The sequence below is a fragment of the Physeter macrocephalus genome, chromosome 8, assembly GCF_002837175.3.
Source record: "Physeter macrocephalus isolate SW-GA chromosome 8, ASM283717v5, whole genome shotgun sequence".
In the NCBI taxonomy this organism is placed as follows: domain Eukaryota; kingdom Metazoa; phylum Chordata; class Mammalia; order Artiodactyla; family Physeteridae; genus Physeter; species Physeter macrocephalus.
This window is the reverse complement of record NC_041221.1, coordinates 83,283,154-83,355,242: the sequence shown is the minus strand read 5'-3', so window position 1 is coordinate 83,355,242 and position 72,089 is coordinate 83,283,154. Positions and strand designations below refer to the sequence as shown.

At 38.9% G+C, this 72,089-nt stretch overlaps 1 non-coding gene across 1 annotated transcript; it reads right to left on the bottom strand.

Moving 5' to 3' along the window:
- Positions 1–55,123: 55,123 nt before the first annotated feature.
- Positions 55,124–55,230, bottom strand: LOC112065540 (U6 spliceosomal RNA). The gene has a single exon (XR_002892088.1). It is a non-coding gene; the product is annotated as a U6 spliceosomal RNA (small nuclear RNA).
- Positions 55,231–72,089: the final 16,859 nt, after the last annotated feature.

The following is a 72,089-nucleotide window of genomic DNA, read 5'->3' as shown; positions in this document are numbered from 1 at the left end:
CTTGTACCTTTAATCCCAAGAGTCTATGAAAGTTTTTTCTGAAGAATTTCAATGTCTTCCCTGAAAAGAAATCTGGTCAACACAATTTTTTTTTTTCATTTTTTCTCTTACACTAAGGCAGACTAGAAATCAGGACTCAAATCACATTGGTGGAATTAACATACATTTATGTGATAACATGAAGACACAGTCATTTTTGTTTTTGGAGCTAGTGGCAGGAACAGATTGTGTCTATTGTGCATGATTGTGTGGTGCCTAATCCAGTACCATAAAGTGAAGGTTTGGTTTTCTTCTTTATAATTACAGTTTTAAAACTGAGGTATAGTTAATTTACAATGTTGTGTTAGTTTCAAGTGTACAGCAAAGTGATTCAGTTATACATATCTATCTATCTATTCTTTTTCAGATTCTTTTCCATTATAGGTTATTACAAGATACTGAGTAGAGTTCCCTGTGCTATATAGTAGGTCCTTGTTGTTTACCTCTCTTATATATAGTACTGTGTATATGTTAATCCCAAACCACTAATTTATCTCCCCCCCCCATCCCTTTTGGTAACCATGTTTGTTTTCTATGTCTGTGAGTCCATTTCTGTTTTGTAAATAAGTTCATTTGTATGCTACTGGTGGAGGTTACATATAACTTAGATATCAGACAATTATATCAGTTACTTCTGTGAATGTGGCCCACACTCTAGAGATTGTCCACTGCAATGACCAGGCAAGTCTGTTTCTTAGGATACATTTTAAAACATGAGGGCAATATATGTTTAACATTTTCAGAACAGTGAGCCAATAATTCAAGGTACTTAGATTACCTCCCTGGGTTGATATAAAAATATTATTTGTCACTAGTTGCTTAATAAAACTATAGTGAAACAGTTCTATGGGCAAGTTCTTCCCCTGAAAGGAAAGGCTAAAGGTGTTAGGTGTTTGATGTGCCAGAAAATTTCAAAGACTCCCACATATACTGCCAGCCCTTTGGGGGAAAATGGTTCTAAACTGATATCCAGTTACTGTTTAATACGTAAGGTTTTCTAATTAAATTTTGGAATTTGAAAATAAAATTTTTCTGAGTCTAAACTTTGTGTCATGGTTTTTAAAAAGCAAGAAAAAGGAGGAATTATAGAGAAAAGAACTGAAAAATGGTCCAAATTGATTTCAAGAAATTTAACATTTCTGTCTTTATTGAATTTTTATCTTCAAGAATTTGCCAAAAAAGAACATACCAAGTTTATTAGTGGTGCCATAGAAGGAGGACAATGTATTAATCATGAAGGCATGAAATAAATAAAATAATGGCAGTTTTCTACTTTGAACAAAAGACTTGCTATTTTAGTGGCAAGAATAAGTGAGCGAATACACAAATAAATCTAATGTAAACAATAAGAAGCCTTTGACTGCTTTTGCAGTGATTATTTTTGGAGTGATTATTGATCCAAATGCTATCTGCTGACTGAGGCTATCCTAGCTAATGTCTCCAAATACTCAACTCTTCCGCAGTAGTTTTGTAGCTGAGGCTTTCTGAGTGCCTGTGGGAATAGCTGGGTTGGTGGCATTTACCAAGACATTTTTCTTAGTTTACACATTTGTTTTGACTTGAAAAACTTAAAGCTTGGGATTTAGCCCTGAGCTCATGGGCTAACCACATTGGTTTACTTCTGTCTCATTCCTAGTATTTGCACCTAACTTCTGCTTTAAGAAGAAAGAAAAACTTTCACAGAGAATCACAGATTCAAAGAGCATGAAGATACATAATAAATTGCAATGCATCAAAAATCAGGAGATCAAGAAGATTGCTCTCCATGTTCTCCTAATTTCCTCATGGGCTGCCCTCATACTGTGTTTCCTTAGCTTTGTTTGTTGAAATCGCCATGGCATCTATCATTTTTATTCAACAAAGTGAAATGAACACATCATTGTGATTTCTGAGACCTCTTGTTCCTTCACTTAAGATGAGTTAGCTGACAAATCCACTCTGTACTTTTCGTAATATTTATATTACATGGATCCTTTGAGAAAAGCAAACTTTTATTTATACCTACTTAATTAGATAACCTAGAAGATGATCAATCATTGGGTTTTCCTTAGAGAGTCAAATTGTGAGTGAATTTTATTAATTAAAAAATTGTCGAATGAAAACAACCTAATATACCATATGTACACATTTATGGGCATATATATTTAAACAGATGCATTTGATTTTAGTAGTGCCCATGTCATTGTTTGTCTTTGCAGGAAATTCACCTGGAGCAACTGAGTGTTGGCGAGCTGTGCTCTGTTTGTAAGGCAATTATTAATCTGTGTGAGAATGTAACAGGATCTCACCCATCCCAAGGTTTGCCTTTATTGCTTAACAAAGAGGTCTGTTTAAACAGTAATTTTAACTTTCTGGTAAACAGTTCTTCACACCTATGCCCTTTCTTTAAAATTTCACCCATTAACTTCAAAATGGAAAATTTCCTTCCAGACTAAGGTGCAGGACACATCTGGGTATAAGTGGCTGTGCTTTATGGCACATTTCACATGATTCTGTAAAGGACTAGTCCAAAGATACTCTGAAAGAATGATTAAAGATCACATCAGTGATTTTGTCAGAAGGACAAGCACAGGTACCTGCTGGTCGATATCTGTCTTCTGTACGGTGCAGAGGGGAAGGGGAAAGGGATTGACGTCAAAAAACCAGCGTTGGGACCTGGCTTTACCACCATGGGCATGTTACTCTGCCCTGACATCTCCTTTTCCTTAAAGAATTGCTTCAAACATTAAAGGTAATATACATAAAGTGTCTAGCAAAAGGTACCTGGCATATAGTATATATGATTGTTTTATAGGTTCAAAGATCGCATATTTCAAGCCACTCAGGAGCCAACGATTAATACAGTGTTAGAGGAAAAAGACTGGAAGAACTCACTGTACAGAGTTGGGCTATAGTTCTCAACCTGCATTTATTTATGGTTATTTTGTAGCTAGTGATCCTGTGGATATTAGTATTCCTTTCTTAATAGGGTCCTTTATCAGGGAAAACAAATAGAACAGTCTTTACAACTAGCGTCCCTTTCCCCCTAGATACTAGAAAAGTTACAGCTCTCAACATTTTGAAAAGAAAGAAAGATGCTAAACATTAATTATGCATAGTTACAAAATAGACTTCTCCTTGATGGAAAAGTTTTAAAAAATGAATTAGAAGCGGGGGAGGAAATGAACAGCAGAAAGGAAACTATACTTTGGCAAGCTCTGAAACATGGAAACATTATTCTTTCCTGGTTTTCCATGAATTTGAATCTCTTGACAGTTTCTCAATTATAGCTTGTAACTGTGGGCTTCAAAGCAATTCTGCAGTTCAGTTCACCTCAGCTAGTCAGTCAATAATGTTTATTGAATTCCCATGGAGGGAAGAATACTGAGTAAAGGACCCATTTTCCTTTGCCTCAGCACGGATGCCTTGATCCAGAGAGTCTGTCATTCAGCCAGTCAGACCTGCTAATGTTCTCTTACTTTGAATCCTCCCTGACCGTGTTTTCCCAGAGACCCTCCGAGGCTGGAGCTGACCTCCTCCCATCTGCCACCCTACATCGTGTCTCTTCCTGCCTGTACCAGATGAAAACCCTTTAGGCCGGAAGCTTTCCCAGATTAATACCAGACCCTTAATCTCATACCACCCCTCCCCACTGCCGCCCAAATTTATTTTATAAATATGTGTATTGTTTGGGTTGAACTGAACCAAACTATAATCTCTACACGTTTAAAGCTTAGGCTCAATTATAGGATCATATGGTATCCATGTTCAAAGGGGTTTTTAAGTTTTAGTCCAATCATCTTATTTTTTCAGATTAAAATAAATCAAAACTAAAACCCAGCAAAGGAAAATTACTTGTCATGGTATAGTGAAGCGGCAGTAGGCTTTGCAGTCTGAAAAATCAAACCCAGGGCTAGCTCCTGGCTCTGCAAATTGCTAGCTAGCTATTAGTACTTGAGCAGGTCACTGAACCTCTCTGTGCCTTATTTCATTTTAGTCTATAAAGTGGGGGTTTAATCATTATTGTAGCATTACTGACATTTTAAAAATGGATGGAAAATACCTGGCAAATTTGAGCTGTTCAGTAAATGATGACTGTTCTTCTCCAAGGTCAGAACGGATATAAATGGCAGACCAGAACTGGAACCCAGAGCCTCCAAGGGCAGTGCTTACTCTTTCCTGACCTGCTGCTTATTTCCAGAGGAGTACCACCCCCTAAGGGCATTCAATAAACATCTCTTGGGGATGGCTGTTTCCCAGACAGAATATAATTCTTTTGAGACAGGAAGGTAGGAGGGATTTTGTTACTGTTTCTTGCCTTGGGGGAAAGATTCCATCAGTAAAGTAGCAATAAAAAAGTTCCCTCTATTAGTGGAAATGATTAACACTCCTTTAGTTAGGCAATATGTTTCCACCCATTTCTGAATTTGGCCTCACATGAACCAAGCCACACAGATGAGGGAATCAGAAACCTAAGAAAACAGCAACAAATTGGTTTGATGAGTGGATGTGGTTGAAATCTTTCATCTGGTTTGTCTCAATTGGTTGTGGAAGTTATATGGGTTTTGAATAAAGTCAAAAATCCAAGCAAAATGTTATGAATATTAAGCCACAGGTATCAAAGCTTGGAGAATCTGATGAAAAATGAACCAATGTAAACCAAAACATAAGGATATTACACACCTCCTTTCCTGACAGTCAATTTCTGGCAGGAAGAGACTCAACTTGCTGTAGGAGAAGAATATGCAGCCTTTCTAATTAATTATCACCTCAGTGTTTATTTTTCAATGAATCAGTGTGCTGGAATGATTAAAGTATACGTGGCTCAGAAACTCAGGCGGGAAGGAATGAGCCAGGACTAAAAGCCAATGCTAAATGTGCCCACATTGGCTGTCCCAGTGGAATCCAGCCTTGCCATGAATAAAAGGGTTTTCTGAGGCATAAGTACTTACACAGCCAGCCAATTTGGCCCTCCATATATTTGTGATGCTTGCTGGAAAATGGTGCTTCCAGATGGAAATCTGGGGAAGGGTGAGTAAACCAGTATAGAGGTGATATATATTGTCTACTTCCTTTGTAGAGAGTTCATGGTGCCTTATTTTAGCTTGTTTGAGAAGTAAGACATTGACCGTCAGAACAAATATCTGAGATACAGCCTATGACTTATTTTGCCTCAGTCAGACCAGTGGGTGAAACTGCTAGTGGGTGAGATTGTGCAGAGCGAAGAAGCAGCTATTCTAAGTTCCAGAAGAAATGAAAACTTTGTTTTCTTGCCTTGTAGCTGTTCTTCATCCATCTTCAAAGGGTCTACACTTATGGAATATTTTAGACTGAGGTTTTTTTTTTTTTTTTTTTTCTGTGATTTGACAAAGAAATGATGGTCCTCTTAAAACTCTAGTGAAACTGTGTTTGGAATCTGCTTTGTCAGAGGCCTATTTTTCAAAAGCTGCTATGTGGTTATCAAACTGCAGTTTCTCAGGGCCTATAAAAAAATCTGAGTTACTTTAGAAATTTAGAGAAGGAAGATCCAAACTGAAAATTTTAGCTGTCCTATTTAATTATAATGAATGTTTATAATTCAGGTACAAGATGTGTCCACATATGGAAGGTCACTTGAAAATAGATATGATTTAATTACAACTACCTGTGAACAAACCATCACCTGGATGACTTAAATCTCTTGTGTTTAGTTCAGAGGTATAAATATTCATGAGAAAAAAAGAAGTTAGGCCTTGTAAAAATCTCTTGTTAAAAAACATCATGCTGGGGCTTCCCTGGTGGCGCAGTGGTTGAGAATCCGCCTGCCGATGCAGGGGACACGGGTTTGTGCCCCGGTCCGGGAAGATCCCACATGCCGCGCGTGAGCCATGGCCGCTGAGCCTGCGCGTCTGGAGCCTGTGCTCCACAACGGGAGAGGCCACAACAGTGAGAGGCCCGTGTATCGCAAAAAACAAAAAAAACCAAAAAAAAAACCCAAAAAAAATCATGCTGAACTTGTTAATGGGTAATCTTAAATCACTGTATATAAAATAATATGTAATTACTGATCTAAACCTAAAATTTTAATTGAAAGCAAGGAGTAAATTGGGAGAAGAGCTACTGATGGTTCTTGAGAAGAAAAAGGCCTTGGAGAAATATGAGTTGCATACAGTGGCTCCTTGGTAACTGTCTCTTCCTCACTTGCCGTGAGACAAGGACAATGCAGGGAGGAAATTCTCGTTGGACAAAGAAAATACAAGAATTTTGATTTCTTGGGTTAAATGGGCAAAGTGCTTGCAAAAGAAATTAAAATGTGTAGACAATTAAAGGCTTTTGGTGGCTGAAGTAAAGTCTTTCATGGCAAGCATGGCAACACCAAACTGCATCAGCTGGCTGGAGTTGACATCAGAATTCTTTTGAACATAAAAACAGGTGCAGTGCAGGTTGAAAACAGATTTTCTGGTTGCAAATTAAAAATGGAAATAAACAGTATTAGATAAATAATAATTATTGTCACTAAAGCACAGTTGCAGGTATGCCTGGAAATGGCGGACTATGTAACAACCAGCATGGTCCCAACTGCTCTGTCAAATTACTCAGCTAGGGAGTTGTGGACCTGGTACAGAAAATAGATCTGTGGTTTCCTAGATGATTTTAAATAGCATTTCAACTGTGCTCTTAAAATTATTAACAAGGCTTCCCTGGTGACGCAGTGGTTAAGAATCCGCCTGCCAATTCAGGGGACACGGGTTCGAGCCCTGGTCCGGGAAGATCCCACATGCCACGGAGCACCTAAGCCCATGCACCACAACTACTGAGCCTGCGCTCTAGAGCCCGCGAGCCACAATTACTGAAGCCCGCGCACCTAGAGCCCGTGCTCCGCAACAAGAGAAGCCACCGCAATGAGAAGCCCGCGCACCGCAACGAAGAGTAGCCCCCGCTCGCCGCAACTAGAGAAAGCCCGTGTGCAGCAACGAAGACCCAATGCAGCCAAAAATAAAATAAATTAAAAAATATATATATATATAATTAACATTTCTAAATGTTTATTTTAAGATGGTGGATTGAGAACGTGCTTTGGTCTTCCACTCTATCATTTAGGGACTAGCAAGAAAACAAACCATTCTAGGCATTTATTTTTTTTTAATAAATTTATTTATTTATTTTTGATTTTTGGCTGCGTTGGGTCTTCGTTACTGCTTGCAGGCTTCCTCTAATTGCGGCGAGCGAGTGGGGGCTACTCTTGGTTGCTGTGAGCGGACTTCTCAATGCAGTGGCTTCTCTTGTTGCGGAGCATGGGCTCTAGGCGTGCGGGCTTCAGTAGTTGTGGTACGCGGGCTCAGTAGTTGTGGCTCATGGGCTCTAGAGCACAGGCTCAGTAGTTGTGGCTCATGGGCTTAGTTGCTCCGTGGCATGTGGGATCTTCCCAGACCAGGGTTTGAACCCGTGTCCCCTGCATTGGCAGGCAGGTTCTTAACCACTGCACCACCAGGAAAGTCCCAGGCATTTTAAATGAAAAGAATTTAGTACAGGTGATTGGTTACCATACAATGAAATTGTAGACAAGGAAAAGAGGAGATGGCAAGAGAAATAAAAGGCATACGATAGCAGGACACCACTATTTACAAGCTCTGGGAACAGAGCTTAGAGGGTAGAACCATACAGCTATTGGTCTAGCCTTGGTCTGGGATCCTTAAACGTGGGGTAAATGGGTAGTGAAGCCGCAGAGAAAACAGAACTATTGCTAGAGATGCCCCGCAAAAAAACCAGAGGAAACGGAGGGGAAATACCCTGACTTTTCCCCTCCTCCAATCTTCCAATCTGGCAAACTGACTTTCAACCCTCCTTCACCAAACCTCTAAAATTACACCTACAACATGCATAAATATATAACTGCTCATGAAAATAAGACATAAAACTCAGATGACTGAAACCTGTGATGAACCCATGAATGTTAGAAAGCAGATGACATCAAGTTGAATAGAGAAATTGTGGGCCAGGATGCGTGCAGGGGAGCACTAGTGGTGGGTCACAGAGTGACAGAGTGAGAGGAAGCCAAGCATAGTTGGGACATTGGATAGGATCATTATTTGGAGTCAGTTGTAAGGAGTAGAAATGAATGTTGAGCCCTATTCATGTTCCTACCTTGGACCACAAAATCTAAACATAAAGTCTGCCTCCAGTTAGGGACAACGAAAACGGGCACTCTGATTAAAGAAGGAATCACCCCAGATCACGAAAACAGCTACTGCCTAGTGGCATATCTTGCCCTACCCCCTTTCTCACTAAAAGCAGTGTGGCATGCAAGCTGCAACAGCAGTGCCCACATTTTCCCAAAGAAACTACATGAATAGATGTGTCAAGACAATCTAATAAGGACTCCCAATGGTAAACATAAAGGCACAATCCAAAAAAATCCTTTTCTTAAGGCACACTTAAGAAAAGCCAACAGCATAAAGGGAGGCGGTATGCTCAGGACCAAAGGAAACCGAGTTTAGCAGGGCAGCCAGAGGGAATGCTAAAATATATGATGTTAATATTATAAACAAGGAAGGATGTTATGTCCATGAAATTAGTATAGGTAGTTTTGAAACAAAGAAGACAGATAAATCCAAATGCATCATTATTTACAATGAATATCAAGGAGGGAGAAGGATAAGAGGTTTACCTTGGTTAGAATATAAATTCAGTCCATATTTTTCAGTAACTATTCACCTATTAACACCAAAAACTTTCAATAAATCTTGGCTTTTCTTTTGTGAGACAAACTAAAAGCATTTCTAGAGTTGGCTATAGGAACCAAGTTGAGCAGCCTAACAGAAAATACAACCACAATTTTGGTCCAAGCAACAATAATATGAAACCCTTTAAAATTAGATTCTCTCACCTCAATGCACAATAAAAATTGAGTGCCAGCCTTATGAACAGTCACTTTCTTTTTCTTTTGCATGTTCTGCTTTCAGTGCTTTGCTTCTCTGTGACCCCTCTGAGAAGAATGTGGGGGGCAGGGTGTGGGTAGAGGTGGTGTGCATCAAGTCAGATCTGTAGATGAAGGGCCTTGTCCCGCCATCAATTTTAACCAAAGCTCCCTAACGTCATGGGAGCTTTAACGTCATGGGAGCTCATATCTCAGCAGGATGGATTTCTGGTTATCAGAAAAGCCTTGGAAGTTGATGCATATAAGATCCACATAGATTTCTTAGTAGCATTGCTAGGATCATTAATATGGTTTCCCCTTATCCTAATATTCTAGAAGTTAATCTCCCTCTTGTATTCACTTTCAACCTGGCAGGCACCATTATAACTCCAATTACAGGAGTAGAACTTACTGTACTTCATCCATTTTAAGATGCATGTTTTTTATCATCTCTGAAATCACAAGGCATGTTACAACTGATGGCATGTCAGCTTAGTAACTTTCCTTTCTCCCAAGTGGTACATAAATAATGGTGCATCTTACAGTCAATGGTATCTTGGAGTCAATTAAATTTGGCTTTTTTTTGCATGCTTATTTTCACCAACACAGAAGATGTGACTATTTATCTTGTTAAGTATTGTAGTCGTCATCCACTGTTCACAGAATGAGTGTGTGTGTTTGTACACTGGAGTTTTTTTGTTTGTTTGTTTTTACAGTAAAACATTTCTAGACACATATTTTATAGAATGCTATAGAGCTGTGCTTCCTAAACTTGACCAACTAGCAGAATCACCAGAGGAACTTTTAAAATAATACACATATCTGAGCTCTCCTTCTGAGTTTCTGGTTCTAGATGTATCTGAGAATCTGTAATTTTAGAACTCTCCCAGGCTGATTCTGATGAGAGCCATGCTACAGATGAGGAGAACAACAGAGGAATGTATCTGCTCTATAGGAAGTATGTGAAAAAGAATTTTAATATCTAAATATCACTGTCTTCAAGTAGGGAAAGAAGAGTCCACCCAAAATCATGTTCTTTCATACTTAAAATTTCTGTTGTTTTATGAAAACAATCTACATTGTATCTTCAGTGAAATTTTTTAGCATTAAGAAGCCAACTTTATGATCCAAAATGTATTAAAAATCAATCTTCAGTGATTGTCAAATTTCAGATAGAGTTTTAACCACAGAAAATTATATTAATTTCTACTGAGACTTGAAAATCAATTCAATTCAATTAAGTGCCCTTTTTATGTTGCTTCCAAGGTTTATGGCACACTGGTTACACGAGACATTACGGAATTATACTAGTCTCCTGAAATACTGGGTAATATTTATTTAATTTTGGTAGGCTTCATTGCACATGGGGAGGCATGATTTAATGGAAAGAACCAGGAATCACAGGAGACCTACCATTAGCTGTGTGACCTTACGCAGGTCATTTAATTTCTTTTGGCTCTAATTTTCCAATCTGTAAAATAATTAAGCAGGATTAGATGACCTCTGAGGTTCCTTCCACCACTAAGATTATATGGTTTTTGTGGTCTGAATGGATGCAAAGCCATATTGTATCCACAGCTTATTGACAGGAATATTTATATTATATTTACAGCTTACTGGCAGGAACTAATTGATTGGCAATGTGAAGTTAAGAGGCAACTTTGCTACGGTGACCTTGAACTGTGAGAATTCAGTACACTAATAAATGGGCTTCAGGGAAAGAATTTCAAGTGAATAAAGCACCAAAAAAGGAAATGACTAGGAAATTAGAGAAATCTAGAAACTAATTTAAATGAGTTTTAAAAATTTATGTTATTCCAAGGACAACGTTCAACACAGAATATATCCTTCAAAAGTAGAAATTTGAGAGAAACTTCTTGGTCAAGTAAAAGAAAAGGCAAATTAAGAAGAAATAAAAATGAGAGTAGTTCTATCAGTTTGGATGATGTCAGTTCCAAGCAACAAAAGACAGAAGAAATTTATTGGCATATATAACTATTAGTTCATCTGTACAGAGTGGGCTTCAGTCATGGTTTAACCAGGAAGTTGGCTGAAATTCCCATCAGTTCACCTGGCTCAGTCTCACTCTATGCATTGGTTTGTCTAGACTGGCCTCCATCATGAAAACCAAACAGTTGCAGCAATTCCAGGTCTCATTGGCATACATGACACTATCCAAAGCAAGAGAGAGGGCTTTTCTTCCCTCCACCATATCATAAACACCTGAATTTCACCCTGGACCAAGCTAAACCAGTCTCTGAAGTCAAAGGAATGTCATGTTCTGATTGACTTTAATCTAAATGACTGTTCCTTCCTCAACCATCAGGGATTGGATGAACAGGTGGATTGATATCAGTCCATACCTAGAGCAGGAAGTGGGGTCAATTCCATTCAAACCATATGCTTGCTGCACAATGGGGGAAGATTGATCCCCCAGAGGAAATTCTGGTTGCTCTTAGGAAGGGGAAAGACAGGAATGGATACCTGATAGGCTACCAACAAACATCTACTTCCAAATTGAACGTGTTTATTGTACCGAGTGTGGAGAAAAATAAGAACATTTCCATCCCAAGATTTTGTCCTGAGATATAGACCAACAATAAGCACAGAAGTTTGAATATTAAACCAAAAGTATTTAAGGAAAGTTTAAATATTAAACCAAAAGTAGTTAAGTGTAAATAAACTCGATCTAACATGTGACAACAATAGCAGAGTGGTTAAGAGTTTGAGTCACAATAGACAGATTCAAATCTCAGTTCAATATAGCTATGTGACCCCATCCTCCACCTATATCGTGGCCATAATAATAATCTTTATGTCACTGAGATTTTATTGTGAGAATTACATGAGAAAATGTAGGTAAAATGACTCTCAAAGTTAGCTGTAGAAGTTTTTTAGATATTAGCTTTAGTAATATACTGATGAAAACACAAAAGACAGTCATCCTGAAAAAGTTCTAAATGAAGGGAAAAAAGGAAAGGTAATTCTCAGTAGCAATTATGTCAATAAAAATTTAAAAATTGAATGCCACAAAAAACTACACTTAATTATTGTGCTTAACAGAGAACTGATAGCTCCTTGCAAAATGACTCAAGAGTTCACATCTGGAACATGATGCTTTGTTTAGCACAAGTCATACAGTGCAGAAAAGATGCTGCACATAGGTCAGTAAAGATCACCTGAGAAGGAAATTGAAGGATTGAGCTGTGTGAAAGAATAAAAAGAAAAATAAAATATTTAATTGTCAGGGAAAGCTTCCTAACTATAAGAGCTGTTGTTAATCTCTCTAAGAAAGTGATGGAAGTTTCAATATTTGGGGACCTTAAAAATAAAATTGGATAAATTGAAAGTCTAATTCACCTAGAAGCATCCATGCATAAAATAGGCACATAATAAATGTAAGTTGGATAAATGAAGTTCTATAAATTATTACATGATAATTAATTTTTCCAAAGTGAAGTGAGCTCCTGCCAGATGCTATTCTACGAGCTTGGGATACTTTAATGAAAAAAAGTTCCTGCCTTCCTGGAGTTTATATCTATTATTAACTTTCTAAGTAAACAATTTTGTAATCTCAGAGTTATCTTCTCTTGGAAACACAGATAATTTGAAGGAATCTTAATCTCCTATAGGCCAGAAAATCACGTTCTTTGTCTTAGTTGCAATCCCCAGAGTTCAATGAAATAAATACAAATTATACAAAATATCAGCATTGAAAATAGAGATAAAAGTAAGTCTGAAATTATAAACACTTAGATAGTCATAATAATTTGGAGTTTTAAACATATTAATATTTCGCTTTAAAATTCTTGCAGATTCATTACACTCTTGGTGTTCATTATTGGTACAGTGTGATGTAATGTTATTTCATTTGTGGTAGATTACGTAGTAGCATTTCTGCTCAAGGTCTCACTCCTGGGAATTCCCTGGTGGTCCAGTGGTTAGGACTCCATGCTTCCACTGCAGGGGGCGCGGGTTCGATCCCGCATGCCACGTGATGTGGCCAAAAAAAAAAGGTCTTACTCTTGCACTATAACTTTTATGAAGAATGGGCACAATTTCTGTCTCCTGAATGGGAGTATATAATGGAGCCTAACTGAATGTCATGGGCTTAAAAATATTATTTGTCTAACATTTGCAACAGGATTCCTCAATAAGAAAACTACATTTGCTTGGAAAATATATCTTGATAATTGTACTTGAAAGTAAAAAGTTCATTCCAAGGGATATGAGTAAGGATTGCTTATTACTCTAGAGAGGTTGGAGCAAAGGAAGGAGAGAATGAACAGGGTAGGTCTAGCAAAATGGCAGAGTGGGATGTGACCTCTTCCCATGACCCTGTGAAACTTTAGGAAAGTTTTAGAATGCATGAAATTGTTAGCTCAAATTGATCTTTTGTGGACATCAGCTAAGAAACTGAATTTTGGATCTAGGTCAGCAGAGGCTGAAACAAGGCATCCTATACAGTTTCAGGGAAAATATTAGAATTCAAATTGTTACCAATTGGTAGAAATTATGGGGAGGGCTCTGGACCCTTCTGGATCATGAAAATTAGGAGTTTATGTGAAGTATTCCTAAATCTTGTGATGAGAGCATATAGGTGAGAGCAGGGAGACTTCTTGATTGGTAGATGGCTGCACGTGGAGGTATAAAAGCATCCTGCTGACAACTGGGTTATAATAAATACAAACAAAATTTGTAATATTCCTCTTTTCCACTGCTTGGCAAATCTGTCCTTCAATAATTCAACTAATTGTACCTTTAGGTCTTTTGGCTAAGCATCTTACACTGATGTTTGAAATATGGTGATGGATATACTTTGACCTTTTCATGCTTTCTTTGGGATTAATAATAGTAACTGACATTAAAGAGCAGTTACTACATGTCAAGTATTAACACTTAATGAGGAGTATTTTTTTAAATCCTTATATCAACCTGTGAGGTAGGTACTGCTTTTTTCATCATTTTACAGATGAGGAACTGAGACTTATAAAGGTTAATTAGAACAATCAAACAGAAGATCAATAAGGAAATAGAGGACTTAAGCAATAGGAAAGACCAATTAGCCAAACAGACATATACCGAACACTCCATCCAACAACAGGATACACATTCTTCTTCAGTGCACATGGAACATCCCCCAGGATAGACCACATGTTAGGCCACAAAACAAATCTTAACAAACTCAAGAAGATTAAAATCACACAAAGTATTTTTTTCAATCACAATGGAATAAAACTAGAAAGTAAAATTGTGGTTACCAGGGGCTGGGAGGAGGAAAAGAGGAGTTTTTGTCTAGTGGGTATAGTTTCAGATTTGTAAAATGAAAAAGTTCTGGAGATCTGTTTCACAACAGTGTGTTTATGCATAATACTGCTGAAGTGGATCTGGAATGTACTTTCCAACCCAGAGCTCACAGGCTCCTAAAGTGTCATAGTTTTGTCAAAGATGGCATGAGTCCATATACTCTAAGTACTTTCTGTTTCCTGAATAATATGGGTGGTCACATAAATCTTAGTCGTCAAATACCAAGCACCCAACATACTAGGCTGATGGGAAATCCTGTCATAATCATCACTGGGTTTCCTCCCCCTTGGTTGTATCAGAGTCCTCAGTCTTTGTGTAGCACCAAAGCCTGAGGAGGCCCCTGCATTTCTCACTGGTCTCCCTGCAAGGCTTACTGCTCTCTGGCTTCCAGGCTGCCTGGATCCCTAAGGGCTCAGGACCTGCCAGAATGTGGTCTTCAAGCAACATCTGCTTTCATCTCTGTAAAAATTCCTGAGACAGGGAGATTTGAATATATTTGCTTTTGTCTGCCCTGTAACTTTTCCTTATTTTGGTAACAGCACCTTGGTTTCCTTGGAGAATACAACTCTTCCCCACTATTAGTTTGTTTGGCTTATATGGGAAGAATTTTTGCTGAGCTGGACACATTTCCCCTTTCTGTATCTTTCCTACTTTTCTTTAGTCTTTCATGTTGGGCATCTTGGAATTTCCACCTGAACCAGGTGGAAAGTGGCTCCTTGTAGACATTCTTTTCTTGGCCTCCATGACTACCTTCTTCTGGTTTTCTTACTTCCCTGACTATTCTTTCTCTTTCTCTTTTGCTAGATATTTTTCCTCTATGTCTCTTGTTGATGTTGCTCTTCCCTACCGTTCTGTCTGTAGTTCTTCTCTCTTTTCAGGATTCTCCCTCTTCTTTCTCCTCTTCTACCATGTACTCCTAAGGCTTTACACACTATTTTTATTTTTTTTTGGACAAGATGCGCATCTTGCGGGATCTTGGTTCCCCGACCAGGGATTGATCCTGAGTCCTCGACAGTGAAAGCACGGAGTCCTAACCACTGGACCGCTAGGGAATTCCCTACATACTACTTTTAAACAATGATTTCCAACTACATATCTCAAATGTCTACTCCTCTCTTGAGGTCCAAAACCGTACTACTTCCCACTACCTACTCTGACTATGTAGGTGACTATTTTAACTTGAATTCTCTCTGGAAAGTAGAGTCTGAGACAGCGTAGTTTATTTGGGGATGTGAACAGAAGTTGGAGACCAGGCAGAGGGGAAATGGAAGGAGAGAATGCTATTTTAAGGGTGTTGGAGAATGCTATGTTGCATTGGTCTTCTCAGGAGCCTTATAAAGGCTCACACAAAACTCCTTCTAAAAGGCTTCTCAGAATTGTCCACACAGAGCATGAAAGGAAGAGGCTTTATCCATTGTCTGCCTTCCTCCATTTTTTTGAGAATTGCCCCACTTGGTGTTTATTCCCTCATGCTTCTGGTGGCTCAACTCAATGCTGGGTGGACTCCCTTGAAACGGACATCCCACACGAGAGTCAGAGAAGCCCCTGGAAGGAAGCTAGCATTCAGGAGCTTATATCTGAGGATGGGCACTGGCAGAAGAAAGTGGGTCAAAATCTATACTCAAGTGTTCACCATGACTTGGCTGGCATCAGAGGCATGGCTGAGAGCTGCATAAACCTGAACAAGTAACTAATTTGGGCATCAGTCTCCCAATCTGGAAAATGATGACTTGCACTGTCTGCCTTATGAAGCTATTATGAAGATAGAAAAGGTAATATATCTGAAACTGTTTTGCAAACTCAAAAAGCACTACAGAAAGTTAATATAATATTATTACAATGCCCAGTTTCCCAAATATAACTTTCTTTTTAAACTTCAGGAAGCTAAAACCTATCCTATTTTGACTTAATTTCCCAAGAAAATATGATTATTTCTTTGGCTTCTATTATGGCTAGAAATATTTACTATTGAGCAAGGTCATTCAAAATATTTTATATTTTTATATAAATTGCTTTTAGCAGGATAATTTATTTCTTAAAACCTTCTTTTACAGTATTTGGTTATGCTTAGAATAGCTCAGTAATTAAAAAACAAAACAAAACTCTCAGACCTGTAATATAACTATATATATATATGTATCTACACTAAGCTACCCCCAGGTATTGAAACATTTCATGAATAGCAGTGACACTCATTTATACTAATGAGTATAAATTTAAAAGCATTGCAGAAAGGACAGATAGAAGATAGGACAGAGCTAAATCATGATGCTAGTTGAAAACATGAAGAATGTGTAAGATTTCCAAAGTTCTGATATATAGGATATGGGCTCATATATATAAATTATATATATATATATATTTTATAGCATATAATTATTAAGTTCCTGGAACTTTGACCAAGAGATTTTTTTTTTGCTTGTTTTTTTCATAAAACATAATATGATTTTTCATTAAGGTCTATATTTTTACAAAATCCTTACTTTGTTGAAGAATTTTCTTCTTCCCCAACAAAACAGTAATAAAAAAACATTTTAAACAAGGAAGCTACAGTTGCTTTGTAATGTTGAAAACAATCACCCATCTTTGCAAAAGAAAATATATTTTCAAATGTGTTTGTGGGTTAACTTTATGTTAAATGTGTCGAAAGAAAGCAAGCAAGCTTGTGGGCTCCTATTTCTTTGAAGACGTACAGTTTATCACTCTTTCTTTGACATGTAGTCATTATGTTGTATATGAAAGTCGACTGTAGCTCCATGGGAGGTGTCCAAGAGATTTCATCGTAAGGTATAAAAGCTTCTTCCTTAGGAAATTACCTCAAAAGCATGCAATTTACTAACCCCTAGAGACACTGCATTCTGTAAATAGCTTCAAGAGAGCTCTCCTTATGTTAATTACAACAGAAAATGGACTTAAGCATATCTGGAAAATAGTGTAAAATTACTCTAAAGTTCTCTTTCTTAAGAGAAATATATATGCTCAAAGGCATATATATTTGATCAATTTACAACATTTACAATATACAGTGTAATAAGATTACCTTCAAATTCCCAGTTAAACGCAGTGAATCCACATTATGTTACAGACACAATGCCAGTTGAGAATAATAGGCAGATAACAGTAAGAGAAACGTTTAATTTTTTTCTCTAATTGGCATAGGCCTTTGCAAGACCCATTCGATTGATTTCGTACATAGGTTTATTATGCTTGAGCAAAATAAAAAGTCCAAAGTTAAAATATTTTTGGCTTCTACTATCCACACTTTACCAACGGAGACTTTGACCTATGCTTGATGTAATGAAACTGAGACCTTTTTCCAACCCCTTATACTAAAAAATGATTACAAATGCTACAAGCAGACCAGACGGAAGTTGGTGACAAAAGTGTTGACAAAGGAGATGTCTACCCAAGTTGACAGACAGCTCAGTCTCCATCTTTGAACCAGTGCCTGTGGATTCACTGCAGTTAAAAGGATATGAAATGCATTCTTTTTGTCCCTCTTGCTCTTACTTTATCCTTCAAGAAAACAAATATATAACCCTAAAGACAGAGCTTATTCCAAACAACGTCTAATTTGGGTGACAACTGAAGAGCTGGGGTGACCTTTTGCTCCAAAAAAACTTTTCTTCAGTTGATTTTTTTTTTTTTCTTTGCAGATGTTGAAAGTGCTTTCAGGTCAGATGCAAATACAGATGCATTACTGCTTGACAAGCCTGTCAGTCTTCTGTTTAAATGCTTTTTGGCACTTAGGGTTTTGAGACTCATAATCATGCCTTTTCACCTTAAATGATCAAGTCCTTTCATAGCTGTTACTGGGCTTTCAGGGGAGGCCTGATGGCAGTGAAGCCTGAAGTTCCTACTTACGGTTCAGAACATAGAGTGTCTCTCACAAAAGGTACTCAGACCCACTGCAAAATAGATTACTTCCATTCAGGAAATAGTCCGGGAAGAATGAGTAACCAACCAGACCACACCGAAGTAAACCTAGTGTTTCTCTAGTTAGGCTGTGCTTATCTGCTCCCCAAACGGCTTCCATGGATCTCAAACAGTTGTCTAGCGCAATAAATCTTGGCAAGCTGTGTTGCTGAAGCCGATTCTGTCACGGAGGAAGTAAATGAGCACGATTTATATTTACGATTCAGATCTTTTTATTTTCTTAATGGAAGAAAAACTGGGACTCTTTCTATTGTGCATAAAAACTGCAGCAATGTTACAAGTAGCTATAAGGTAATTATTTACGTCTTTCCTCATTGTTTCCTTCTTCTCTTCTTGTCTTGCTAATGTTTGTTTTGACTACTGGGCAAAGGGACTGACTTCATTCAGGATGAGAACAAGGCTGAATGAAGGGTGCCACCCAGGTAGTTCCTAATAACCAAACTGTTGAGTGGGGCTTCTTTCTTTCAGTACTTCTCATTTGCACATTATGAACATTGAGCAGCATTTACAAAATTTGAGCTATGAACTGCTAGTTTCTAAGGACACTCGTTATGTATTCACAAGATCAATTGCATTTACAAACATTTTATTGTATTTTCCAAGTACCCTAGGATTTGGAATTAGATTTGACAGTCTGGCTGGGAGTCACCTGAGGCTCACCTGGATCAAGAGACTTTGCTGAAAAGAGGCAAAGTGAAATTGTCCACAATAATTTTCTCCAGACACTTGAAAAATCCAAATCTGATTCTTGCCAAATGGTCTGTGTCTGAGGTTGCTTGTGTGTTAAGGTGTCTCTTTACACCAACATAAAGAAAGAATTTCAGACTTGTATCGGTATAAATCAGTGGTTCTCAAAATGTGCAGGACTAGCCTTTCCGGGGAGCTTCTTAACAAATGAAAATTCTCAGATATCACATAGTCCTACTGAATCAGAAAATCTGGGGATGGGGGCCCAGCAATCTGTGTTTAACAAGCCCTCTCGGTGACCCTGATGCTCACTACATTTGAGAACCACTGGTCTAAATAAAGCACAAAAAATTCCATCATAGTTGTTTTAAGCTTATGAGTAACATTAAGAGTACAGTGTTATAATTCTGAATAAAATCTACACAACTACTTGATTTACAGCTTTCATTAGGTATTATGGAGATGTGAAGTCAAATTTAGAAAGTATAATTTAAAAGTGTGATGGTTATATAAACAAAAGACTTTATTAACTGTATTACAGCATCACATTGCTTTCTTTTCACTTGTTTTCAATTTAGTCAAAGAATAAAAAGTTGACTCTAACTGGCTGAAAACAGGGTGAATCATATATGTACACTAAATATTTAGATTCCTATTTTACTTTATTTTTCTTTCTATACAATTTCCTGGTCTCCATGTGTTATTTTGCCAACATCCTGCCAAGTTACACAACTTAAAGGTGAAAGGAGAATTTACTTACACAGAGACACATATGCTAGAAATCAGTATTTCTATGAAAGTCAATCTCTTTCTAGAAAATTTCTTTTATTTTCTATGTGAAGAGAGAAAAGAAATCTACAAGGAACAGTCACTGTTCTTGAAGTGCTCACAGACATTAGGAGAGGCTGGTTGGTGTTTTATCCATGAAAGACAAACTTGGGATCATTGCTCACAGAGAATGGTGTGGTTTAGGATTCTGAGAGGAAGAAAGGGGAACTAATGAGGCAAAGAAAGAAAAATTTGAAATGTAAATTTCAATAAGCTTTAAGGGAAAAGTAAAGGCTTTCGATGGGAATCAAAAAAGAAAAAAAAAAAGTGTTCTCTAGATTTGGCCATTCCCAAAGGAAACAATGCATTCCATTCTCTCTTTTACATCTGGAGGCAGGTTAGTTATGTGTTCTTCACATTCAGGAGGTAGCCAGAAAATAATTTCTCTCAGGCTCAGGCTGGGGCTACAGCATACCCTCTCCCTAGTTTGGTAGAAAGAACCATAAACCAAGAGTCAGAGAAATCAAGTTCTATTCTCTGCTCTGTACTTCTGGTTTAGAGACATTGGGGAAAATAATCCAGTAATCCCTGCCCCTGTCCCTGCTCTTGAATTTTAATTTGTTTTCTTACCTGTCAAATGAAGGGATTGTACCAGAGAGATCTGCTGGTTGCTTCCAGCTCAACCATTCTCTGGTTTTTCCATTGCCTGGCTATTAGAGTGAAAACTATTAATGATTTCCTAGCTTAAATGTAACTTATTGTTGTTTTTGGAAAAAGAGGACGATTTTGGCTATTCATCAGGAAACATGTTTTCTGAGTACTGCTTCCTGCGTTTGTGATGGAATTATACTAAGCCACCCATCCTTCACTCTGTCCTCCTTGTGAATAACAGTATACCTTGACTGTCTAGGGTTAAATGTTGAACTTTCAGTTATGAATCACAGGAAAGCCTGCACTTAAACTTCCCGTTTATGACTTTCAACTCATTAGCACTGAACTTTAACCTCTAACCAGCTGTTAGGTAACCAGTTAACCAGCCACAAGTACTTTACCAGCTAAGATAAAAGAAAGTTCCCTGGTTGTTCAGTCCAGTTGTATTTATAGGATGCGTGAATTTGGATAAACCACTTAAACTCTCAGTTTCCTCAAGTGTAAAAGGGCCACCACGATTTGACCTTGCAGGACACTTGTGAGCTGCTTCATTTAAACCACGTAGATCAGATTCCAGTTCTAAGCAAGTGCCCAATAATCAACAGTTGGAAGTGGTGGTGGAGATTGAACTGAAAAATGGAGTTTGCTGTTTAATGTATAGGAAACTTAAAATAACAAAACAGATCATGTTAAAATACAAATGTGGAGGCAGGTAGCTTTCATATTTGCAGTTGGACGAAATGAACCTAAAGGCAAATTGACACTGCCCCTTCCTCTCCTGGCCCCATATGTAAGCAAATGCAAACCAGTCAGAATGTAAATAATATGAGAGTAATGTGGCCAGGATTCTCAAAATCATTATTTCCATCCCCCTATGGAATGAATCGCAATCTGTGAAGGTAGACATAAACCATTGAGAAGAGATCTATATAACATAAAATAAGAAATAAACCAATTTTTAAAAACTGTTTTGATGGAGGACTTTTAGCTATTTCCTTCTTCCCTCTATCTCCTTCTTCAGAGTACCCATCATAACAATGATCCATAAAGAGGAAATGAATGCAAGAGTGTACGTTGTCCATACCTAGAAGGAAAAGCTGGATAGAATGCTCTCCAGGGATAAATTCTGTACCTGCAGAATAACTCCTTTGAATGTATGTTATTTGTTAACGTGCAACATGTACCAAGCCTCCACGTTTGCACACAAAAAATGGAAACTTCTGCCCCCACTGCTGATTGGGTGCAGGTAGCTGGAGCAGAGTGAGTGAATGGGGAGAAGAATGAAAGGACTTTGGGCAGGTAAGCAGGGTCTAGAATATGAAAAACTTCTAAAGCTACAACAAGGAGTTTGGGTTTTATTCTGAATGTGGTGGAAACCTATTGGAGGGTCTTGAGCAGAAGTAAGATATGAATTGTTTCCATTTAGAAAAGATCATTCTGACTGTTTTTGTTTGGAGAATCGATTGTCAGGGAGCAGTGGTGGAAACTGAGAGATGAGGGATGAGCTACAAGTTCAAGGGTCACTGCTCCACACAGTTGCTGCTCAGTAAATTTGTCATGATTTGGCAGGTCTATAAAATTGATAACAGAAAGCCTTCTTCTTAACAAAATTATAGGGTCACACAAAGAATGTTTCATCTAAACCTAATAATATACACAAAATTCACAGTAGACAAGATATAATTCACAGAAAGTTTCTCATAGGATTAAGTCTTTGCCATTTCAATGTGTTTGTATCTATTATAATCTTTTATTTAACAAGCACCTATAGAGCCATTAAACTCTTCTTTAAGGAAAAAATCTTCAAAAATCTTTTGAAGCTTTACATCATCCAAACAATTCTGGATTTTCCCCATTTTTCATACATAAGCTTACAGAAAACTTCTCATTCTTTTGAATTGTGATAAATTAGCATCATGAATGAAATAGCAGCAGAATGAAAATATCAGCAGAATCTATAATAAATTGATATGATATACATCTAGACTCCTTGGAGATGTTCCAATTTCTCCGATAACCTGCCTGCACCACGGTCCTGTTAGGTGTATTGACATTACCTGACAGGGTAAATAAACCCTCTTCCATCAAGCTGCAACTACTGAAGAGATTGAGTTATTTGGTTTTGAAAGGAAATTTATCCTCCTGAGCTTCTCGTACCATGAAAGACACACGGCCTTCCATGGAAGCCAAGGTCTTCAAGGCCATAGCATCTGGAACTCATTCCTGAACAACTGCCCAGCTTCCCTGTATAAACATCGCCTTTCTTCCCTTCATCTTTCTTTCTGATGTTAAAAGCAAAATACTGGTGAGAAATCTCATTTTGATAATCAGGGAATATTTACTTGAGAAATTTACATCACAAGCTTCTTCCATCCTCATAAAGTCCAAAAGACGGAAATAAACCCTAAACAGATTGCCTGTTATTTAACTAATCTCAGAAGTTTTTTTTTTTTTTTTTTTTTTTGGAGCAATCAAATATGGATAGAAATGTTTAGAGCACAGTTAGAAGATGTACAGGTCAATCTTCAAGATCAGAGGAAAATGTGGACATATTTTTATACTTGAGGTCTACGCACTTAAAGACTTCCTTCAATTCATAGTAACATGTCCTAGGTTTTTGAGGTAAAGCGTATGTACATTCAAAGAAAAATCAGGTTTCAACTACTGTCACTTGATGAAGAGCAATTATTTTTTGAAATGATGGAAGTCATAAGCAGTTTCATTTTCAGACATAATCTCCTGGTGCTGGGAGATTTCAGTTTCTTTGATAAGACAATCTGTTATATATTTTAAATGTTTTTCGTGCACACAAATGTAAAGACATTTCTGTTTTCAATAAGAGGCAGTACAAGTAGGAAAATACTTGTGTTCAAAGATCATTTAGCATTTAATACCAAGTAAGAAGTAACAGTTTCACTAAAAAAGAGAGCAAATCTTGTCAGAATATTGGTAATATCTGTATCAGTAATATCTATATTTTCTTTTTTTCCCTAATCAGTCTGGATAGAAGTTTATCATTTTTCTTGATCTTCCTAAAAAAAGCAAACAAACTCTAAAAACCTAGCTTCGGGTTTTCATTGATTTCCACTCTCATACTCTCATATTTATCATTTTCTTTCAGTTTCATTTGCTTTGCTTTTTCCAAGATGGACCTCTCTTCTTTTCTAATATAGGCATTTAGGGGTATATATTTTCCTTAGCAACATCTCACATATATTAATTAGGTCAAGTTGGCGTTTGGCGTTAGACATTTTTATATTCATATGAATATTCTTGAAGTTTGTTCTGGGGTGCTGTTAAGTTACTTAGGAAACAGTATGATCCCTTTGGGTCTTGATTTGAAGATTTGCTAACAGGACTAGATCCATGTTTAAACTAGGACTAATTGTTCACTCATGAAGTAAGACTATTCTAAGTATTCTGTGATGCCCTCTGAATTGCGAGTTTTTTCTGTCTGACCTGTGGGACAGACAATACTTCTTGCCTCGTGCGAGTGCCACGTACTATCTTTTTTATTTTGGGGGTAGTTTTTTCCCTAGCTCCGGGTGGTTTCCTCATGCATGCACTTATCAATACTCTGTTGAATACTCAATGGAGATACTCTGAAGAGCCTCCGGAGTTCTTTTTCTGTGCAATTTTCTCCTTTGTTTTTCTGTCCTTCAAGCTCTTGCTGCTTTTATTTCCCCAGACTCTCATCATTATTTCCTCAACTCAGGGAATCTGCAGTACTCTGCCCAAGTTCTCCTTCTCTGTGCTGTGGTCCCTGACAGTAAACTGGGGCAATTTGCTCACTTTGTTTCTTTCCCATCTCTCAGGAATCATTGTATTTTCTTGATAGATGTTCAGTGTCTTCAACACCATTGTTTCAGGTCTTTTCTGATTTTTGGTTGTTTCAGGCAGGAGGGTAGATCCAGTCCCTGTTATTCCATTTTGACCTGAAGCAAAAATCCTATTCATAATTTTAAAAATAAAGAACAGATTCATCCTAATTTTCAAATAAAATAAGTTACTATTTGTGAAGTCTTTATGATTGCAAGGACTGTTTCTTTTGAATCTGTCATAGTCTTCATCCACATGAATGAAGCAGTCCAAAACTTATCCACCTTTCAATTTTCACCTCAGATGTTCTCACGTTTCCTGCAACCAGAAGATTCTCCTCTGATTTGCCAGTACTCTTTTTACTTTATCTATGTGTATATTTTCTTCCTTCTACTAAAGTTTGAACAGTTAGAAGGGAGGGTTCCGATTCTTATTTTTTGCTTCTGCCACAGTAATACACACAGTGCTTAGTACATTGTAGTTACGTCATTTTCAAGGGGGAAGAGTGGTGTCTGATGTGGAATAAAATAGCCAGTTGAAACATTAGATGGTTCTGACACCCTTCCCAAATCTGATGTTTTAATTGCTTCAAGTTGTTAATTAGAATAGAGAACTGTGTTTGTCTCCTAAAATATGAACGTAATTAACAGATGCCCTATTAATAAATGACTATTATATTTCTAAACACTTTACATTAATAGAAGGGGGAAAACATTTAACCTTAAAGATCAAGACACGTAAAACAAAAGTGAGATCACTGTCTTTGGCCCCTGACTCTTAATTTTAATTTGCTCAATATGTTTTTCTAGCTCAGTTCCGTTCCCTAAATTCAGTGATCACAATAACATAGCATATGTTCTGTAAGCAAAAAGAGTCAACTGTCAGTAAAAATGAATCTCCTCGGAGTTCCTTGAACTTCAATCATAAAGATTATTGAAATTTCTTCTTAGCCTAAACTTGTTTTGCATTTGCCAGCAGGTCTACATTATAATAGAATAAACTGTACTACAAATAGAATGATACACATATATATCACATACCATACACAAATGTGGATTTCTTAGCATTTAAGCCTTTGGACACATTTGGAGCCAATAAATATATTTTCTTGCCTTTTTTCCCCCCAATCATTTTGTGCGATGGTAACGAAGCAGATGTCAATATTATTTTTATTGAAATGGAAAATAATTTGAAGGCAGAAATCAAACCTTTTTTTTTTTACTGATTGAATTAATTTTCTATTTTTTTTTCAATGGCAACAGAAAGAAAAGCTGATTTCCATTTTTTTCCCCCAGCTAACAAGAATTTGTTGAGCAACATGAGAATTTTTCCTCTTGTTTGGGGTTAAGCCATGAATAAGTATTCTCTCCTTGCCCACAAGGAACTTGTACCTCTAGTAGGAGAATACGAACATGAAATACTGTACAGTGTTTTAAGTGTTACAATAGCGATGCACAGAAGTAACAATGAGGGCAAAAAAGGGGAAGAATTATGATCCAAAAAAGGCTCCACAAAGGAGATGATTAAGCTGAATCTTCAAGAATAAGTAGGACTTTATGAAAGGAGTATTCTAGGCAGAGCAAATAATCTAAACCAAATGAAAGCTGAGAAGCATAATACTTCTTGGCACTCTATGAGAATTGCCAGAAATTTGATATGGTTAAGGCATGGGACAGAGGAAAAAGGAATTAAAGTGGGACAGAGCAGGGTATAAAACAGGAAGGGAAGCTGGGAGAGAGGAGATTAGAAAAATAGGCAGGGGTTAGGGAGTGAAGGCCTTGGATTTTATTCAGAGAGGTTTAGTTTAGCAGGGTTTCTCAGTGGAGGGTGTGATTGACATTTGAGCAGGACAAGTCTTTCTTGTTCTGGATTTTCCAAGCCTTGTAGGGTAGCCAGCCTTTCTTCCCTCGACCCACTAAATGTCAGTCATGCTCACTAGTCCCTGGACAACCAAAAATGTCCTCTGCCCAATATTTCCCAACAGCCCCTAGGAGTGGTACCACCCCTGCTGGAGAACCACAGGATGGAGAGCTGACAAAGGTGTTAAAGAGAGAAGTGTTTTCCTTAGATCTCTGTGCACTTTTTCTTTATTCTCACCCTCCTTCTCCTATTTTTGAATTCTGACTATGAAATTAATATACAGAGGGCTACATAGCATAGTCTCTATAACTATGAGAGCTGTCCTTTCTGTTTTTTTAAAGAAGGATGTACAAACATTTATTTCTATTGCTGGGGTAATGTTTATGTGTTGAAAAAACTTGTATCACTAGTGTGATTTTTCAAAAGCTTAAAAAAATATTATACAAGTGACATGATTATTGAGGAAAAATTAGAAAACATAAATAAACCAATCTGGAGAAAATATATAGAAATCAACTATACTTGCTCAACCAGAAATGACTATTTAACATTGTGCTGTGTGTTCTGTTCTGTTTCATATCTATTATTATACACAACTATCTTTCCAGGTCAATAAATACACTGTATGTTTAGATGGATGTTATAGTCCATGATACGAATGTGCTATAATTTATCCAACTACTATAACACTTAAACATCATATCAATTTTCCACTATAAACAATTTCGTTATGTGATAAACCTCTACATACATCTGTCTGTTTTCTTAGATAAATTTCCAGAAATGTGTCGAAAGATCTTTGCATTTTAAGGCTCTTAAATACCTATTTCCAAATTTTCTTCCAGAAAGATTTTTCACCAATCAGCAGTATCAAAGGTCACATCTTCAGTAAATATTGCTTTCATTAAAAAAAATCTCTTTTAGGGCTTCCCTGGTGGCGCAGTGGTTGAGAGTCCGCCTGCCGATGCAGGGGACACGGGCTCGTGCCCCGGTCCGGGAGGATCCCACATGCCGCGGAGCGGCTGGGCCCGTGAGCCATGGCCGCTGAGCCTGCGCGTGCGGAGCCTGCGTGTCCGGAGCCTGTGCTCCGCAACGGGAGAGGCCACAGCAGTGAGAGGCCCGCGTACCGTAAAAAAAAAAAAAAAAAAAATCTTTTTTAAAACTGCTCAGCAATTGGATCAGATGAGCAATGCAGAGCAGAGTTTTGCATGAGCCCTGCAGCTCACTCTGGGGCCATGGGGGAGGGTGGCCATACCCAGAGGGCAGTTTCTTTCCCCCCGAAGCTGTCTTCTGCTGTCAGTATAGCTCTGCTCATCCCCTTCTCTGGGAAATACTCTCCCACCCACCTAGCCACAAGGCCATTGCAAGGCCGCATATCCTTGTCACCATTGCCACAGTGGGCTGGAGCAAACAAAGGTGAGTACTCTCTTCAAGCTGTGACTATCCACTCTCAATCCCTTTCCCAGAAATTCAGAATTGGGACCCAGAAATATTTTTCAGTCTCTTTCCAGGTAGCTGGACATGCATCATATAAACCTGGGAGCCCTCAGTTGCCTTTATTTTCTGTTACTGAGTTGGATCAGCAGGAGAAGCTGAGAGAGAGAGAGAAAGAGAGGGGTTGGGGGTGGGGGAGGGAGAGAGAGAGAGAGAGAGAGAGGGAGAGAGAGAGAATATTAGGCAGCAAGAAACAGAGATGAGGGAACATCCTGATGACACTGGAATCTCTGGTTCCAGTCTTTTCTGAGGCAAGGATGCATTCTTGCCCTTAGGTTCTACAGGTCATGTCCTAATGCTTGTAATAAATTTGTTTTTCTTTGCTTAAACTAACACAGTTGGTTTCTTCTACTTAAAAGTCAATGAATGTAAACACATGTGATTCCCCCTGAGGGATATGCAGAAATGCTTGGAGCATGGGGTCTTCTCTGCAATGGGTTGAGGCCCAACAGCCAGTAGTATTTGGGAGTTAATCTTAACGTGACTCACTTGTGCCCCTAGGCTAGTGTGATCTAGGGACATCTAGGTTACATATTTTAAATAATATAAAACCCAGAAACAAGCCTTATTGGAAAATCCACATTGTCCATAATGTAAGAAACAAATCAATTGCTCAGGTGCTTTCAACTGTTCTTGAGACCAGAAGGAAATTTCTCCCTGGAGACTTCATAGAGGAGATGCTGTGCAATGTACCGGAAAGATGCACAATGCCAAGAAATCATACTTTTTAGTATATCTGTCCTCACATGCAGGTCCCCAGTTGGGACCTTTGCTTTAAATGAGCTCTTAGTAAGATCAAAGGAAATAAACAAAGATTTCCCTCCACTGGTTCCAGGCATTACCTTGGAATAAAAAAGAACCCAAAAGTAGGCTGTAGAAATCAAACTTCTCAGGGAATTTACTGGGCCTTCTGTTCATTAGCGTCATTAGTTAGGTTGGCCACAAAAAAACCATGCTTTGTATTAGAATTATCCCTCCCTGTCACGGAGAGTACATGAATAAAGCAAGATCGGGCTGCTCACGATGAAAACACATCTCAGAGGACGAGAGGGGGGTCGATTTGGTTTGTACCAGAGCTAACAATTTGCGCTGGGAGTTTGGATAAAATTTTACTGCTTATGGACTCTTCTAGAAGTAGCCAAAGATTTAATAGATTAAATATTTGATCTTTCATTATTTTTTTTAGTACAAAAATCACAACCAGGCAACTTGGGTTGTTTTCCTACTTTATCCTTTTAAATTTAGCCTTTCTCTTTTTCTCTTTCTTGCCCACTTGCTTTTCTAGTTTTCTATGATAAAAATAATTCACGGTTATAAATAAAACTTTAATAATTTAAAAGAAAACAAAATGGAGAATTAAAAGTCTTGCGGTCACTGTCCTCATCTCTATTTTCACTCTGTAGAGCAAAGCACAGTTTATAGTTTCCTGTGTTTGTTCCAAAAACTTTTAATGTATTTATTAGCACGTCTGTGATTTGTACATTTCTCTCTCATCAAATGACATAGAAAGTCACCCATGATATGTTTAGTGACAAAATATTGCAGAGCAACGTGTACTATATATATATATTCCCATTCTTACGGCAATAGTAATATGATAGTATATACATAAAATAAATTTGAAAAACTAACACACTGCACTGTTAATAGTGCTTCTCTCTCAGAGGCTGAGATAACAAGGACTCTCCCCTAGCTTTGTTGTGTATGAAAATCACAACATGTATGTATTTTTTTTTATTATTTTAAAAGGTAGGGACAAAAGTGACACGCACTGTCAATTTGGGGAAAACATAACAGGCCACGCCTATTCTGTTTTTCAAAACAAATGTTCCCTACTTTTCACTGATTTGCTCCTTGTGACTCTAATTTCTAATCTGATTCTTTGTGACTCCTGATTTCAATTATCATAATAATCCTCTTTATCATCTAATGAAGATATATAACAACTCTGCCATTGATACACATTCATTCAGGTGTCTGCAGATGAAGATAAGAGCAAATTAACTGTCAGAATTATGCTTTATGGGGCTTCCCTGGTGGCGCAGTGGTTGAGAGTCCACCTGCCGATGCAGGGGACACGGGTTCGTGTCCCGGTCCGGGAAGATCCCACGTGCCGCGGAGCGGCTGCGCCCGTGAGCCATGGCCGCTGAGCCTGCGCGTCCGGAGCCTGTGCTCCGCAATGGGAGGGGCCACAACAGTGAGAGGCCCGCGTACCACAAAAAAAATAAAAAAATAAATAAAAAATATATGCTTTATGACAAGCGAATTTTAGTCTTGATCTTCTATCATACATTTGCCTATAAATCATGTCTTTATAGTAGCACCCCTACATACCCCCTTTTTGCAGAAAAATGTGTTACGCAAACACTTGTAAAATGGATTGCTCCCAAAGTAATGAGCTCTTACAACTGATCCATCATAGAGTATCTCTCATTTTGTAGCAGAGATTTTGAGGACTGTGAATGTGAACTACCCTCAAAGAAAGAAAAAGTCAAATATCTCCTCCTTAGGAAGTGAAGCTCATAATTTTCTACTTAAATATAGGTCTTGAGCAAGTTCCTTAAGACCCTGCATTTCCTTTAAGGAAACAGTGAAAGGCTAACAAATTGGCAATCCCAAAATTAAAATTAGAGCCCTCACGAGTACACCCTGTCCCTCCCATTGTTCCAAATTGTTCAGTGTAACAGCTAAATAGCAGCTTTAGCATCCACATCGTGTTATTTAGGGTCCAACCATAATTCTATTCCTAATTTCAATTACCATAATAATCCTCTGGTAGAACAACTTTCTAAAAGTCAAAAATCAAAGCAGTTTCTACTGAGAGCACTCAGGACTGCCTAATTACACCAAATCAACATTCAGCCTACTGGTCTGTGTGATTTTACTTGCACTCACTGTCTTATGTGGCTCTTTTCTGATTGAGAGAACTGAGGAGGGAATCTGGCTGAGATCTGAAGAGTAACCGACAATGGTGAAATTGTTTTGGAGGAGGTTCCTTTTCTCTTCTACTTCAAAATGAAACTCAGGTGGTTAATAAAGAGGAACTGAAGTCTTGCCTTTGTTCTTTTCTGTTTTCCTGACCTGGTCTGTCCACTGTGTATATTCCAGTTTACTTTGATAAGGGATAGGAGTCTACAGAGTTTACATTTTTTTGGTACTCAGAGAAAATTTTTTATTTTAGAGCACAGATTTCTTCTCCTGACTTCAGTCAGGCTACTGAGTGATTTCATCCTTGTCTTCATGTTTTACCCAGTCCCTGCCCTCTAGAACAAGTAGATTAACTCTACCATGTTATGAAAATTTAATAATCCCAGCAAACTTTCCATTTTCACAAGAGGAGACTTTCTAGTTCTAACTTAAAGGACACTTGTTAGGACAGTGATATTATAACACCCTCATAATTAGAGATGCTCTATCTGCTTGCCTGAGCATTCCTTCCATCAGAGATCATGCTGTCAAAGTGGTCTATAGCCTCTAACCTGAATAATTTCAACTTTCTTTGCTTGTTTGTTTGTTTCATGAGGCCATATTTTAATTTTTGGTTAGAACAAATGATACCAGTTGAAATAACTCCAGCCACTTATGCATTGATCCAGTTGGAGCACAGAATAGAATTATTTCTCCAATCTCTGGCATGAAAAGGGCTCATGAATCCAGCTCTAGGCTGATTCAGCCAGCAGTGAACATCTGGAAGTGTTTGTGTACATTATAACGTTGGTTGGAAAGACACATGACGTGATGCGGTACCCTGGGGTTAAGATTATACATATCATGAAAAGATCTGGAGACTTTTGAGGAGAAATGTGTGGCTGTTTTTATCTATTACTGAGACACCTGCCCATTATCTCTTTAAGGTTATGAACCGTTATGAACTGAATTGTATGCCCCCAACAACTCACATGTTGAAGCCCTAACCCTCAATGTGACTGTATTTGGAGATAAAGCTTTTAAAGAGGTAATTAAGGTTAAATGAGGTCATAAGGGTGGGGCCCTAATCCAACAGGACTGGTGTCTTTACAGAAAGAGGAAGAGACACCAGAGATGCACAGAGAAGACCACTCGAGGACACAGCAGGAGGATGGCCATCTGTCAGCCAAGGAAAAGGGCCAAAGGATAACCCAATACTGCAGACACCTTGATCTTAAACTTCCAACCCCTAGAACTGTGAGAAAGTCAATTTTTGCTGTTTAAGCTACCTAGTCTGTATATTTTGTTATGGCAGCCCTAGCAGAATGATACATGAACCAAAGCTATTTTCTTAGTTAGCAAGGACCACTTCCAAGTGTAAAGTGCAGGGGTAGTATACCGTCCAGACAGTTAAAATGATTGTGGCGATGAGAAGTATATGTGTGTACTTATGCATCTGAAAACACCTGTGTCATACAATATATCCTCATCTAGAATAGGAAAAGAAGAAAACTTGCAGTTCATAGTAAAATTTCTTGAGACATCATGATGAAAAAACTTAAAGTAGAACAAAAGGTAACAGGATAATATTTGCTCCCACGTGTGATTCATAACTACTCAATATGCATGGTGCTAAGTTGCTACATTGCTTCAAGAACACAGCCAGTAGAATTCTCCAGGATATTAGCAGTACATCACATGTTATTGCTAGTGTATTATAGGCTGGGTATAGCACTGAACTAAATACCATAATTTGGAGATAAAGCCCAAAGGGAGTAAACCTATTTTGACACACCATTAAAAAAAACAAAAGCTAAGTTAGTATAGCAAATTTAAGCAAATGCAGGGATAAACCCCCACTTCTGTTAGTTATAGTGCATTATGACTAGGAAACCTAGATTCTGGATCTAGACATGATAGTTTTGTTGAGGTTTTCCTTCAATAAACCAGAGTCGCATGATAACATTTGTACAGTTATTTCACTTTTACTGCACTGACTCTGTTTTTACCATATTTTTATGATAAAAACAATATGGTTTGGGATCAGTATTTTTTTATGTTCTAATTGCTTAAAAGTGCTCTCCATGACAAAGCATGGAAAGCAGTGACTAACCAGTTCCTGGAACTCTTAACCTGAGCACACTTTTTTTTTTTTTATAGTCAGTTACAAGCACATGTAGAATATGGTCAAGAACTAGTTGATTCTTCTTATAGCTCTTAGTCACGTCTTAAATGTTAACTTAATTCTATTATAGTTTTGAAGAGAGACCTGGAATATTTCCTGTCTATTCTCATGGGGAAAACACCTCTCAAGCACCTGCTGCTATCCATTTTCCTTCAGAAAAGACAATACCTTGAAGGGATTTCCAGGACAGTTCTTTCTAGAACAAGTGGACAGAGAAAGTATGGGAGGTAAAGAAGAGGGCATGATAATTCTCATAAAGAGGCATCTTTGAAAACTTAACGGTGACCAGCAAGTGCTTTGTGAGTTCCTGTATCCAGGGGAATTTTCTATGTGGAGGGCACCCTGTGAAAGCCTAGAGGCTCTATAGCCTCAGTGCTTGGAGAAGAGACTGGTGGAATCTCAATCTATTTTTTGGGGTGACTCTGAGTCTATCACTGATTATTTGCATATCTCCCCTTCTACATCTATAGTGTGTAATGTGTACTGAAGATAAAACTATATGTCTTTATAGTTCTTAATGTTCTCATTCTTTCCCAGTTCCAAAGTTCTCCATCTGTCCACTGGGTTCAGACTCTGACCCCTAACTACGTATTCTGAAATCTTGAAGTCTTCTAATTGACTCCCCCTTCAATCTAAAGAATCATGCCCTGAGTTTTTGGAGTCTTTATTACTCTCAGAAAAGGTGAAACATTAAGTTCCTGAGATTTCCACACTGATGTTAAGTTTTATAACGAGGCCACAAAACAGTACTCTTTGTGTAATGTGAGACTCAGGCAGCAAGAATTCTGGGATGTTATAAAATCACACTTGGCTTGCCAAGAACATACCAAGTATGGTTATCTAGAGATGGTTATAGGGAATTTTTAGGTTTCTAAAAATTTAGAATAATGTTTCTCAAACAGGGGTTTGAAAGAACACTAAAAATAACTTTCAAAGTTCTGTTTTGTATTCAACAAAAAGCTAAAATAAAATTAGTAGAAGCTTAGTTTGCTATTCTGAATGATTATAGCTGAATAACACCATCTGATTTTAGTGCTTACAGTTGCATTTTTTTCAACTTTCTTATTGGCACCAAAAAGTACCTTGTCATTGTTGTGTGCTAGTTAGAAAAAGAACAAAAGATAACTTAATTTAGAAATGATGGCTTCCCACTAAGTAAAGAACAAATTACATCATTAGGCATAATGTGAAACTGAAAATGACTTGGAAGGAAACTTGAATCTTCAAAAGGTGCGCAGAGGTGTTGGCATGTGAACTCTCTATGGGTCTTGTGAATGGTGACTTCATTTCCACACAATGTACTTTATCACATAATCTGTTAATTTCAATTTTGACTTTTTCATTTTTGTAATTTTGTTTACATTGATTTGTCTGCTTTGGTTTTATAGTTGTAGCACAACTGTGAGACAACAAGCTTACAGTTAATTTTTTGGTATATGTACAATTAAAGAATATAATAAAAATTATAGTTAACATTAATGCTTCAAGAACTTTTCTCTTCATTTAAAATGTTATATTACTGAAATTCAAGAAACACTGACCTAGGTGCACCAAATTCCTCAAAGTGATGGTAAACCAAACAGAAATATTAACTATTTAAAAATAATTCTCTTTGTTGAGAAAACTAAATAATCTAATGAATAAAACAGATGTTTGAAAAAATGTTTAAATGATATAAAGAAAGGTTAGTCATTTGTTTACCATAGTCAGAAATTTCTTCTTGCATATAGCACTTTATCAGTTGATTTGATGAGATGTCTTATTCATCATGTTACTTCAGTCTTCCATATCTTTATTATTTACTTATTTATTTCTGCTTTATGATTTTCTTTCATAGATAAAACTGATTTATTAAATTTTTAAATTCACAGTGAAGCATTTGGCTACAACTTTCATTTGCTTTGTGGCAACATTTTCTGGTGAATGTTACTTGTACTTGAAGGTTTTAGTGCTATTTTTCATATCTTCTCTTATGTAACCTTTGTATCAATACTGTATCAATTCCTTTTATTAATGAACAATTTGAATTTTCCTGAGCAACTTTTCATAGAAAGCTCCTATAGGAGAAGAAACACAACTGTAGCTTTTCAGGCTTCCTAATGCAGTGCTCTCTCCTATTCTGCTTCCTCAGAGACAGATTTCTTCCTTCTAATATGGCTTAGCTGGGTGTTTTTTATGTAACCCCGCCTTCTCTGCTTCTCTCTAATTAACTGTGTTCATGAAGACTTCTGCTGCCAGCCCTACTCACACAGGTCCTACATCCATTGCTGCCAACATGGATACAGCTTCCTCACCTCTCAGTGAACCTCTCGCCTGCGGGATGTGTGTTTTTTTGAAATCTGCTGCCATTGGATCATCTTGTGACTCTCTTTGCTATTTTCCTCATGTTTTATGTGTGGCTTCTGCCTGGTCTTGGCTGCTTTTGGTAGCCTTCACATTTATTTTTGAGACTGTAATTTAAATCTGCTACCTAGTTTTGCCAAAATGGAGTTTGTGGGTTCTTTTTATATTTCTTGTCTCTTTGATTTCCAAGAGTAGAAGGGGGAAAATATGACTAACACTTCCAGGTTAATACAGAAGTGCTTCTAATTCAAATTTAATCTGCTTCAACTTGACCTTATACAGTGCTTTTTTAAATTTTAGGACATTGAGACCAAACTGAACATGCATGGCTAGGAGGATGTTGTCCAGAGGGAAATTGTCTATAACATTGCATGTATGGATTTGCAGGAAAAAAAAAGTTAAAAACAACCTTGAAAATGATTGTTTGGAAATGACTCCATTAAATGTAAAAATAGAGAATTTGGTTATTTAAAATAATTTTAACAGTTGACACTAATGATTAGAAACCATTTTAGTGAGAACAAAAATAATATACATGTGAAAACTAGAAGAAATTACACAGAGACCACTGTCTTTGAGTTTTCTTAAAGAATAAGACAAAGTTGTTATTGCTCTGTCTTTAATAAAATTTGCTGTAGGTCAATTTGGTCATACTTAAGATTGTAGCAAAACTTGTGGCTTTCAGATGCGGTCTCACTAAGCTTATACATTAAAATATTTCATTTTAGAAAAATTTACTTTAATGAGATCTACATTTCCTCATAAGGAAGGAAGAACATATGCTTATAAAAATTCTAAGGATGCCTAAGTCGTCTCTATGTAATACGTAATGTAATGAAAACATCCAAAGGGCTTTGAGTATAATGTGTATAACAGACGGTGGTGACTTTGACTAGTAAAACAGACTACAAGGAATGAGATTTTCCAATATTTTGACAAAGCCAGTTTTTGCTAGGTCTTTTCTCTCTGACTGGAAGGAAGAATTAAAAAAATGATTTGAAGAAATGTTTCCTCTGGGTTTATGCTATGGTGTGAATGTGTGTGCCCCCCCAAACTTCACGTGTTGAAATTCGAATCCCCAAAAGTGATTTGATGGTATTACCAGATGGGGCCTTTGGGAGATGCTTAAGTCATGAGGGTGGAATCCTCATGAATAGGAGTAGTGTCTTATAAAAGAGGTTCCAGAGAATCTCTAGCCCCTTCTGCCACGTGAGGATATGATGATAAATTAGCCACTCAGAAGGGGGCCCTCACCTGACCATGCTGGCTCCTTGATCTCAGACTTCTAGCTTCCACAACTGTAAGAAATAAATTTCTGTTGTTTATAAGCCACCCATTCTGTGGCAATTTGTTAGAGCAACTCGAATGGACTAAGACAGTTTATATATGTCAATAATCAGCTAAATGGAAAACAATATTCATTCCTCTTACAGCCATTTGCAGGTATTTTGGAAAGGATGTGTATTAGGATACAGTTGTTTTATAAGTAATACAAAGTATAATGAATAAGTATATAATACATAACATACATTGTTATGAACTGAATGTTTGTGTACCCCTCCCAAATTCATAATTTCAAATCTTAACCCCTAATGACATAGTATTAGGAGGAGAGGCCTTTGGGAGGTAATAAGGTTATGAAGGCAGAGGCTTCATGGATGGGATTAGTGCCCTTATTAAAGAGATGTCAGTGAGCTCTCTCATCTCTCTTTCTACTGTGTGAGCAGACAATGGGAAGACGGACAGCCTATAGTCCGGAAGATGGTTCTCACCAGAACCCAACTGTGCTGGTACTCTGACCTTAGACTTCTAGTTTCCAGAAATGTGAGAAATAAGTTTCTGTTGTTTATAAGCCACCCAGACTATGATATTTTTGTTACAGCAGCCTGAAGGACTAAAATAGATACGTTACTAGTTATATTAAGTGACACAATTCAGAAATCTTCCCGTGTCGGTATATTTGAGAAATATTTTACACACACACAGATACACATGCATACACTCAAATTAGTTGTCACATAGTATTTTGTTTTACGAACCTACATTAATTTATTTAACCAAATCTCTAGTTAGGAACATTTAGGTTGTTCCCAAGTTTTTTTAGTTACACTTTTGTAATATAACCTCATTGTGTAAATATTTATGAAAGTTAAATTCCTGTAAGTGCATTGCTAGGTCAAATGGTATATAGATTTGAGTTTTAGTAGATATTGCAAGGTCGTTTTATTACAGTGTGTGAAAGGGCATCTTTTTTTGGATGGAGCAAACGAGTGAGGTGGAGACGAGAAGGAGATTAGATCACAGAGGGAGAGAGAAGGATCAGAGAGGGAGAGGAGGAGGATCATGCAGGCCTTGTAGGCCACTGTAAAGATTATTATCACCTATCTTTTTTTTTTTTTTTTTTGTGGTATGCGGGCCTCCCTCTGCTGTGGCCTCTCCCGTTGCGGAGCACAGGCTCCGGACGCGCAGGCTCGGCAGCCATGGCTTACGGGCCCAGCCGCTCCACGGCATGTGGGATCCTCCCGGACCGGGGCGCGAACCCGGTTCCCCTGCATCGGCAGGCGGACGCGCAACCACTGCGCCACCAGGGAAGCCCTCACCTATCTTTTTAACCTTGCCAATCTGAGAAGTAAAACAGGATTTCTTATTATATATGCATTTTCCATTTGTGTGTTTTATTATGTAAATTGCTCATTTTATCCATGTCTTTTATTGTGTTGTTCATCCCATTCTTTTTGATTTGTGAGATCAGTTTTTAAAATATTGGGATTATGAGGTCTTTGTTTCCTAAATGTCAGCACAGTTTTATTCTTAATTTTTTTTTCTTTCTAAGGATCTTAAGAAGGCTTCTCTACTTGCGAATTACATTTAAAATATACCTTTGCAAAGTAAATAAAGAGAATTTCAGGCCTATTATTTGCTTTGCCATGTTTGTCAATCACAGTATCCCAGATCTAGTAAATAATTATTAAACTTTTTAAAACAAAACTAACACGTGTATTTGCTAGATCCTTAGCCACTAATGAGGTTTAGACTTTTTGGTTGTTATTTGTGGTAGGCAGAATAATATCCTGCCTCCCCCCCAACCCCCACCCCATATACTCAAAATCTGTGAATATACTACCTTACACAGTAAAAGAAACTTTGCGTTCATGATTAAGTTAAAGATCTTGAGTCGGGAGATTATTAACCATAAGGGTCGTTGTAAGAGGATGACTCAGAGAAGGGGAGGTGACAAGAGATGCAGAGGTCAGAGAGGAAAGATACCTGATAATGCTACATAGCTGGTTTTGAAGAGGGACTGTGGGGTTATGAGCCAAGGAATGCCAGTAGCCTCTAAAAGCTCCTGTAGAGACTGCAGAAGGCACACAGCGCTGCCAGCTCAGTTTAGACTTCTGACCTCCAGAACTCTAAGAAAATAAATTTGTATTTTAAGCTCATGGTAATAAGAAGCTAATACATTATTCCACCACTGACCTACATTAATCACTTTGCTAACTTCTTGGTTTGTCAGTTTCTTCATCTATAGGGTAGAATTTTATGATATTTCATTAGTCTTTAGATTCCTTTCAGATAAAGCCCTTGGGGATTGTATATTTTGCGTAATGAAGCAGAACTCAGATTTGTCACTCTCCTGACTTTGTCTCTCAGAGGGAGGGGACAGCATGTTCACCTTAATCCCTCAGGGAATTTCTACCACATATTAGTTTGGCTGTAATGCAAGTTGCCTTTCTCTGCTCTGCTCAGTTAATAAAAGCTGTGTAGAAAAATGATCACAGGGGATGAGAAACTCTGCCGTCCCAGGCTAAGTTCAAAAAAGGGTACCCAATCCAGGCCAGGACAAAGGAGTGGTGCAGCCAGTGAAGATGGCTCTTTGTGGAAGCTCTGGACCCACACTGATTTCCTGGTCCCTCCAAGGGCCTTCCTTGTGAGGTCACTGGCTGTGTGAAATGGGCAAACATTTCAATGGCTACACAAGCAGATTAGAAGGTTGCAGATGAACATAATGGAACAGAACCCACATTTAGTGGATCCCAAGAGCTCATTTTTCATTGGCAGGCAATAGGTCTTGGAATGAACCATCCAAAGATGCCCAATTCCCTTTGTGGTCTGTTCAAGGGTGACCAAGCAGCAGTTTGTCACTGTGTAAAATGAATGACTCTTAGAGGGACCAATCATACTACCTGGCCTTATTTACACCATGAACTAAGATAAATGAATGCCTTGATACACTGTGTAGACAGATTATAACTACTGACACCCTGAGCAAATAAGACTGAATATTCTTCAGACATATATGAGATGGAGAACATAGGTCCACAAACCACCATAAACACCATCATCTCATGATTGAAGTTTTAAGCCTACAGTAATCAGAATACATGAAGAACATTTGTACAGAATAAGGAATATCATTTAGAGAAGTTATATTCCTAGGACCAAGAATACACTTTTGATTAAAATGGCAGAACTATGAAGTCAAATACAAAACAAAAAATTTCTGTACTTTTCCATGGATAGCCTCATGGGATTTGGAATGAGTTTTCTATTCTATTGCTCATAGTTATGCTTCCATGGTTGGTTCCAAGATGTCTAATAGCTGTTCTTTCTGATTGGTCAGGAAGATTTGGATCTGGCCACCTATATGACTGCCCTGTGGAGCAGGGACCAGATGTATCTGTCTTGCTCTTTACTGGCGGTTGCATGTGGTCTAACTGACTTGTACAGGCCGAATGTTTCCATGTTCCTGTAAGAGTATTGAATTCATAAACAACTGAGCACACTAAGCTAGCCATTAATTTATATTGGGAAGCATCACAAAATGTGGTAAAAATAAAAAGTGATATTGTGTAATGTGACTTAATGGCAGCTGATTTATGAGAAATTTCACACTACGGGGATAGTTGGATTTACTAATTTACTAGGTGTTACACAACTAGCGTTTTCTACTTTCTCTCATCTGTTGGACAAACTATGTATTTCTCAAAGGAACAGTATCCGTTTCTTTGGTGCCTGGGCTTGGAGGCCACATTTGTGGCTGGTTAACATTATGCCAAAAGCTTTGTTAAAATAAAATAGACCATTCTCTAATCTGTGTGGAAACTCTGGGAGTGGGAAGAAGAGCCCTTTCTTACCGTGGGAAAAAAACTAATTTTGCTTTGGTTTCAACACAGTATTCAGTTCTTACTAAACTGAAGAACAATTCAACGTACACAGCTTACCCTGATGGGGATAATGTTTGGTTTTAGGGTATTGTGACTAGGAAATAATGTTAATAATTCTTTGCATATATTCTTTTATATGATTAAAGAGCACATGTATTTAAAGAACTTGTCTTCTTTCTGTTCAGTGTTTATTCACCAAGGAGTATAACAGTGGTTAAGGTAGCTTCGTCCAATCCTGAACAAGAGTAAACGGTGTCTCCTGAGGGTAATCAGTTGTTTGGGGGGAGTCTGTCTATAGGCTGCCATTCAACGTGCCAATGAAACAACTTCCTCCTCCTTGCCATTTCATCATATTAATTATTACCTCCTTTCAGTGTTTATGGAGCATGCTCTTTGCACATCTTGGGTTCAGGTACCGGAAGTCTTTAGCTAATTAAGCAGCACCCTCTTCCTTACAGAAGAATCTCAACACAATGGTCACTGATACCTGCCCTGAGAACTCTCGCAGGAAAGGTAGGGTGGTGTGGAGCAAAGAGCGCCAGAGTAGGAGGCAAAAAGGCAAGGGGCTTTCCTCACTTTTTTTCTGGTCATGTGATTGTGCGTGCCTCTCTTTTCCAGTAGAGCGGTGATAATATGTGTGGCCTGTTAACATCACAGGGCGAAGTGTGACATAAATCAAGAATGTGGAAGTGCTTTGTTGGCCATCCCGTGCTGGGCAAACACAAGGTGTTACTGGTCTTGGATTCCATGGAGGCCCTCGCCTGGCTGATCCGAGTCTCTCCACACCACCACCGTCTATGCCTGCTCTCACCCCATCAGAGCAGCAGAGCCCTCTCCTTGGCAGCCGGAAGACAGAGTCATCCTCAGAACTGGTGTTTCCCATTCAAATGGCTCATTCATCCCACCTCTGCCAGCTCCCATCTGCTGTGCGCAGACGCTATCACCCCGGGGAAGTGACCCAGTTGCCTCACCACACACAGAGCTTCCCTCCCTAAGCACACACACCCAGGACACAGGAGTGTAGCTTTGCTCCCCCTTTCAGCAGAGCCCCATCCAACACAACTCATGGTCCTTGCTCTACACCCACGGTTTGCTCTTTCCTGCTGCCCTCTTGTCCGTTTTGCCCCTGAATAATGTTCCCATATCCTGGAGGCGTCAGTATAATTTCTCTTTCATCAGTGTTCTCAGGATGTAACTTACTCACTATGACTCAGTATGAATTCAAGTACTTCTAACAGTGTTGTTTACAAATTAGAAATTGGTGTTGATAATGTCGAAAAAGGACTGAGTTAATTGGTTCGCATTGCTCAATTCCCAGACGGGCCCTAAAGGTGAATCGAAACTGCAGAGAAGATGGAAGGGGGATTCAGAAGACATGTAAGAAAATGGAATCAAGGGATAGAGAGCACAGCCTTCCAGGAAGAGTTAAAACAACTGTCATTATTTTGGCCTAACGGTGAAATATGCAAAATGCTGGCCAGCTGTTCTCCATCTCCACCAAATAAGGAAACAAGGAAATGTTTAAAAATGTAGTAAGAGGGATTTAGGTTAGATATAAAAGAAGAATTTCTTAATAATGTGGGTTGTTAAATATTGCAAAGGTTTACAAAGGAAATTTGTGGAATTTCCTTCTGTGGCAACCTTTCCATATTAGGATGGATTCCACTTGTGTAGGATGGTTTAAATAGAGTACTTCATAATTTTTCTAAAATGTCCGTACATTCACTTTGGCAACTGGGCAAATAGATTGGAGCTGTGGTATCTCTTGCTCATGATTGCCTCTGTATCTTTAAACAACTTTTGGGGAGATTCCTTTAAAATATTGCATTCTCTTGTTATTACATGAATATAATGTCTTCTCAAATTCTGGGGCCAGGCTCCCCTGTTAGAATCATGCCTCCACCACGTACCAGCTGGATGCCCTTGGGGAACTCATCGCACTTCTCTGTGCCTCAGTTTCCTTATCTGTAAAATGAGGATGGTGATGATACATACTTGGCAAGGTAGTTGTGAGGAATACGTAAGTTAATATATATAAAGTCCTTAAAACAATGCCTGACATCAAATAAGTGCTCTACAAGTGCTGTTATTAAACTCTCTTTTGTTTTCTGCCAAGTTGATTTTTCTGTTTTATTATTTTGTCCTTTTTCTCCTGTGCTTCTAGTTTTCCTATATTTTTTGTTATTCAACCACTTTAAGAATAAATGAGGCTCTTGGACTTCTCTGGTGGTGCAGTGGTTAAGAATCCTCCTGCCAATACAGGGACACGGGTTCGATCCCTGGTCCAGGAAGATCCCACATGCCGTGGAGCAACTAAGCCCATGCGCCACAACTACTGAGCCCGCATGCCACAACTACTGAAGCCCGCGCACCTAGAGCCCGTGCTCCACAACAAGAGAAGCCACCGCAATGAGAAGCCTGCGCACTGCAACGAAGAGTAGCCCCCACTCGCCACAACTAGAGAAAGCTCGTGTGCAGCAACGAAGACCCAATGCAGACAAAAATAAATGAATAAAATAAATAAATTTATTAAAAAAAAAAATGAGGCTCTTTTTTTTAAGTGATTGGTGTAAGTGTCATCTGCTGGTGTGTGAATAGGTTTTTTCCCAAAAAGTACCCTCCACTACATTGAAATTTGACTGACAGTTTTATGTATGTGGACAAGGGTGTGTCAAATAAAATGATTTGCTTCAGGGTGAGTGATCTGGACATCAGCTGATAGGTTGCGGTTTCTCTAAATGCTAGGACAAAGAGGTTTCAAACTTGTATACCACAACATAAGCCTTAGCAGTTCAACCAATTTAGGCCGCTTGACCTTCTATTTCTGGTGCGAGGAAGGAGAGATGAGAGGTACACTGGGCAGTGATTTGGTTTACAGACCTCCAGATAATCTCTGCTCTGTTTCTCTCTCCCACACTCTTCCTTATTTGCCACCCTCAGCCTGGGGCCTCCAATGGGAAAACTGACCCCCACTTCCATCTCCACTGCAGTCTGGGAGTAGTGGATTTGGACCTGCATTTTGCTGTGTTCTATTTCATATGTCAATTGCCTTTTATACCCTTTCAGGTTTTCAAAAATTTGTTAGAGTCTCTGTTCTGATGTTACCACCTCTAACTCCTCACTATCTTCTCTGTTAATAAGATTAATTTTTTTTTGTACTGCTGTGTGATATCTTAAAATCACTGGGATTTCCATCGAGTCCTTAGAGCAATGACAGGTTTGTTGCTCATTCTGCCCTCCTGATCCGCAACTAACATCACAAGTATTATTGTTGGTAATCACTGGAGATTACCAGTTAATTATGCATCCCCTCTTCTTGATTCTGAAACAATTGAAAACAAAGATAATAGCCCTCCACCTCGAAAAAGTGGACTCATTTCAACAGAAAAAAATAAGGCATTATCTCTTCCAAAAAAGGAACCAAGACTAATAGATATTAGACTCTCCCTAATTGCATCAATCAATTACGTCACTTCTTCCTCTTAGGGGAAGGAAAAGTAAAATGCAGACAAAATAGTTGTGTTTGGCCTCAAAGAATTGCCTATGGGGTGAGAAGTACTGGTCAATTGCCCCTTATGAGTTGAGATAGGAACAGAGGGAGTGGAATGGTAGGGATATCTTTAAAAATTATTTTATAGGGGCTTCCCTGGTGGCACAGTGGTTGAGAATCCGCCTGCCAATGCAGGGGACACCGGTTCAAGCCCTGGTCGGGGAAGATCCCACATGCAGCGGAGCAACTAAGCCCGTGCGCCACAACTACTGAGCCTGTGCTCTAGAGCCCGCGAGCCACAACTACTGAAGACGGTGTGCCTAGAGCCTGTGCTCCGCAACAGGAGAAGCCACCGCAATGAGAAGCCCGCGCACTGCAGCGAAGGGTAGCCCCCGCTTGCAGCAGCTAGAGAAAGCCCATGCACAGCAACGAAGACCCGGTGCAGCCAGAAATGAAAGGAGAAGCCACCGCAATGAGAAGCCCGCGCACTGCAGCGAAGAGTAGCCCCCGCTTGCAGCAGCTAGAGAAAGCCCATGCACAGCAACGAAGACCCGGTGCAGCCAGAAATGAATAAATTAAATAAGTTAATTTAAAAACACTATTAAAAAATTATTTTATAGATGAAGTACCTGAAACTTTGCGGGGACTAAATGACTTGCTCAAGGTCACAGAGTTCGTAAATGATAAAGCCAGACTCTAGCATTTCTTACTTGGAGCCCTTTAATCCTTCTTCTGTTCTACATTCCTTCTCTATAATATGCTATGGAGACCTCAAACATCAAAACACTAAACCTTCAAAGATATATTCAATGAAATTAACAATATTTATTTAGAATGATACTCTTTCACACAGTCACAATATTGTAATTCCCCAGGCAAAAAAGAAAACTAATATAGCTTAGATATTTCAAAAATATACTGGAAACAAAAGGATTTTCAGACTCTCATTACTCTACATTTTATTAAGCAGAGTTATTTTTTTTCTACTTTTCAAGCTTTCTGGTATATATTTTTCTAACATAGAAAATATTTTTATTTTCTGAATTTCTTATTTCAGTCTTTAGATTTCCTAGGAAATTGTTGACTTCATCCCTATAACTGCCCTGTAGTAAATCACAAAGGTCTGATTTCTTAGCATCAGAAAAAGCACAAAACTGAAAAGGCTCCGTCAGGAGATGTATTGTGAGGCTTCATAAGCCTGCAGATGGCTGGAATTCAGCAGAAGTCCATTTTACCTGGGGATGGCTCCTGACACAGCTCCTCTCACAAAATAGCTGTTGATAACATTTGGCCATTTTCATTAAGCACCTCATTTTTTCCTCTGCTCAGCTTGAGATCAGTTCCTGAATTATAATCTCTGGCAGGACAGCTGAAGCAGGAAAATATTAAGTTGCTGGCACACGGAAACTCCTTTACTTCATCCTCAGATTCCATTAAAGCATCTCTGGCCCTTTACTGGCACTTTTTATAATAGGTATTCCCATGTTATTTGAGGAAAAAGGACAACTAGCTGAAATAAAGCTTTCTGGTGTTTTCTCCTTTGTAGCATAAAAATGATAAAGTCAAAGAGAATGTGCTATACAGGTCATTTCAGCCAAAACAACACACTTGTGACCTGATTCACTAAATAGTTTAGAAATAGTGTATCTTCCTTCATTCCAGTATTTATGGGGCATCTACGATATGTTATTCAGTATGCTTGGAATTGCTATATAAAGATGACCAGAGCAAAGACCCTACTTTTAAGGAGCTCCCGGTCTAGTGAGGGAGACATAAGAATGAACGATTACGAAGTTCTGTGAAACACTGTAAAAGAATTTGATTTAGGTGAGTATATGAACACAGTATAGGGGAGAATAGTAGCTTATCTATGCAGTGCAAAGCGTAGAGGAGGCACAGGAGATGATCTTTGAGTGAAACCCTAAAAAACAAAAACACACCTTCCATAAGGACAAGAAAGGGCTGTCTACGCAGAGGAGATAGAATCTTTAGGCGGGGAGGCATGAAGGAGGAATGTGTGCTCAGACATAACGTCCTTACAGCTGGAGCAGAGTTTGGGGTGAAGGGAGACCACATGTCAGTGAAGGGAGAAGTGGGTAGATGGGACCAGAGAATAGACAAATGGCATTGTCGATGTGAGAAGGACTTTGAACTTTATCCTCTAGACTTGCTTTTCCTAACAGGTCTGAGTTTCTCACATCTGTTTGTATACTGGATTTCTGGTGGCACCTGAGAGAAATGAACTTGCATCCATATTTATGGCAGATCTTTTTTGCCAACTGTTTGAGTAGAACTGCATCCTGCCTTGATTATACAAAGATGGAAAAGTTCCCTCGTGTTCCGTGGACATGTGCTTTCCTTGGCCCAACTTAACATTTCTCTAGGCTACTTAGCAACCCACACCCCTTCTCCATCATTTCAGGATCACCTCAGTTCAGTGTTCTGTGTGATAGATGTCACTGCCACAGTATTAGCCCTGGTGAACCAGTAAGGCAAAACACGTGCATGTTGCCTCAAATTCAGCAACACATCTGTGAGAATGACCAGTTGAGAAAATGATTGAGAATCATTCCTAAGAATCCACTGAGATTAAGCAGTAGTGTGGCACATTTGTGGTTTAGGAACTTAATTCTGGAGGAGGAATCATTCAGATACATTACGGTCAGAGCTTTATCTAAGTGGTAAGGATGGAGAGCAGTGTGTATATGTAAATACATATGTATATAATGTATATAATAAATAATTTGAGAAGGCAGAACAGCACTGGGATTGAGAGCAGAGGCCCTGGTGTTACTCACTTGGGTCTGAGCCCTTCCTCCTTTAGTTACCTGTTGTATGATATTATATGGCAAGTTATATAACATCTTTGTACCTCAGTTTCCTCAGCTGTAAAATAGGGATTAAAATAGTACTTGCTTCTTAGAGTCATTGTGAGGGTTAAATGAATTAATACATACAAAGCAATTAGAATACTATCTGGAACAACACAAGTGCTAAATAAGTGTTAGTATTATTATACAGGAAAGTATGATTTTACCAGAAGGAGAAAATTGATGAGATATAGGAAATGCTAGGATAAAGGGAAATGAAAAAAGGAGAGAAGGATACCTTGAACAACTGGATTATTGATTGAGTGCATGATAAATAAGGAAAGAATATAGAAGGAGGTGAGGATTTGGGGAAGGTCATGAAAGAAGAAAGAATTTCAGTGTCTCAGATGTTAAGCTTGAGGAAGCTGTGATATATTTATATATTCAGACAACAAGCAGTCGCTTGGATACATATGAGTTTGGGGTTCATATGAAAGACTGGGCTGAAGATATAGATTTGGGGAACCATCAGCCTATGGGTGAATGTTGGGGCCATGAGGGTAGAGGATATTGCCAAGGAGAGAGTAAGGAAAAGAGAGCAATTTATCTTTTGGACAATTACTGAAAATATTCAGATGATTTTCTCTTTTTGCCTCTTTTAAATTAATCCTGTTTTATTTTTCTGATGATGCAAGTAATACATGCCTTCTGTACAAAATTCTGAGCATTTTCTTAATGTGATTTTTCACTAGCAGTCTTTGCTCTGAGAAGAAAATGTTCTTGAGTCATCCTGCATTGGGGCTTCGAATACAAGACAAATGTAAAACGCCTCCTGCTCTGTTGTCTTCAGTCATGGCCAAACAAAAGTAATCAGCTTGAACCCACCCCTTATTAGATGAAAGCCCAGCTGTGTTCCTGTCCAGACAGGGAGCTGGGAGCCAAGCGGCAGGGGGATATGCCATGTACTCTGTGATGGAGGAAGAATACTGGGGCCCTTTGTGCTGCTGACACTCTGGCAGGACAGGCTGGTATTAGAGGAGAAAGCCTATGATTACTTCAAGTACAGACATTTTCCCTTCAGTGGCTTGACTCTGCAGCCTGGAAGTTCAACTGCTAAGTGACCACCATGGCACTGTCAGGGCTCTCCCCTCACTCACCCCACCTGAGATGCAGCAGCCCAGCCCATGTGGGGAAGAGGACTGCTTTACACCCTCCTCACTGGCCAGGAGGGCTGAGGCCTGGGACCAGCGACCACTTCAGAGGGAAGATGATTCTGGAAGGCTTTCCACAGTTATCCAGTGTAAGCTCTGTTCCTGTGCCCCGGTCCTCTCGCTCTGCCTTCTCCAGCCCCTGTTTGGATCTGGAAGGAGTCCAGCGGTGGATCAACCAACAAGCAGACTCACTGTGGGTCCAGGGCACCAACAAGTCACCAACCCCACAGCAATAAGAGAAGTCAAACTCCAGTGAACTCAGCCAGATTCTGCAATCAAAACATCTGGTTTATTGAATATCAGTTACACCTCAATAAAGCTATTTTTCTTACAAAAAAAGATCTAGAAAGAAGCTATTTTAATTTCAGCATTCCTGCCAGTTGTGTTTCACTCTTTAGGTATTGTTTTAAATTGCCAGTGGAAAGGACCTCATAATATTTTCCATGTTAAGAGCCTCTAAAGATATTCATCTGACCCTGAGCAAATCACCAGTGTCAGTACAATGGGGTGGTATGTGGGGAGCTGGGAATATCTATTCCTCACTTATTTCTGTTAAAACTATGTCCATTTCCCTTGCATGCAGGGAGAAGGAAAGGACCCGCAGTTCTCTTTCCAAATCCTTAGTTGTTTTTATACATCTGGTTGACCTCCTCTGCTGAGACAAGAGATAGAGATCTATGACCTGCTTCTTTTGACATTTTATCCCCTGCTGCCTGCCTTACATCCAGCGTTAGGTTTAGCCACTTATCTTCAGTAACTGTTTTTCTGCTACTCTGCTCTGCCATTGTTCACAGACCTAACATTTCATGGACTTTTATGTCAATGACTCCTTAATACTATATGAAGTTACCCTGTATTCTTTAGAGTGTGCTTTGTCCCACCGTTGTTAAACCCTGCAGAAGGTTACTGTTTATCACAAATCATTGAAGCCAAGGCCAATACATTGTGAACTCCTCCTTGAATTTCCAGAAAATCTGCATGAGTGTAAAGTTAAAACAGAAAGGAAACATGACCAGTCTGAAAATGACTGCAAAACCCTCAAAGCTTCTGGCTCTTGGCCAGAATTTATTGTATAGGAAACCTCAAATTTCCCCCTGTTTTTCCTTGCCTTTCCTGGGTTTCAGATTGCAGGACCATTATAATGTCACCACACAGAGCTCATGGCAGGTTAGTTAGGTGAAGCTACTTAAATCCTGACAATTTCACTTTACACTTAACATCTTCAATCTTAGATCCTTCTCTTCCCACACTTCGCTTCCTCCTTCCTGTTTTTCTACAATTCCTCCCCTACCAACACATTCCCCTTAGGGAGACCAAGAAGGAAAAAAAACCAAACAAACAAACCCTGACCTGTAAGAAACAACGTCTTAGAGTTTTCTCACTAATCTACATTGAAGGGAAAAAAGAAATCAACGGAACACCTTCTCCATTCTTTTAAATCCTCCCATACTACTGGGATTGGACTGATTTCCAACTGAAAAGGCTTCATAGAATACTCAGAAACTCTGTGAACAGGAGTAGGAGAATTTTGATATATTAAGAACAAATGTTAACAGTCAAGCCATTCCAAGATTGTTCTGCTCTCTTTCTCCAGGAGAATTTCAGTTGAGCTGTCTTTAAAAGACACAATTGTATGTGTAACATTTCTGACCCTTGACCTCTTGGGCTTGGGGTGTTTTGAAGGAGGGGGAGCAGTGCTAAGACTTTTATAGTCACTTTCCAGAATGAGCCTCTTCTTTAACCATAAAGGGGTACCTCCTGCAGCTAACACGGAAAAAAACTAATCTTTGGAAAGCAAACACCTTGGAAAGAAAAGCTTTAATGCCTGTAATTAATTCATGTTGTTTGTTGTAATCTGAGCGGGAGCTAACTGAACACTGTATGTGTGTGTGTGTGTGTGTGTGTGTGTGTGTGTGTGTGTGTGTTTATGTGTCTACAAGAGAAGGATTGGGTAGAATGTAGCCCCCTCCTTTTTTAAGAGGAGTTAAAATGAATCATAGGAAGAATTTTTACACTCCCAGAAAAGATTAATTTCAGAAACATTTCTTTTGACACATTGCTCATAATTAAAGTAATTCTTCATTTTCTCTGTTTTCTTTAAGTAAAAACTTGTGGCTTTATTTAACCTTCCATCAATTAACTCGCTCAAAAGAAAATAACCTTGAGCCCTGTAAACACACACTTAATTCTCTATTGATGGAGAAAAGAGAAGCAATGACTGTCCCTCCACTGCAGGGATCCAGCGTTATTGCAGCTCCAAAGTCTGTTGCCCTGTGTGCACCAACCTCCAGTTTCCTGCTCTCACTGACAGAGGGTTTGACTTTGAAGTTCTCTTCCACATTTCACCAATGCCCACGGCCATATAATTCTATCAGAACCACGCTGTTAGAAACGTTTGCACCAGAACAGTCTTAACAAATATGTCTTGAATTCCTTCATGCTAGGAACTGAGGGCATGATAGTGAGCAAAGTAAACATGATTATTTCTTTCATGGGGCTTATAAACTGGTGGAGAAGAGGGAAATTAACCAAGTAATCCAAATAATGAGGAGTAGTAAAAATGCATTACAAAGAAAACTACCAAGTGCTATGAGAGTGCCTCATTAGGGGAACTGATTGATCTATATCTATCTATCTATCTATTTACATGGTAATGAGGTGTTGGGGGGAGTCTGTCAGACCTGAAAAGTCCTTCCTGAAGAAATGTGTGAACTAAGATCCAAAGGATGACTGGTATGTTCATACAATGGGATTCAATATAGCAGCTAAAAATAAATGAGCAAAAACAACATGTATCAGAATGGATGGCCCTCTAAATCATATTGCTTGGGGAAAAAAATATCTCTTCTTGAGTGTGGGTGGGTCAGATGTAATCAGATAAGCCCTATTAATAGAGGTTCTAGAAGACAGAGAGACACATCAGAGAGATTTTCCTGGTGGATTCGAAAACAAACTGTGGCTGTGGAGAGACCACATGTCAGGCAAGTGCAGGTGGCCTCTGGAAGCTGAGTGTGATCCCCAACCACAAGCCAGCAAGAAAACAGGGACTTTACAACCACAAGGAACGGAATTCTGCCAACAACTGGTGAGCGTGGGAGAGGACCCGAGCCTCAGATGAGCTCACAGCCCCAGGTGACTCTTCATTTCAGTCTTGTAAGGCCCTGAACAGAGCATCCAGTTACATTGTGCCAAAATTCCTGACCCACAGAAACTGAGATGATAACTTTGTGTTGTAGTAAGCCTCTAAGTTTGTGGTGCTTTGTTAGGCAGTGAAAGAAAATAAGTACAGCTACTGAAATAAATGTTAGGCAAATGCACAGGCTCACAAGATGAGGGGCAAGAAGGGGCACAGAGGCCAAGGTAGCCTCACATTGTAGAATGAGACGGCGAGGTCTGCATGGCTGATGTGAATTGCCCGGGGATGAGCATCTAGTTAGTGACACGGGCTCACTAGAGTCCAGGAAGAAGACTGAGGACAGAATAACACGTGAGCAAGATATTGTAGAGGGGAAGGGAAGAAAAATAAGGTAGTGATTCTAGATTATTCTACCTTAGTGTCCAAGTTAAATATACAAAGAGGTAAGTGGAGTGATAAAGCAGATCTGGTTTCCAGGACCACATCGCCACTTAGTTGTTATATGGTCTTAGATAATTTGTTTCACCTTTATACATTTCAGTTTCTTCATCTCTAAAATAATGCTAACTAGTGTGCTTATCTCATAATTACTGTGAAGTTTAAACGTGGTAATGCACTTGGAGTGCTTAACATAGAGCCTGACATAGACAAAACACTTGTTATTGTCAGCTGTTAATATCACTATTGCTAGCAGTGTCATCATCATTATCACTGTTACTATTATTTATTTTTATCATCTGAAGTATAACCTTAAGAACAGAGCTTAACCTTAAGTACATCCTAAGGAAATGGGATACTGCGTATAACTAACACTCCCTCTGCTTTATTAATGCCCTGTGAATGGGTTAAGCATTTTAGAAAAATTTCACTAATCTTTTTAATCTATCAGAGATTACATATATTTATTCAGATAATTCAATCAGAAATCCTCAATTTCACCTTCTGACCATGACTTTCTGTGCTTCCTTCCAGCTCACCTATTGTGTTAGTCAGCGTTCTCCAGAGAAACCAAATCGACAGAACCTGGATACATAGAGATAGATAGATAGATAGATAGATAGATAGGTAGGTATAAGAGAGAGAGAGAGAGAGAGAGAGATTTTATGGAACTGGCTCATGCAATTATGGAGACTAAAATCTTCAGGGTAGGCTGGCAGATTTGAGACCCAGGGCAGAGCTGATGTTGCAATTCAAGTCCAAAGGCTTCCAACTGCTTGGATGAGGCCGACAGACATTACAGAGGGCAAACTGCTTTACTCAAATCTGCTTTACTTAAATTTACCAATTTAAATGTTAATGTCATCCAAAAACACTCTCACAGAAACATCTAGAATAACGTTTGACCAAATATCTGGGCATCATGGGCCAGTCAAATAGACACATAAAATTAACCATCAAACCTACTCTGTATGCCCACTCTATCTATGGTTTGACCTTGTGAAGAAGTCCAATCCATTGATCCTACCACTTTCAAACTCTCATCACCCTCCTTTTGTCCACCCTTCACTCCTTGCTCAGATTAATCACTCACTGTAAAAACCCTGAACTCCTTTATCTCTTTCATTGTTTAAATTCCAGAATCTACCTACTTTGTGCTAGATCAATATGTTCTATTGACTTTTCATCAGTAACACTGAATGCAAGAAAATAGTGAAACAATTTCTTCAAGATTTCTGTGGGAAAATAATTTTGAATCAAGAATGCAAACTAATACTAAGACCTATAAGGAGTCATGAAGTTTACCACCCACAGAATTTCTCAGAATTTCTAGAGGATAGGTTACAGCAAAATAAAAAAATGAGTATACGAAAAACTATGAGTTAAAAAAATAATAATTGAGCAAGGAAAACTATAGAACTTATAGTTAAGTGTAAATAGTATTTGATTACTTTAAAAAAGAATAATTGGCAATTAAAATTCCAGATATTCTCAAGAAAGAAGTGAGAAGAAGAAAGGAAATATTGTATTTACATGTTTGTATAGACTATACTTATTAATTCACTCTAGCTGTTGTTCAACAAACATAAATAGTATCCTTTTATCTTTTATTCTAAGGGAAACATAATAACTGAAGTGGAGAAATTTATAGCAATTATGTTTAGATAATTCAAGCCAAAACAAAACCAAAAATCTTTTTGGTTTTGCATTTTCTGAATACCTCAAATCAAAGGTAACTTTGGATTTCTCTTTACTTTCTTTTAATTATCCCCACGGAATTTTCTCAGTTTCCCACATCATTTGGCAAAGACAAAGACTTTACATTTTGAGCATATTTATAACAAGATGCTGTGGCTTTGGTTCAAATTTAACTTGACCCTCTGGCCTGCACTGCTTTGCATTTCAATCTTCACCCACCACACCCTTGCCAATTTAATTTCAAATTATTATTATTATTATTATTTTTGTGGTATGCGGGCCTCCCTCTGCTGCGGCCTCTCGCGTTGCGGAACACAGGCTCCGGACGCGCAGGCCCAGCGGCCATGGCCCACGGGCCCAGCCGCTCCGCGGCATGCGGGATCCTCCCAGACCGGGGCGCGAACCCGGTTCCCCTGCATCGGCAGGCGGACGCGCAACCACTGCGCCACCAGGGAAGCCCTCAAATTATTTTTAATTGAGACTGAACACTTTACAAATTTGGGGTGTTGTGAATATAATTTATGGGGACCAGCTGGAGAGCCAAAACTTTGATCAGATTGTAAATGTTAATGGGAATACCTAGACGTAAATGATTGATAGCTTAATCTGACCCATCTAATTGATTGTTTTTCACAGAAATACCTCTACTTCTTGAAGTTCTGAGACTGTCATCCTTCATTTCCAGAAAAGGAGAAAAATGTGTTAAATAGCACTTACCGTCTTTGAATGGTGTGTTTTCGGTGATTTCTATTATTTATTGTAAAAACTCAATTTCTGACCTCCCTATTACATTGTTAGTTTTATCAACTAATTATTGATGTGTTTTTATAATAATATCTGAAAGCAATTTTTAAAGTTGTGTTTAAATTGTGTCAGGTTTTGTCATGAGATTTCTCATATGACTGTTGGAAAATGACTTAGAAAAATAATTGATCAGCTCAGCGTCTCTCTTCATGTACAGCTGTTTCTAAACCCTGTGGCTGAATCCAGAGATCAAAGATTACAATCATTCTGGTTTTCAGATTGGATGGGTACTGAAAGGAAGAGCAGTGCTTTTGTGAATATCCAGCCATTCTCCAAGTGCTGCCTCTGACTCCTAACTGACTCTGAAATGAGAGTCAAGGGAACATTTTGGCCTGGGGCAGGACAGGGGAGAAGAAAGAGACAATCCTTACCCCTCCCACCACTGCCTCGCCCTGTGCCCATGCCCTTGTTTCTGCTGAGAACTCGCTCTTTATGACAGCTGCTCACACTTGAATCTTGAAGACTAAAGCTAAAGGATTCTGCTGGGCATTCCAGAATAGATCATTATTTGCCTTTATGTCCTATAAGAAAGTCCCTTTCAGCAAGATATCTCTTGCTGACGATCAGGCTATTGTATATGGTAGTGAAAAAACATTGCCTTAGGAGTCAGAATCCTAGGTATTAGTCTCAGACCTCCTCTGGCTAATCTAATCCCTGAGCTACTTTTTAAAAGCCTAGACCAGCAATAGACATTTTTAATGCTACACATGTAATTTATGGGTACTAGAAGGAGACAGCCAAAACCCCCCTTTCGTCTAATTTTTTAATATTAATGAAGAAAGGCTAGAATTAAATTATTTACTTGACACTACTTGGTTCGCTCTCATAGGCCCAATTATCTCCTCAATTCCTCTTCTCAGCTTCACTTGCTGTGGTGCTTTCAGCTGTCTGCACAGGGTAGCCTGTTTCTACTGCTGGGCCCAGAAAATTCAATCACAGAGCCAGGGAGAACCACCTGCTCTCATTCATTAGATGTATTATAATTTAAAGTATTGTAAAATGAAGAAAGCTAAACCTATGTTCTACTGTAATTAAAAGAAAAAAATTAAAATCTAATGGAAATATTTTGAGTGTTTTGTGTTACTGTACTAATATAGCATCTCTCTAAAGTTGACCATTAGTACCCAGGAAAAAAATGAGGAAATAATTATCGTTATTACTTATTAGGTAAAATCTCAACTTAGGATCACAGACATGGTTACTGCAGTAGATCATCATATTTTGATTAATCTCTCTCGCCAACCAGACTCTAAGCCCCTGGATGGCAGTTCCATCCCAGCGTGTACCAACCACAGTTTGAGGACTGATGACATATGAACCATCATAGAAGATTTTGAAAACACAGAAAATATTCTTTAGTGATAATAAAGGGCAAGAAATGAAAAACTGTTTTATAAAAATTAAAATAAATAAACTCAAGTGGCATGTAGAAATTACGACTGCATTTTTTTTTTTTTAAGTTTGGGTGATATGTATGTAATGACCAGTGGGACCGCTTTTTTTAATATGGACTGCTCCACAAATTTGCATGCCATTCTTGCACAGTGGCCTTGCTAATCGTCTTTGTTTCCTTCCAATTTTAGTATATGTGCTGCCAAAGCGAGCACAGTGGGACCTTTATTTCAACTCGGTGCCTGGCACAGAATGGGCCATCAGTACATGCAGTTTTAATTAATGAAGATGGTTGATACACTGATACTCACTTGGCGTAAGGCTTAGTATATTCTCATCACCCTATAAAATATAAGTCAACTAGCAAACTTCTCTTGATTTTAGTTTTATTGTTGGTCACAATATGTTATAGGTAAACTGATCCCTTTTTAAAAAAAAATAAAATCTGAATCACAAGGTAAATAATAGAATGGAAAGATTTGTACCAATTTCCAAACCCTATTGAAGGAGGAGGGTGCAGAGTTCATAGGCAGAACCAGTGCTGGCTCACAGAAGACATCTTCCAGGGACCTCTTTATTTTCCCTTTACCTCCTCTCTTTTCTTCTCCCTCTTGTGTGACGAGCCTAGTAATTGAGGACATTTCTATGTATAAAAAGAAGCTAATCATTTTGGGAATCAAAATATCTTTAAAACTGCAAGATGAGCAGATCTGAGCTTTGCTAAGTCCGTCCACAGGTCAGCCACTAAATACTGTCCACAAACTTATAGCCAGATGAGAAATGCAGGCTAGAAGGGACAATTTAGGGGACTGGGAAGGTAAATCAAGGACTTTTGCTCTAACCAGTAGAGGGATGGGGTGGGTGGTGAATCGATTTGAATCAACCCTTGTCTTGCTTGGGGATTGTGGAAATGGGCAAGACAGTCATGTTTAGGGGAAATTTCACTTGGCATCTGGCCATGGTTATTTTGGGCCCCATCATGCTAGGCTTTTCAATCAGAGTGAGTCACTTTCCTGCAGAATTTAATATCTGTAAAGCAATCATAACTGCTTGTCTGGTGGATATACACTAGAGGAAGATGGGCCAAGCTACTTAAGTATCTAACAAATACTTCTGTCACTTTTACTTCCCTCACAGTTTGAGTCTGCAGGTTTCTACCTGCCTACATTTATGATAACATAGTGAAAAATAGCTCAGGTTCTTTAAAAAAAGAATAGAGCGGCTTGAATGTAATACTGACTTCATCTGAATACTTGTCTTCAACCATTGAGCCCCCTTTGGTGATCTCTCCTCCGAGTGAAATAGTTGACAGCAAAGAAAGGCCTCCAGTTTCAACATGTTCACCCGTTCACTTTTGTCTTTGAGTCTGAGGTTTGCCCTGACACAACGAACAAACACATAGAGGTTCAGAGACTAAGAGATATTCTTGGGAAGAGACAAGTATGAAAACTGCTATTTATTTTATAAGGGCAGGTTAAGGTTGTGTGTCTTCTGTGTTTGGGAGACACACGTCAATCCTGTATGCAGAAGAAGCATGATTCTGTAGAATTAGGATTTCACAAAGCGAATGAAAATACTGTCATTTCAAAGTCTGGCATTTTGATAACTAAAAGTTCTTTACCTAAGTAAATGAGTTTTTCTTTAAAAAATGAAATTAACCTGATAATGATTTCCGTATCTTTTTGGTTCATTTACATGTATAATGTGAAGAATTACCATCTATTTAGCTCTAGTGGGACTCAGGTCCTTTAGAGACCTTTACATACTGATTTTCTCTGCCCTGTTTCCTCTTAAAGTATTTATCAAAAGACACTGGCTTGTTGATTAATCTGCCTCTTTCTCCTCTATGCCTCAGAGTGTGATTCTCAAAGGAAGGTTCAATATCTCCTGCATTTGAATAACCTGCACAATTTATTCAATGCAGATTCCTGGGCCACACCTACTGAATCAGTTTTTCTGAGTTCAAGGCCCAGAATTTTGTATTTTTTATAAATTCATCAGGTGATACACACTAGAATTTCAAAATTCTTTCATATTGGGAAAACTTATCTTCCAAGGAGTGGCGGCTTTAATGTAAAAGTGGGGCATGGGCAGGGAACTCAGAGCTTTTTGGCCAAGGGGACACAATCACGCTTCAACAAGTTTTATAAACTTGCACATTAAAAATGAACAGTTCTAATACTATCTGGGAGGCACTTATCATACTGGTAATTTACTGGCAGGATTAATTGAACTGGGATAGATGCTTAACTGAGAAATACATACTTTTCCTTATGGGAAGTTTAAAAGTGACATAACATGACTTTATTGCATGAGTGCCCACAGAGACCTGCATTCTTGTGGACATGCATCACAGGAGGCTTTTCCGTCCCATTGCACCACGGAAAAGTAGGAGTCGGCAATGTCCTGATCCTATAACTATTACACACACAGTTACTTGCACGTGACAAGTAGCAGAACTTGATGATAACACTTCAGTAGCTTGATATGGCACTCTCTCGACTTTAGTTAATGACTTAATATATTATCAAGTAAGTCTTTCAAAAATGTCTACCAAAGCAGAAAATTCCAAATAGGTCACGCAGAGACACCTATCAGCACTGAGATGGACTACAGCTTGCCTCCTCTGTGCTTCCAGCAAGAGCAGTCCTTCCAGCCCCAGCTGCATGTTCTAGTCACTCAGAGCTTCCTAAAAACACCCAAAACTAAGGCTCACTCCAGAACTTCCGGTTTCATTACACTGTGGTGGAAGAACCAGAAAGGAATATCTTCAGTCCTGCAAGGCTGAAGAGAGGCATATTTTGAGAAAAAAGGGCCGACATAAAATGTCTTAATAGCCAAACCACAACATTTAGCACATTCTGTTAGTGAAGATTGCAGGGTCTGAACATTAATAGTGAAACTATAAACTCTCAACATTGAAGAGAATGGGAAGGGAGCCATCATCGGAATAGGCATTTCAATACTTTCCTGGAAGGACAAGGATGATTGGGATTTGTTGATGTGGAGGAGAGGAGGCTGAAGCCTGAAAGGGGAGGGGAGAGCTGCAGGTCAGATGGAAACTCATCAGCTCTCATAGCACTAGAGAATGTGGCTCGTAGAATCACAGGGACAGTGGAGAGTAGGGGTGAAGCAGGGGGCACTGAATAGGGAGTGAATTGAAGTACAGAATATAGGCTACCCTGCTGCAGCCTTCCCTTCCCCTGCACACAGCACTCCTGGAAGCTAGGCACACACTCCTTAAACAAACAGACCCACCAATGAAAAAAAGGAGGAAGATCTTTTCTCATCGTATTGAATGAACAATCTAAGGAGAACCAGGACAGCCAGGAAGGGCAGTGGAGCAAATGCCTCTGTTCTGTCATTTTAGAGCCCCCCGGTGTGAGAGCTGGCCAGTTGACTACCCCCACTCACCCCAGAGAGACTGACTCTTCCGTGGCCTCGTGCTTAACTATAAATGAAAAACAAGGGACACTGAACATGAGAAAACCCTGCAACAAAAACAGAGAAAGATCAAATTAACAAACAGGAAAACATGATCCTAGAGGAGATAGAGTTAATTCAGGAAAAAAACCCAAAACACTTCTAATTAATATAGAGAAATCAGAGAAGATTCTGCATCCATAAAACAAAACAGGATGCAATCAAAAAGAGAAATCAGAGACCAACGAGATCACTAGACACTTAAAAATATGTTGTCTGAAACTAAAAAATAGGAAAGCAAAAAAATGGAAGGGTTAAAAGAGAGTATTGAGTGAACTTTCTAGAATAAAAATCAAAAGGCTAAAAAGAAAATATGAGAAAAAAGCTTTAAGATATATATTCACATATATAATTATTCAAAAGCTCAACAGCCTGTTCATAGGAATTTTAGAAAGAGAACAGAAAAGATAGAAGGGAGGAAACAAAAACAGAGATTTCCTAGAGTAGAAGACAAAAGTCTTCAGACTAAATAAGTCCAGTGAATCCCCAGTGCCTCACATATTAGAGCCCAGATTTATTGTCATATTGTCATAGATTTTCAGAATACCACGGAGAAAGACTATCCTAGTAGTTTCCAAGGAGAAGAAACAGCATATCAACAAAAATAATAAGTTTAAGCTTGGCACTGGTTATCCAGTCAACCAATTTGAATGCTAGAAGGTGACGGAGCCTTCAAAGCTTCGAATGGAAATTATTTTCAACTTAGAATCCTAAAAGCAGTCAAATCAACTGTCCAAAGAAGGACACATTTTTAAAACCTTCAAAAATGTACATCCCCTGAAGGATACTATCCTATTTCTTAGGATATTACTTGAGAATATGCTATAGCACAATGAGACAGTAAACCAAGAAAGAGGAAAATGTGAGATCTAGCAAACAGATGATCCAGTCATCTGTGAGAGGGCTGTGATGATCCATCCTAGAGAGAAATCAGAACAACTTGGAGCAGAATAATGGAAGGCTTGGGAAAAGGTATCAAAGGAAAAAAAGATTTAATACTACTCTCGAGATCCTAAAACAGTTTAGGAGACAGAAAAGGAAGGTAAAGTAAGAAAAAAAAAAAAGCACTTAGGAACTCTAAGAAAACAGACCAGATAAGAAACTAAGTATAATCCTAGCACACTAGTTGGCATTGTCATGGATTCCATTTGATTTCTTATTATAATGTAAATAGTGGTTAATGACTTTCAACTTGAACAGACAACCTAAAGAGATAGTATTACACAGCTGTTAGGAGCACCATCTCTAAATTTCTTACTGGCTATGTGAATCTAGAAATTTTCTTGATTTCTATACTGCCCAATTTCCTTTCTGTAAGATAGAAATAATAAGTTATCTATTTTATAGTCTCGTAAGGCTTGAGTTAATTTACACAAAGCACTAGTAACAGTGCTTAACACATAGAAAGTCCTCAATAGGTGTTAGCCAAACAATAACAAACCATATATTAAAAAAATAGAAGCATTTCTTGACACAGAACAAAATGAAATGTTATTAAATTTGACAATATACATATATAAGTACAGATGGTTGAAAGTGGGGAAGAACAGTAGTGAAGCAGAGTCAAGAATACTGTTTGTAGTTGATAGAAACAAAAATAAACAACAAAGGCAAACTAAAAGAAAAATAAAATTTAGCAATATAATTATGTAAATGTGTTAAATCATAATGCATCATAGCAGGAAGCTAATAGCAGATTATGACTATAGTGAACAAATCAAAAGCTAGCACGTAAATTTATAATCTAGAGATACAGGAAGAAACAACAGAAGAACCAAAAAATAGATAAAAGTGTTTCTATTCAGGAATCAAGGAAGGTAAATATCTTTACCTTTCAATATCCTAAAATTTTATTTGTGTATGAAAACCGAAAACTCAATAAAACAAACAAGTAAAAAAAGGAATGTGAAGGGGATTTGGGATGGATGGTGGGAGCAAAATATTTTTAACAAGAAGTAAAATTAATACTATGATATCTAGAATTCTTGCTAGGAATTTCAGGAAACTCCAGGAGTTTGGAAAATAAGGAAATCGTAGGAAAAGAATGCCAGTTTCTGGACAAAATTTGATCAGTTTAAAATAGTCTAGGAATTGACCATAAAAGATAAAGGTAATGCGTACTTTTACTGATGAAGTCAAACAAAAATCACAGTACATCTGAAAAACGAGTGAGGCTCAATGTCAGTTACTCTTTTATTTCCCCCACCCCTTGAAATCATCAAGCATAGTTTGAGGAGGTGTTTGATTGCTGACTTGAAGCTCTTTGGGTGTAGCTTTTGCTATCCAGTCTGCGCTTCTTCTGGTCTCTTTCTTTCCTGGCTGCTCTATGACTATTTCTGCATCATTAGATGTCCTTTCCTGTTTTCCCAAAGGATGAACATATTTGCAGTCAGTGCTGGAAACCTGAGATGAATCATGTGGACAGTCTTATTTTATGAAGAAAACGTGGAATACATACTAAAAATAGCAAGGCTTGCTTTGTCAATTTCATCAATGTTTCTTAATCTGGACCTCATAGAACATGCATTTTTTTTGCTTTTTGATTTCCTTTATTCTTCGGTCAGTGTCTAGGACCTTAAAATTCATAATCTTAATTCAGCTGTTTGCCTAAGCTAGAGGTATCAATGATGAAATATTTCTATCTTCCAAAGCTGACCAGTGTTTCTCAGAATCTGGAAGAGAGCCCACTCTGGCAGCTTTAGTTCGGTGCCTAGGAACCACAGTCTACACATTTATATATATTCATGTCTCTCTTCTAAATGGTACAGAAATGTTCATATGAAATTTCTGGTTTTAATGAAAGGTAAGAATATAAAATAATATGAAGTACTTTGGGAATTAATCTCAGCTGTAGCTTAAGGCTCCATTCTCATAAATTTATAGTTCCATTAGGTCTCCTCATCTTCCCCTTCTTTTCTTTCCATCACGTATGATTTAGCTGTTCTTCATACTTAGAGTAAACATGTGACTTCAATAGAAGAAATTTAAAGGAGTATGGTAGGAACCATTTTCTCCTGATGACTGTCCGCTGCTAGCTTCAAGGCTGGAGTTCTTATGCAGGGGATGCAGCTCCTACGGGGTCAGGAACAGACAACTCACGCTGGAGGGAAGAGTCCCAGAGGGCTACCACTAGCACCTTGAGAATGGAAGAAGGGCAGGGAAGATAATGTGGCTGAAGCTCAGCAGGGGAGAGAGTCCCAGGAGGTGAGGTCGGAGAGGTAAACAGGATATGAGATAAGGGGGTAGATTTTGCAGGGCTTTGGGGGCTCTGAGACACTTTGAAGGATCTTTACTTTGGGAGAAATGGGAGAATATTGAAAAGTTTTAAGCAGAAGAATATGAGATTTTAGAGGATCACTCTGGCTGCTCTTTTGAGAGTAGACTATATGGAAGAAGAGTGAAGCAGGAAAGCCGAAAGAAGGATAAGGCTACGGTAATAAACAGTAGATGATGGTTGCTTAGACCAGGAAGGTGGTGATGAAGGACATGAGGGATGATTGATTGGATTCTGGATCTATTGTGAAGACAGAATCAATAGAATATGCTGATCACTTGAATGTTGGGATATAAAAAAGAGAGAAGTCAGGGGTGACTTCAAGATCATGGCCTGCACAACTGGAAGGATGGAGTCGCCATTTACTGAGCTGGACATGTATGTATTCAGGTAGATCAGGCTGGTGGAGGGAGATCAGGAGTTCAGTGTAAGAAATACCAAATCTGAGAAATCTGTCACAACTACAAATGGAAAGTTGATACAAATAATCAAGAAATAAACTTCTAACTTTTCTATATTTATTTTCAAAATTGAGTTGACATAGACTAAATATCACAAGATAAATTTATAGCTTGATAATTTTTCATATAAAAATTCTAGGGCTTCCCTGGTGGCACAGTGGTTGCGCGTCCGCCTGCCGATGCAGGGGAACCGGGTTCGCGCCCCGGTCTGGGAGGATCCCGCATGCCGCGGAGCGGCTGGGCCCGTGAGCCATGGCCGCTGAGCCTGCGCGTCCGGAGCCTGTGCTCCGCAACGGGAGAGGCCACAGCAGACGGAGGCCCGCATACCACACACAAAAAAATTCTATAGCAGATCTATTTTTTGTTGTTTTTATTAAATAACAATTATAAACATTTCTAAAAAGACCCCAATATAAAGCGTAACAGCAAAGCTTGAAGATTAAATCTTTTACCCTTGTTCCCCAAATTGACACCAATGAGCTTCAAAAGCCCGAGGGTCCTTTACTCTCAGATCATTCATTATTATAATGAAGCATATCATGTCATAATTCATCAGGCATTTTCACAAAGCATATTTTACACTTGACTTGCCCCTAAGCATTTAGATATTTATTCCTCCCTGTAGCCACCTGTAAAGTTAGATTAGATAATTCTTAGGAGTTTGATTTTACTCAGGTGTGCTGACAAGCACAAACAATAAGTCCTTGGGAAGTTTCCAGATTTCAGTTGTCCTTTGTGCAAGTTATATGAACCACACACACAAAGAAGGGTAGAGTTTAATTTATTCATCTTTCTCTTTACTGAAAATTTTGTAGCCAGTTTATGTGATTCAGAGGAGGCTGTATTAGCTCTCAGATCTAGGGCAAATCCACAGTGGAGTAGATATGAGTCTACTGGGAGAGACCCGGAAGGACCTGAGGCTTGAGAATTTTCCACGGCAGCTCTCACATGTCCTGGGTCCCTGCAGCTGTTCCTCCCCACCCCTAACCCCTTGCAAATGACTGTATCCCCTAACTCATCCTCCCCACAGCTCTTGATATCAAAACTCCAGACTGTCCAAACACCCAGACTCCGAGATCAGTCCCTCTATTCCCACTTCTGAAAGTAGCATATGCTGACTGTCATCCTACAGCTCAAGTCCTATAAAATTTTTGCCCGTTTTCCCTCCCTGAATTACAATACTTCTTCGTAGCTTTTCATGCCTGGCATTTTCAAACAAAGGTTTATATTAACTGGTCCATGAAGCCACAGTTATCCTATGCCCTGTGGAGTTCCATTACTCCCATGTTAGGGCCTCTCTTCCCTGGCAGAGTTCAATTGTTGGTCACAAGGAGAGAGACATGAAGGGACGGACTGGGAGATGTGTGTTCCAGGACAAAGGAAAAGCATGCGTGATGAGGCTCTTCGATGTGGCTGTGAAGGAACAGTGAACAATTCCAGTTGTCCAATGCACAGAAAAATTGAAGGCAAATAAGTATGAAAAATAGACAAGGGGTAGGTCTTATAGGGCCTCAAATGTCCAGTCCAAGAGTTCAGAATTTGAGAAGTGTAGGTAGTTGTTGAAAACTCCTCAGCTGAGTAGTAACATGATAACGAACATGGAAAAGAACTAACATGGTACCCTTTTGTAATTTACTAAGTTCTTTCCTATATGTGATCAGAGTTAATGATTGGTTTTTTCATCATGAATTTTCCTCTGACAACAAAATTTAATCTCGATCAAAGAAAGAGGAAATACTGGGAGCAAAAGACCTGTTAAATCCACTGCAATGACGTTTGGGATTTTAAGTCTGAGTGATGGGGTGGGAATAATGGGACTGAAATGATCAGAAGTGGAGGAAGGAGGACACTGAAGGCAGATGGCGATGATCCATTTTTCAGGACATATTGAATCTGAGGTGGGAACCAGAAATGCAGACAAGTTTTACGTGCCATTAGATCTATGGGACTCTATTTAATACACAAAGCTATAGATTTGGAAGCTATACAACTGGAACATTACGTGTGATGATCAAAGGAGATCAAGTAAAAAGAGAGATTCAAGGACAGAACTTTGATGGCAGGAGGAAGAAGACAAACTGGAGAATATTATGCACTTTACGAAGATTGGTCCTTATCCCGATTGTTCGGTGCTGTAACCCAGCACCTAGTACTGTTGCTGGCACCGAGTAAGCTTTCAGTAAGTGTCTGTAGATTGCGTGGCTGAAGTATTGCCAAATTGCCCTCTGGTGGGAAATGTCCCTCTGCCTATATCAAGACAGACCCTTTCTGCAAGTATGCATTCTGGGAATGGATTCTGGGAAAAGGGAAGCAAAAAGTGTATGCAGAGATAATTGGTTTGTTCAATTTCCAACAGTGCATTTTGCTCTAAAGCCATCTAAATAAGAGCAAAAGGGGAAGAAAATGGGGAAAAAATTCTTGCTAGTGAGGCCAATGCTCAAAGCCAGGGTGGCTTTGGTTTCTTTTTGTTTGTGTTTTTAATGAGTAATCATTTGTTAAATTTATCCGTTGACTGTCAAAAATTCCATCCTTTCTATTAATTTACAACCAGAGGAAATTCCTGGGAGATTTCTGAAGTTTTCCTTTGTCCAATATTTGGATGAGCCATGGGCTGCACAATGCTTACATAACCTTTAAAGTCAGAAAAAAATAAAAAGTAACTCAAATGGCAGTTTTATGAGAGTTCTAAAGGGTGGTTTTCTGGATGATGCTTTGATTCTGCGATTGAAATCACAGTTTATTTTCAGCACTGGCTATGTGGAAAATTTGTTTTACTTTCGGCATATCACACACAATGGAAGGAGTCTGAATGTGTTTCCTTTAACCCACTTCAAACTCCTTTGTGGATGCAGGATCAACCAATCAGCTGACAAATTCATGAAGTAAAAAGTTGAATGTAATCGGATAACTTATCCCACAATACAAAAAAGATCTTAATTATTGTTAAGTACATACAAATAAGCCTATTTTTCCCACATACTGAAAAGGGGGAAAGTCTAATCTTGGGAGTGAATGTGGGGCAGTGACAAATAAATATATGTCAGCTTACTCCAATAAGGAAAAGGAATAACCTTGTGTCCATACAGCTATACCACATTTCTCAAATGGGTATATACTGTTTCCTTTCTGTGGATACCATGCACCCTTACTCCCTTTCTTTCTGGCGGACTTGTTCCTCCTCCTTCCTTCCCTCCCCATCTAACCCATGGTTCCCATGGAAACCACCAAATTCTTACAAAGCAGTACTGTTGATCAGTCCTTTGATTAGTCCAGGGGTGGGCACCTTCTCAGCTAAGCCATTCCGAACTCTTCCCTGAGCAATGTTAACCACCAAGAAGAGACTCAGTACCCCTCTCTGGTATATAGGAACCACACAGGGAAATGAAAAGCCATCAGTGGTTTCTTGCCCCATGGAGAAGACTTCCATGAAAGAGAATGAAGGCAACTCCCCGAGAAGAGCCAAGAAGAGTCATGGAGAGGGAAAGGGGGAGAGAGAGAATGAGAATGAGAGAGACCTTGCAAAATCCAGATGGAGGTTCCCTGTTGACTTAAGACCCAGATGCATTTGTATCCTTTCTGTTTCTTCAGTCTTTAGTCTCCATGAACCAATAAATCCCCTTTCCTATTTTGGTTGCCTGGCTTAGTTCAAGTTGATGTTCTGTTAGCTGCAACCAAAAAACAAAAACAAAAACAAAAAACAGACCTTCCTAGCCCTCCAAAACAAAATAAAACAAAAATAAAAACTAATATAATTGATGTTGTATAGCTGTGCATGATTGAGTTAGGTTCAATAATTGTAACTTCATGTAGACTTCTGAAAGGCAAACTGACTTTAGCTCCGAAGAGTCCATGAGACTTAAGAGTGTAGAAGTCACAAAATCAGGATGAGCTGAGAACAATCTAAGAAGCTGACAAAGGCTGGTGTTCCCCTGTCAGAGGGTGCATAGCAAATACCCATTTAAAGGAGTAGAGGTGAACAACTCAGCTCTAGATTATTCTTTCAAAGTAGGCTTATATTTGACTCATGTAAAGAATAAATGAACTAAACACTGATATTCTCCACAGCTTTGAGCCAATCAGCCTTCCTAAGTTGCCTCCTAAACTAAAAAGAGAATAGGATCTCTTCTGGGAGAGGTGAAGGGCAGGCAGAAGAACTACCCTGGTCTGGAAAAGCTACAGACTTTACAAGGCCAGTTCCCAGCCTGACCCAAGCTATGCTCCTTTTATATGACTTGACTTGAAAATTGTGCAGCTCCCAAATGGAGAGGAATTCTCCCCAATTATCAATCTGCAGAGTTCCTTGGGGAGTTTACATACTCTTTATCTGCTTTACAGAGGAAAACAAAAGATACCAAAAAAAAAACCCCCAAAAACCTTCAAAATTCAAGTAAAATCAAGAATGGAAGTGGGGAAGCAAATTTTAGCTGCAAACCACCAAACCCATAATTTTACACTCTATACAAGCATCTAAATAAACAAAATCATGCAGTATAAACACTGCTGATAAAGGAGTAGCACACAGTGTTTAATAGCCCTAGGGGAAATAAAAAGACAGCATAAATACTTTTTTTCACAAAAGACACATTCTCTATAGTTTCAGAAAAATTATTATTTTTAAAGAAACTAAGTGATGTCTCTCTAATTTCCCATTTAAAATAAGTATCATATACAAGAACATGAATTTAGGGAGATAACGATGTTTATGAATCAAGAGTGCCTGTAATTCGCAGTAAAGAGTTTAGTTTGAGTAACTTTCTAAAACTTTAAAGTAGGATATAGTAAGTATAGTATACACTTACTCAATATTATACAGGAAACTAATACTGTGTCCAACACTAAACATGAGGATGGATTTCCCTGCAGAGTCCCAAATTTATTAATGCTCAAAGTGAATGTATTTAATAGTCCACACGAATGTCTTGATGAACATAGAAGTAGAGCAAATACTTGAATAATCTTGAGGAAATATTGATATTTTACTCAGGCTATGGTGAAGAAGAAGATATTTTTATGCTAAAATAGACTACGCATTCGTAATGATTGGGATATCTTGGTCTGCCAGATTCAGTGTCTTCTTCCTTTGAAAGATGTTGAATATATGCAAAAATTCTGCATCTTGGTCTTCCCATTTCTGTAATGCAGGGAGACCACCTACCTTCTCTTTCTTTCTTTAGACTGGGAAGAATACAGCTGATGAAATTCGAATTCTTGTTCACATCAATCATATATGTTAAGATATCCCTAATCTCCTTAAACACATGCTTATAGACTATATCTTTTAGTCTGGGTGATCTCTAAATTACTTAATCACATAACAAGGTATAGCTAATTCCTCTGAAGTGGCTAATTACTCTGCAGCTTGTGGGCTGCCTGAGGCCGATCGTACTCCTATACACATGAGGCACCAAGAAGTTTGTGGGAAAGAACTCATCCCAAAGCAATGAGGAGGTGGAGAGGAGCCAGTGAGCTGATACTGGAAGGGAGGGATGATTCTGGACACAATTTGTCACCTAGTTTATGCCCTGGCCCAGCTCCTATGGACTCATGGCCAAGTTTATGGAGGATAAAATTTGAATGTAAAAGTAAAAGTTACTTTTACTTAACAAGTAAAAGTTAAAAAGCTACTTTTTCTTACATCTCTCTGGGACATTAAGAGTGCAAGGCAGCTGGCCCATAGACACCAAGAGTGGCACTGGTGGTGGTGACAACATTGCTGGCAATGAAAGCAGCAACATTAGTGGAAGTGGAGTTTGCTGCAGCTGTGGCTGTTTGTCATGTCCTTAAGGTGGGCAGAGTTGCACTTGGCGTAGATGTAGTGACGTCTTTTTCTGCAGGCAGGAGCAGTTTCCGTCTGGAAGGCAGCGGCAGCAGCAGAAGCCGCTGCAATGGTGTTTTTGGCAGGCGGCACAGCTGCTACTCTTGGCATCAGCTGCAGTTAGGGTCTGTATCACAAGGAGTCACGACAAAAGAGGGATAGAATTCAAATACACCACAGTAGTCCAGAGGCTTATTTCTGCTAGCACATGGGAGAAACCCTCCGGGAAATGCAAGCTCCATTGGTGAAAAAAACCAGTTCCTTCTGAGCACAGAACGATGGACTCTGATGAATGCTATTTGGCTACTGATGTTGATGTCCTTTCCCCAGGCTGGTATGATTGGGGAAATCTAGATCACATACCATACTCCTCATCAGCTATGCCCTTCTGGCTGGAATCGCTCACTGCTGTATTTGAGTGGTAAAGGCCAAGAAATCTTTGCTGCCAACATGTGCTACTTTGAGCTGCATTCGTGGTGCTCTATCATTTCAATGACCAATGTCAAGACCTGTATTTGTGGCCGTATAAGTGTTGACCCCTTTAGTCAGCATGAATAAAAATCTAAAATTTTCCCATACTAACCAGGCCCTTCCACTCTGAAGGCCTGTCATATGCATGATATCTTTCAGAGAAAAGCAGCTGCAGGGGGATTCCCTGGGCATGGAGACTCATGCTTTCTGCCAGGTGACCCTGCCCTGGTCACAGTTAACTGGGCCAGGGACTGATGCCTGATACAAAAGCAGTCCGTTTAGAGGCTACTACAAAAGCTTTTTAGTAAGGATGGTGACAGGCTGAACTAATCAGATTGTCCCTCCGGGTGAATTTGAACGCCAGATATCCAGAGAGACTTGGCAGAGTAGAGTGGTGTGGGTTGAGGGAGACAGAGAAAGGAGGCAATAGGGAGATGCCATGTACCAGGAGTAAGAAGATGTTCACAAGCAAAGAGGATAAGAGTAGAGAGCGCTGGTCAGGAGTGGTGAAGTCGTCTCAGAAGAAGTGAAAGCAGAGATAACTTGAGACCTATTAGAAGGATGTATCAGAGTAGGAAGCATTATATTCTGATGCCATTTTAGAACCTGTTCTAGTTCCTTGAGGCCTGAATGGGCAGCTGCTATTAGTAAACATTCAAACAATTTATTAGTTGAGTAAAAATGAATAAAACCATGGTAAAGTCAAGAGAGAAATCAAAGTATTTGAGAGGCAGATCACTTAATAAACGAATTCTCAGAAAATTCACGCTTTTGTCTGTTTGCTTGCTTTGCTTACGCAGCAAAATATTCATAGGTAGGACAGCTAACGCACACTTCAAAATATGTCATATATGCCAATATAAAACTCTTTTTTTCTTTCCCTGTTATTCTTACTTCAGTGCACATCCTTATATTTAACCCCCATCGCAAGGTTCTCTGTAACCTGAAAGGTTACAGGTTACAGGTTCCTTGTAACCTGAAAGAGCTTAAAGAGTCCTCATTTTCCCATATACCTTTAAAATAAAATCCCATAACCTGAGTACTTTGAGTGGGTCTCTGCTCATCGCAACCTACAAGAACATAAGATAAAGGAGAAGAGGAAGGGGAATGGGTGAAACGTTTGTGTTGCCACCTAGAAACTGTGTGTATAGATACATTTGAATAAATTTTCTGAAGTTACAAAGAGCAACCTGCAGGAAAAACAAAACAAAATTAGCCTTCAAGAGACCACTTCCCACTTTGTAATGTGAAGTTTCTTCCTCCTCTTTTCCCCAGCAACAGTTTATACCCTACGATTCCTGTTAAGAGAGCTGCAGTCGACTTATGTGCCAATAAAGTGCTAATTGATCAGGACAACACGCTCACTCCTTTCAAACCTTCCCCGGGGGAAAAACAGTGTAAAAATAGAATGAACCACCAACTGTGTTCACAAATTCTAATTTATCATGAGGACAAATGTTAAGCATTAAAGGTCAAGATAGTTTCTGGGGATGCTCACAGAAGCAAAATGCCTATAGCGTATAATAGAGTTGCATTGAAAGACTAGGGCTTTAGATATTGTCATTTCTCTTAGCTGCTAAAAATGCTGTTTCTGTAAAGTCAAAGTTTAATTCAATTCTTAGCCAAATGATTCTTAAGTGAACAATAAACAAGTAAGAGTCATCACTAAAATCCTGAGGGTGGGGGGATGGGGGGAAGAGTAATTGGTGGGTCTTTGACCTTGTACATATTGAATTGTATTATAAAGCTACAGCAATGAAAACTGTGTGGTTTTGGTGTAGACCTCCAATCTGAAATGTTCTTGCATAATCACACCAAAATGATCCTACAAAAGTGATCCTACTTTTCTTCTTTTATTTTCAAGAAATTTGTACCAAAGACACATTTTACCCTTACTCTATCTCTAACCCTTACACCAAAAATGGAGAACTTTTACTTTACTCAGTGCTACACTGTTGGGATTTTAAAAATTACATATGCATTAATTTTACAGTCATATCAATTCAATAAAATATTTCAAAAGCCTGTTATAAGTAAGCCAGCCTCCCCAAATATATTAATCCTATTCTTCTAACCACATTTATAAATTTCATATAATTCACATAAATCATTGAGGCATTGTATAAATGTTAGTATTAGGTCTGAGTCCCCCTCCGCCCCTTCTCATACCTACTCTCTTGTATCTACTTTATGTTGATTTAGATAGATTTAGAATAAGGAGGAAGTCTACAAAAAGAGGTGTGTATATTTTAGATCTTCAAATAAGTGCCATTAGTAAACAGTTCAATAACTTATTAATTGAATGTACATGAATAAGGCCATAGTAAATAGAGAAATGCAAGTATTGAAAGGCAGACCATTTAATATACAAATAAATTCTCAGAAAATGTACAAACTTTTTGCTTACTTTGCTTATGTGACGAAGTAGTCATGGGTAGGACAGATAACCCACACTTTAAATATATAATATATACCAATGTAAAACTTGTCTGTTATTTTCCTTCTTGGTCATGAGGCAAGGCCACATCCTGCTTGATAAAAGTGGGTTCTTTCCTACTCTCAGTAATCCTGGGAAATGGTTACTCTTGGAGCAGAAGTGAGTCATCGAGAGGTTTCATTAGCGAGTGCGGGAATGTGAGGGGGGAGGGTATGACAACAGGGTTGGTGAGCTGTCCCTGGCCTATGAAGACAGACAAAGAGCGGTTGGGGCCCTGTAGTCCCATCTGTGCATGGAGGCAGTTACTAAAGCAAGAAAACTAGTGTATCAGGTGGGTAGTCCCTGGGTAGCAAGTGAGGTTCAGCCACTGGGGAGGCCTCTAGTCCTATGGGGTGTGTCCAACTTTCACACCACCACGAATGGGAGGGGAGAGCAGCCAGGAATGAATGGAGACCTTGAGAGAACTCTTTTCTTTCCCTGGGATGGAGAGAGGCACCAACAGGGGACATCAGAAAAGGACAACCATTCCCAGGGATGGCTCAGGAATTTGGTGAGGACGTCTATTTCACACAGTACTCACTGATGAGTTATCCACGGAATGATTGCTTTTTAGGCCATAGAGAAACATCCTCGCTTCAAAATCATCACATCAATGCAGTCACACCAAAATGACGGCTAGGGGCTTCCCTGGTGGCGCAGTGGTTAAGAATCCGCCTGCCAATGCAGGGGACACGGGTTCGAGCCCTGGTCCGGGAAGATCCCACATGCCGCGGAGCAACTAAGCCCGTGTGCCTGCGCTCTAGAGCCCGCGAGCACATCTACTGAAGCCCGCGTGCAACTCAACGAGGAGTGGCCCCCGCTCTCCACAACTAGAGAAAGCCCACACGTGCAGCAATTAAGACCCAATGCAGCCAAAAATAAATAAATAAACAAAATGACTGCTACTAACGCATAGTATCAAAATCTACCCTGATGGGAAAATGGAGCAGAATATGTAAAGTCTGAATTTGATTTTGCCACGTAATTCTTTAATCTAACAAAATCTCACACACAAGCCCAAATGTCTGGGAAAAAAAAAAATCGGTCTGGTGAAAGGGGACTGGGAGACCCAGAACCTCCAGCTCTCAGCAGAC